Genomic DNA, 72089 nt, shown 5'->3' with positions numbered 1-72089 from the left:
TTCTGGACCTAAATGCTTATTTTAAAAACAAACTTTTTAATACTAATAAAATTTGCATAAAATAAATATTTTTGCCAATAAAATCAAATAAATATATTTTGATTCAAAATTCAATTTCCAATATATTCTTTTCTGTTTTTGAAGAAGTCATGTTATCTTCTCTCTTTATTTTATTTATTTTGAAATATTGAAATTGAAAATTGATGAAAATCAAATTTGATCCAAACCCCACTTCGGAAAATAAAACATGGGTCTTGGGGAAAACTTCCAACTCTCTCAATTGGTCCTTGAGTTGCTTAAAGTCCTTGGATCAATTCCCAACAAAAACAAAATCAAAAAATACACAAATTATGAATGCGTATGAATGATCCAAATAATAACATCGAAATTGGAAATTGGGATGTTACACATAACAACATGAACTTGAGCCCCAATATGAAAATCTCCAGCTATGGCAGGTGGCACTAAGAAATTTGAATTATCACCTTCAGAGAAAGACATGTCAGAAGATAAACTACTATTGCTGATAGCCGGTAGCAGCTCCTCTCCATCTACCCAAGCCATTTCCTCTTGCTGAACCACATCTAAAAGATCATGAAGGGCTGCATTGTGGTTATCCTGTTGTGGCATCTCCCAATTTCCATCTAGTTCCCAATTATCCTCTGCCTGATTGCCTATTTGGTTGTTATTGGGAGCAGCCTGGTGAAAACCAACTGCAATATCAACATTTTCTAGCAAAGGGTGTGGGTCAACATTATCTGGAGGAATTGAGTCCTCATCAGCTGGGCCCCCACCAAGAAATTCACTGGCAAGCACCTCAATAGAAGATGACCAACCATCTTCCTCAAACTCATCTCCTTCAGACCATCTCATGCTTTTGGGGATGATATCCAGGCTCATCACTCTACCTATTATCACAATACGTCCCATGTGTTCATCCTCTTTGTCCCAAGAAATCAATCGGCCAAACTTACTGACAGTTGTTGCTAAATCTTCAGTGTTGCGGAAATCAAAAGGAACCCCTATCAGAAGTAACCAGACAGTCCTATTGAAGTGAACTCGCCTATGATTTCTACCCTCATCATGCTTCACAAAAGAGATAAACACATCTCCAAACTCATGAGGACTGTCAAGGACCAATTTATCCCTATCTCTAACCCTGGTTAGGTGCACATAGGCTTCTCCGAACGGGCACCTCAGAATATCCCTTAACCCCAACTGCTTATGAACTACAACAAACTCTTCAAGAACATCTCTTACATTGGGGAATGGCGCATCTGCCAGGAGAGGATGAATGGTGGAAATCACCCAGTCTTCCTGGTGACGAGGTCGATGAGGAAGCACCACCCGAGCAACCCCATTGCGCCCCTCAATCTGCTGAATATCAAAGCCATGGGGCACAAAGGGGTGCGGGTCGATTGGGATGTTGGCCATCGGAGCAGCCACGCATGCAAGCACTACCACGGTTGAGCTTGACATGACTAGAGCAAGGTTTGGGCACTATGGAGAAGCAGAGGAAGACGATGGAGAAGTTCAGGAGGCAAGTGCTATTCGAGGCTGAAAATTAGGGAAGGATCCCAAACAAAGCTCACTAAAAGAGGAGGGTCGCTAGCCGGGCCAGCAGACTTGAACCAATCTTGGACCGCACCAGGGGCCCAGGCCTCCTCTGGCGGGCCTGAGAAAGAGTCGAACTGTAGAAATGGATAAAGCCCAATCAGCCTTTTCTCATTACAATCGCTAGCCAAGTGGCCCAAGGACCGCACGCGTAGCACTGGAATAGACCATTTGAATTAGCCAGATTGCTGCCCTCATGAACCGTTGCGTGAACCTCGCCTTAGGTGTTATGATTCGTCATCAAGGGCTCATTATTACTAGACCACCGGGACTCTTGTAGGCATTGGGACGAAAAAGATCCATATGAAGTAACTCGAGCGGTCTTCTCATGGTCATAATGTTTTTCACGGGATGACTTCCTCCAACCTGTTTTCCTGCTTGACAAGCACTGCAAAGTCTATCCTTGTCAAATATAACATCTTTAACACCAAGGATATGATCACCCTTAATAAGCTTAGCAAGATTTTGCATGCCCAAATGACCTAACCTTCTATGCCACAACCAACCTTTAGAAGACTTAGCAATTATGCAAGTTCTAGGTTCAACCTTTTTAATGAAATCAACAATGTATAGATCTCCTATGCGTACACCGGTAAAGACCATATTATGATTATCTCTTTGAAACACTTGGCAATCCACTTCAGTAGATAGGACATTGAAACCGAAATCGGCTAGTCTAGATACGGAAAGAAAATTATAGCCAAGAGATTCAATGAGCATAACATTTTGGATGGAGTTGTCATGTGAGATGGCCACCTTACCAAGGCCAACCACCTTACCCTTTGAGTTATCACCAAAAGTGACATACTTTCAGGGCCGTCGTTTTCAGCAAGCTCACGAAACATATCCTTGTCTCCAGTCATGTGATTGGTACATCCACTATCAAGAACCCTTTCCTTTCCTCCGGCCATATAACCACAAAGGTTAGCCATAAGACCAAAGTGTCTCATATACTCATCAAGATCAAAGTCACTATCATCATCCTCATCATAATATCCATGTTCAATATCGATTGATCATCACCTAGAGAGAGTGATTCATTAGATGTATGACCATGACAATGTGCATCTTTATGAATTCTAATGACTTGAGAGATGATGCTACTAATGACTCCAACATCTCCTTTGGCATGCATAAGGTCACGAAGTTCAAATAGACAATCATCAAATTTAGGATCACTAGGTTTCATTTTATGAAAAGCTAAAGACTTTTGAAGAATCTCATCTAGGTTTTCCAAGGAATAGTTTGGAAAGCGTTCCTCAAGAAATCTCCATATGGTGTAAGCACATTCAAGTGTAGGAAAGCATACAATCAAATTTCTAGGCAATCCTCTAATGATAAGATTAATAGTTCTAAGATTGCGGCTCATGTCAAGAGACTCATCGGGGGTAGGATGGAATTGATCAATAGGAGGCACACAAGGGCTAGTAATGTACTTGTTTAAGTGATATTAATTGAAAATATCAAGCATCTCATTTTTCGAAGCATTATAGAACTCTCCATCAAGCATAGGCACTCTACGTCTAAAACTCCCAATCGTAGACTCATCCATCTTCCTCCAATGGTGACTAAACCAAATAAGTGGAGACCAATGCTATGATACCAATTGAAAGCATCGAGAAGAGGTGTCTAGAGGGGGATGATTAGACCCTCAACAAAGAAAAGTAGCAGTTTTTAAGTTCTTTAAGTTGAGGTGGAGTTTTAGCACAAGTTTAAGCATTCACAATACATTTCAAGCAAGCGAGACAAGAGTATGATCAACGGAAAGAGTAAATCATGCAATTTGCAAGAAAGTAAAGGGATCAAATTGGAATGTGCAAACGCAATGAAGACATGGAGATTTTCGGCGTGGTTCCAATAGGTGGTGCTATCGTACATCCACGTTGGTGGAGACTTCCACCCACGAAGGGTAACGGTTGCGCGAGTCCACGGAGGGCTCCACCCACGAAGGGTCCACGAAGAAGCAACCTTGTCTATCCCACCATGGCCATCGCCCACGAAGGACTTGCCTCACTTGGGTAGATCTTCACGAAGTATGCGATCTCCTTGCCCTTATAAACTCCTTGGTTCAACTCCACAATCTCGTCGGAGGCTCCCAAGTGACACCTAACCAATCTAGGAGACACCACTCTCCAAAAGGTAATAGATGGTGTGATGATGATGAACTCCTTGCTCTTGTGCTTCAAATGATAGTCTCCCCAACACTCAACTCTCTCACACAGATTTGGCTATGGTGGAAAGATGATTTGAGTGGAAAGCAACTTGGGGAAGGCTAGAGATCAAGATTCTTGTGGTTGGATTGGAATGTCTTGGTGTCAACACATGAGTAGGTGGTTCTCTCTCAGAAAATGAGTAGTTGAAGTGTAGGCACGTTCTGATGGCTCTCCCTTGAATAGAGAAGGGGCTGGAGGGGTATATATAGCCTCCACACAAGATCTAACTGTTACACACATTTGACCCAACTCGGTCAGACCGAATAGGCGAACTCGGTGAGACTGATTCAGTTCAAAATGTGAACATTAGGATTCTCGGTGGGACCGACATGATCAACTCAGTGGGACCGATCCGCTAGGGTTACGGAAAAACCTCATCTCGGTGTGACCGATTGCATGACCTTGGTGGGACCGATTTCTGCAATGAGCAAACAGGGAGTTGGTCAGGAAAACTTGGTGGGACGGATTGCACATTTCGGTGAGACAGAAATAATTACAACAGGTAATAGAGAGTTTGCAAGGCCATCTCGGTGAGATCGAGATCCCGATTGGTGAGACCAAACTAATTAGGGTTTCTCGCAGTGGCTATGTCAAAGGATCTCGGTGGCGTCGGATAGATCAGATTGGTGGGGCCGAGTTTGACTTTAGGTTTTGGACATATTTGAATTGGGAAAGTGGTTGAGGGCTTTGGAGCATATCACTAAGCACTTTGAGCAAGTAGACCATTAAGCAACACCTCATCCCCTTTTAATAGTATTGGCTTTTCCTATGGACTCAATGTGATCTTGGATCACTAAAATAGAAATGTAGAGTCTTGAGCTGTTGCCAATCTTTGTCCTTAGCATCTCCAAGGGGTTCCACATCCTCTTGTCCATGCCACGCCATTGTTGAACTTTCTGAAATATATTAGATGAAGATATTAGTCCAACAAGAGATATGTTCACATTAATTACCAAAATCACCCAGAGAGCACTTGTGCTTTCACAGGGAGCACTTGTGCTTTCAAAGAGATAAAGAAGACCCAAAGTGACGAAGAAGGGGAGGTAGGTGTGTGTGTGCATGCATGGGATACAGGCCTGAAGAAAAAGATTGTGTGTGCGCGATGGATAACGCCAAGTGAGAGTGTGTGTGCATGCATGCACGAGAGAAAGTTAGTGGTACAACTATAAAGAGAAGACGACTGTGTGGGTGTAAAAGACTTGGTGAGGTCATGATCAATATAAAAGTGAATTCAAATATTTGAATAAGAGATCATGATGTTTGAAACCCATGCCTGCATAAATATAATTGAGATATGGATGGTGTGGTTTTGAATCGAGCATGCTATACTATATACACATCCAACAAGGTCAAATTGATTCGAATTTGAGATACTGATGGGAGGCATCATTTGGCCACATTGCATCCATGCATGGACAACTATTCAAATTGGAGTGGGTGACTTTCACAGCTCATATCTAAATGTTGTGTGTGTGTTGTGCATGTTAAACACATTATACATAGTATCAAACATATTTTACATTCTGAACCAGCTAGAGCATACATGTACTATGATTTGAATTCAACATAAAATGGGTACACATATATTTGAATTCGAGATCATATGTACATGTAGTTCATATTTAAATGGGAATTTACTACTCCTATATTCATGTCATGTACTGTGAGGATAATATTTAGATGGTGGTATAACTAACCCAAGTACAATCCCATTCAAATACGGAAAATGGACTCAAATTTAGTCCATATGCTAGATGGTATGAATTGTTTTTGTTGTTGAGGGAAATGCAAATTGATCTGGTACTATACACGTTAAGGTTGTTCTCCCGATTTTTTTATGTTTTTGTTGTTATTTTTGAATGACATTTGTAGTAATATAGTGAAACGCGACATGACTCTCTCTAGTGTGGTGGAAATTGTCTTTTTTTCGTACACATTAAACTTGTTCTCCTGAAATTTCAAGCCGCGCCTTCCTATCCCAAAATTTCAAGCTAGTATCTCTTTGTCTATTGTGCTCACAAATGCCTACCTCTTCAACCCACGCCTTGTTATCCTGAAATTTCAACGCGAGTAAAAACTCCCTCCTCCTCCGAAATCGGTTGCGCCGCTCCGACACACGAAACCCCCCTTCTATCCCTCAGCCGAAAATCCCGTCTTGACATCCCATTGTTCAAATGGGTAGGGGTACTTTCGTACCTTACCCCACATTTCGGACAAGTGCGCCCTAAGACATGGTTGCCCCTCCCACCCCTCCACCCCCAATTCATACACTGAGGCCACCAAAACCTGGGAAGCCCCGACCACCGCCTAGCCGGAGTCTCTTCCCCGACGACATCGTCCATCGCAACAGCTCGACGACACTTATCCACCGCACTAGATGAGGATCCGTCGTTGATGTCATTGTCCCACCGGTTTAGCTACCCCGTCCTCCACCTCCAAGGAGCTGCCCCGAGGTTTGCCTTGTCTATCACGCCACCTCCAATTGCACAACACCATCTTCACCTGCACGACCGGAAGAGCAGCACCATCACCGATTCCTCGGATGAACCTGAGGCCTAGTCGGCGCCACCAAAGTGGTTCTACACTAATCGCTGCATTTTGTCCTTAATTCGATCTCACGGTGGTGCTGGTGCTCAATCCCGAGCAGCCATGGCGTGGATCCATCGACGGCGGCGTCGCTGAGCACTACCTCCATGACGTCTCTCTGCCATGACGTTGCTTCCTCGGCAGAGAAATCCACATGAGCAGGAGCTAATGCCATTGCTGCTCCGACTCTCGCTTGCCCAGCTGTTGCTGCTTCAGTTCTCGCTCGCGCTCGCGCTGCTGCTCTGCTCTTGCTCTCCATCGCGTGTCTGCTCTGCTCTTGCTCTTGCTTGCGATGCTGCTCTGATCTTGCTCTTGCTTGCGCTACTGCTCTAATCTTGGTCGCATTGCTGCTGCACGAGCAGCAGCTCTGGCTCTCACTCACGCTCCTGCTACTACCTGAGATGCTGCTACGCGACCAGCCGCCCTGGCTCTCACCCACGCTGCTACTCCGGGCGCTGCTGCTACTGCACGACCAGCTGCCACCGGCTGCTCTCTGGTAGTATGTTCCCCACTGGAGAGGCTACCGATTCGGATCATTGCTACTCTACCACTAGTGCTCGAGTGGCCAAAACTATTAGTGCACTGCTTCTCTCTACTAGTGCATTCAGTTTCGACAATAAAATTCAGTTTGAACAGCAAAATTCAGTTTTGACAGTAAAATTTAGTTTCGACGGTTAAGTTCAGTTTCGACAGTTAAGTTAAGAGATGAGTGATTGATGTATTTTACATCTGGCACTTTTTGGTGATGTATTTTACATCATGTATTGGAGATGCTATCTGAATACCACTTTGGGTTAACATTGTCTTTCTTGTCCTGCTTCAGCCGCGCTGTCGTACACCTCAACAGAGCTGCTACAACGACAAAACCGTCCATCACAGTGGAACAGTACCCGCAGCTCCATCTCCGGACGCCTAAGATCTTCCTCCCGGCCTTCGACAGGCTCATCAGCTACAACATCCTCAGTGACCAACCCAATGATGCTGAGATCGACATGGCTTCACCAAAGAGGTTGTACACATGTCACATTGCTTTTTTACTCTACATGTAATATATACTGTCCATTGAGCATGCGTAGTAATGAGAAATACGAATAGTTTCTCCTCTATGATAAGAATTGAGGTACTAGGCAAGTTAGCTATCCGTGATGGACTCTCGAGAGAGCCATCATAGTTTATTTCTACGCACTAGAGTTGTGCATGTGTAGATGGGCTTGGGAGTTGAGCTAGTAGGGCAGTGGCCTGGGTCCAAAGTAGTAGAAGTAGTACAAAAACATTTTTGGAGTGTAGGATTTTCCCTATTCAAGCCTGCCTACTAGAATCACCAGTGGTTGAAAGGAAAAGTCAAGGAAACCCATAGGAATTGGAAAGTTTGCTATGGTACTAGTATTCATGCGTTTGGTTCAAAGGAATGGAGCAAGGGAAAAATGTTGGATTATTCGTTCAGTGTCTCCTTCAAAGAAAAACCTTAGGAATTTTAATATCCACTTGGCCCTCCTTTTAAAATTCCTATTCATGAAGAACAAGACTAAGTGATAGTAGCATAATAGCATTATGACTGTACATTTTCTTGTTTTGACTTTAATTTGACCATGCTTCTTTGCATTCCTGTGATCCTCCAATTCCTGTGAACCAAACACCCATATTGACAGAAATCCTATGTTTGCAAATGCTCTTTTTTGCACGTGCATTTCTATACAATTCATGTGTATTTCCTATCCCTGCATTGTTCGAATCCTCCAATTCAAATGAGCCCTTACAGAATTACTTCTATTACAGATTGGTGGCAAACAAAACCTTGTGTGGTTTGTCCCACTCCTGTCGCGCCATCGTCCACCCCAGCTGAGCTGCTTTAATGACGGAAGCATCCGCCACAGTGGGATCCCCCCACTAGACTGTCTTTCGCCGCCTCAGATCTTCTTCCCCGCCGCCGGCAGCCACACCTGCATTACCATCATCAACTGAGCAAATGACCTTGAGGACTACACGAGTCTGCAAGAGAGGTCGCACTCTTTCGTTTCTGCTTACGTTATGCGTCACTTAATATTACCTCCTACTTTATTGTCTTTTTCACCTCTTACACTCCGAGTTAGGTCCAAACTAATGCTCAAACTTGTGTTTTTAAATGGTTGTGGGGTACATATCGGGGCAGCAACAAATAGTATCTGTCTACTATCTGGTTAATCTCGGGTGTCTGCTATGTGTTTCATGTTGGATGGGAAACAAATAGTAAAGGAGCCATTATTTGCATTTTTTAACTGAAGCTATTATCTGTCTGATATCATTGGATTTGGTTTATCCACAGGTTGCTACCATCAGCCTAGATTTTAGCATGCACTCCTTACATAATCTCACTATGTTTATTCCTATGCATGTCAATTATTGTACACAATGGAACAAAACATGTAGAGCAAAAGACAAGAGCCTTGCATGGCAATAAAATGTCATGCAGACATTGCTCCATGGTGGGCGCAATGGCAGTCCCACCTCCCCCCATTCTAGATTGTAATCAAGAGGAAGACAACTATTCAGAGGGGGATACAGAGGGAGAAAACCACTCCTATTTACCCCCTGAGGTCTTTGCTCCAACTTGGCATGCTGATGTTGGTCATATCATGGATATGGCGCCTTGCATTGCTTACTTTATACATTAAGTATGTCATTTGCTTAGTTTAGACATCTTTCGGGTGAATGCCATCTATTTAGTTTCAATATCGTATATGTGAATTATGCAATGCCATCATGTTTAGCCAGGTATCATATATGTGAATTTTGCAATGTCATCCTATTTAGCCAGTCATCTTATATGTGAACTATATCATGCCATCCTTTTTTCATTATGTATTACATTTTTCAACAATGTTAGTACATTCAACTACTCTTCCTGTGCGTCAGCCATTTGACATGGTGAAGGAAAAATCGGGAGTCAAAATAAGGTTTTCAGAGCACACAGTGCTATCAGATGAAGCGCATATCTTGCTGGTTACAGATAGCTCCTCAGAGGAGGATTCAGAGACAGATGACCAGCTCTATCCCCCCAGGTGTATTCTCTAACTTTGCAGGATTATATCGCTCATATCATGCATATGGTGTCTGGCATTGCTATGTCATTTGCTTAGTTTGCACATTCTTTGTGTGAATGCGACATGTTTAGTGTCTAATTACCACATGTATGTGAACTACGCAATGCCATCTTGTTGCAATGCTGTCGGTGTTCTGGGAACCAGGGCATCTAGACTTGCCTGCCTGCGGCCCACGGCGTGGCTCCATCAACGGCCTGGTACGGCCCACCTATGAGACCGACAAGACAAGACCCTCGCGAGGCGGTCGACACCAAGACCTCCTGAGGGAGCGGCCTCCCAGGCGGCCTCCCGAGGAGCGGAGATTTCTATGCAGGTACCCGACCTCATGAGGTTGCGATGATGCAAGCCATGATGACCAAGACCAGGCGAGCGCCAGTAGGCGCCGAGGAGGCAGTTTCCTTTTTGTTGCTAAGGAGGCAAGTGCAGGCGTGGGTTCTCGAGGAATCTGGCAAAGGTTTCCATTCCGGTGCAACAAGACCAAGACCGCCAGGACAGCAGGACGGATGTCATCGCAGAGCCCACCGCAGCATCACGACCAGAGGCTTTGCAAGCGAAGACCACCTTTCATCAGGATAAGATTTACTACTTGTCCCCTGATACGTCTCCGTCGTATCTACTTTTCCAAACACTTTTGCCCTTGTTTTGGACTCTAACTTGCATGATTTGAATGGAACTAACCCGGACTGACGCTGTTTTCAGCAGACTTTCCATGGTGTTATTTATGTGCAGAAACAAAAGTTCTCAGAATGACCTGAAACACCACGGAACATCTATTTGGAAAGTAAGAAAAATACTGGAAGAAAAATCCACGTCAGGGTGCCCACACCATGTCCACGAGGGTGGGGGCGCGCCTGCCCCCCTACCTCGTGGGCCCCCCTGATGCTCCATCGACCTCAACTCCAACTCCATATATTCACTTTCGGGGAGAAAAAAATCAGGGAGAAGGATTCATCGCGTTTCACGATAAGGAGCCGCCGCCAAGCCCTAAAACCTCTCGGGAGGGCTGATCTAGAGTCCGTTCGGGGCAAAGGAGAGGGGGATTCGTCGCCGCCGTCATCATCAACCATCCTCCATCACCAATTTCATGATGCTCACCGCCGTGCGTGAGTAATTCCATCATAGGCTTGCTGGACCGTGATGGGTTGGATGAGATCTATCATGTAATCGAGTTAGTTTTGTTAGGGTTTGATCCCTAGTATCCACTATGTTCTGAGATTGATGTTGCTATGACTTTGCTATGCTTAATGCTTGTCACTAGGGCCCGAGTGCCATGATTTCAGATCTGAACCTATTATGTTTTCATGAATATATGTGAGTTCTTGATCCTATCTTGCAAGTCTATAGTCACCTACTATGTGTTATGATCCGGCAACCCCGAAGTGACAATAATCGGGACCACTCCCAGTGATGACCGTAGTTTGAGGAGTTCATGTATTCACTACGTGCTAATGCTTTGTTCCGGTACTCTATTAAAAGGAGGCCTTAATATCCGTTAGTTTCCATTAGGACCCCGCTGCCACGAGAGGGTAGGACAAAAGATGTCATGCAAGTTCTTTTCCATAAGCACGCATGACTATATTCGGAATACATGCCTACATTACATTGATGAATTGGAGCTAGTTTTGTGTCACCCTATGTTATGACTGTTACATGATGAACCGCATCCGACATAATTCTCCATCACCGATCCAATGCCTACGAGCTTTTCATATATTGTTCTTCGCTTATTTACTTTTCCGTTGCTATTGTTACAATCACTACAAAATACCAAAAATATTACTTTTGCTACCATTACGTTTTGTTACCGTTACCACTACTATCATATTACCCCGCTACTAAATACTTTGCTGCAGATATTAAGTTATCCAGGTGTGGTTGAATTGACAACTCAACTGCTAATACTTGAGAATATTCTTTGGCTCCCCTTGTGTCGAATCAATAAATTTGGGTTGAATACTCTACCCTCGAAAACTGTTGCAATCCCTTATACTTGTGGGTTATCAAGACTATTTTCTGGCGCCGTTGCCGGGGAGCATAGCTCCATTCTTTGAGTCACTTGGGATTTATATCTGCTGGTCACTATGAAGAACTGGAAAGACACTAAGACAACAATTTATCCCTCAACTACAAGGGGGGGGGGTAAGGAACTGCTATCCAGCTCTGCACTTGATTCACCTTCTGTTTTGAGTAAGCTTGCGACACCTAAACCTGCTTCTGATATTCGTTCTGATATGTCGCATATTATTGATGATGCCACTTCTGCTATGCATGATACTTATGATGAAACTACTTCTATGCTTGATACTACTGTGCCACTTAGTGAATTTCTTGATGAACAAATTGCTAGGGCTAGAGAGAAAGAAATTATTGAAACTGATTATATAGATGAAAGTGATGATGAAGACTTGCCTATTATTCCTGAGGGTTATGTTTTTGAAAAAGAAGCTGCTTTAGCTATTTTAGCTTGCAAAGATAGATATGAGCTCAAGAGGTTATTAGTTAAATGGAAGCAGCAATCACTTAATGCTAGAATGAAACCTGACCCTGCTTTTGCTACTTCACCTATATGTGTTACTGATAAGGATTCTGAATTCTCTGTTGATCCTGATATAATTACTTTGGTTGAATCTGATCCTTTTCATGGCTATGAATCTAAAACTGTTGTGGCACATCTTACTAAATTAAATGATATAGCCACCCTGTTCACTAATGATGAGAGAACCCGCTACCTTTATATCCTTAAAATATTTCTGTTCTCATTAAAGGGTGATGCTAAGATATGGTTTAATTCTCTTGATCCTGGTTGTGTGCGTAGTCCCCAGGACATGATTTATTACTTCTCTGCTAAATATTTCCCTGCTCATAAGGAACAAGTTGCTTTAAGGGATATATACAATTTTGTGCAAATTGAAGAAGAGAGTCTCCCACAAGCTTGGGGGAGGCTTCTCAAGTTACTTAATGCTTTGCCTGATCATCCTCTCAAGAAAAATGAAATACTTGATATCTTTTATAATGGACTAACCGATGCTTCCAGAGATTATCTGGATAGTTGTGCTGGTTCTGTTTTCAGGGAAAGAACACCGGATGAAGCTGAAATTCTATTGAATAATATGTTGACAAATGAAAATAATTGGACACTTCCCGAGCCAGCTCCTGAGCCAATTCCTGAGCCTATTCCTAAACCAACTCTGAAGAAGAGGGGTGTTCTATTTCTCAGTCCCGAAGATATGCAAGAGGCAAAGAAATTACCTCCTATTGAAGAAATACATGGTCTTAATTTACCGCCTGTTGAAGGAACTTGTGATCTTAATCCTCCACCTATTGAAGAAACTCATGGTCTTGATAACCCGACACAGGTAGTAAAGGTAAATTCTCTCTATAGATTTGATGAAGGTGATATTCCTCACTATAAGTCTGCTAGACAATGCTTAGAAGAGTTTGATAATTGTATTGTCAAACAAGAAAACTTCAATGCTTATTTTGGTAGACAATTGAAATACAATTCCGATACGCTTGAACACTTGAGTAATTACATGGCTAATGTTAAAGGTGAACTTAAGCTCATTAGTAAACATGCTTCTATGGTTACCACTCAAGTAGAACAAGTACTTAAAGCTCAGAATGATTTGCTCAATGAATTGAATAGTAAGAAAAGGGATTACGCTGTTAGAGTGGCTACTAGAACTGGTAAAATGACTCAGGAACCTTTGTATCCTGAAGGCCACCCTAGGAGAATTGAGCAAGATTCTCAGAGAAATAATATTGATGCACCTAGTTCTTCTAAAAAGAAGAAAAAGAAAAATGATAGGACTTTGCATGCTTCTAGTGAACCTATTACTGAACCACCTGAGAATCCAAATGATATTTCTATTTCTGATGCTGAAACACAATCTGGTAATGAACATGAACCCAGTGAAAATGTTCATGATGATGCTCAACCTAGTAATGATAATGATGTAGAAATTGAACCTGCTGTTGATCTTGATAACCCACAATCAAAGAATCAACATTATGATAAGAGAGACTTTGTTGCTAGGAAACATGGTAAAGAAAGAGAACCATGGGTTCAGAAACCCATGCCTTTTCCTCCCAAACCATCCAAAAAAAGGATGATGAGGATTTTGAGCGGTTTGCTGAAATGATTAGACCTCTCTTTTTGCGTATGCGATTAACTGATATGCTCAAAATGAATCCTTATGCTAAGTACATGAAAGAAATTGTCACTAATAAAAGAAAGATACCGGAAGCCAAAATTTCCACCATGCTTGCTAATTACACTTTTAAGGGTGGAATACCAAAGAAACTAGGAGATCCAGGAGTACCAACTATACCATGCTCCATTAAAAGAAACTATGTTAAAACTGCTTTATGTGATCTTGGAGCCGGTGTTAGTGTTATGCCTCTCTCTTTATATCGTAGACTTGACTTGAATAAGTTGACACCTACTGAAATATCTTTGCAAATGGCTGATAAATCAACTACTATACCTGTCGATATTTGTGAGGATGTGCCTGTTGTGGTTGCAAACGTTACTATTTTAACGGACTTGTTATTCTTGATATTCCCGAGGACGATAGTATGTCTATTATTCTTGGAAGACCCTTTTTTGAATACTGCAGGGACTGTTATTGATTGCAACAAAGGCTATGTCACTTTTCATGTTAATGGTAATGAGCATACGGTACACTTTCCGAGGAAACAACCTCAAGTCCACAGTATCAATTATATTGGAAAAATTCCATCAATTATTTTTGGAGGTTTTGAATTTCCTCTGCCTACTGTCAAGAAGAAATATGATATTCTTATTATTGGGGATGTGCATATCCCCGTTGAGGTAACATAGTGTTATTCGAAATTTCTCCGGTTCCATGTTATTCGGAATGAGTTTGTTAACAAGACTTGATGAACCTTGTTAGTGGATTCCTTTTGATGACCATGAGATGGATGAAACTAGAAGGCACAACCTTCTGTACCCTCTTTCTACTTTCTGTTATTTAGTTGAAATAAAGTAAAAATAGTATTTTCCTGTCTGTTTTTTGATTTATCCATGCAATATAAAAAAATACCCCAAAAATAAAAGTTCTCCAAATGCCCTGAAAATGGAATATGATTTTTTCTGGAATATTTGAGAATATCTGGCACTGAGAACACAACAGGAGGGGCAAGCACCTGGCCACGAGGGTGGAGGGCGCGCCCTACCCCCCTGGGCGCGCCCCCTGCCTCGTGGGCCCATGGTGGCCCCCTCCACTTATTCCTGCACCCACACACTTCTTCCTCCTCCCACAAACACCAGTATCCAGCTCAAGCACGAGTTGTAGCTCATTTTGCTGCGATTTTCGATCTCCTTGCTCAAAGCACCTCTCACAAAACTGCTTGGGGAGATTGTTCCTTGGTATGTGACTCCTCCATTGGTCCAATTAGTTTTTGTTCTAGTGCTTTATTCATTGCAAATTTGTGCTGCCTAGGTGACCGTGTCCTTGAGCTTTCATGTCAAATTTATGTGGTTCCAAGTAGTTCTAATGCATGATATAGTCTCTAGGCACTTGTAGAAGTAGTTGCTATCAATTTTGTTGAGTTTGGTTCATTTTTATTTGAAGTTACTAAAAATTTCAGAAATTTTTCAGAGGAAGAAATATGCTTAGGAAAATGTTCCAAGGTGGTTCTTCAAGGAAGCAAGGACCCAGGCTTGCAATGCGTGATGCTGACGATGAGCCACCAAGGGACGCTCCCATGCGGCCTTGTGAATGGCCTTCAGAAAACTTTATGGATCGAGCGGGAATAAAGGAAGAATTTAACGCATATTTGCGTAACGCTGATCTTGTGAGCTTCGAGGCAGAGAAGTGCCGCCAATACCACTATCTCACTAGTTCATTTGTGAGGAGGTTTGAATTTTCATCTTCACGTAATTCTCCCACTGTCCTGTTTGATCTTTATGAGAAATCTTATACCCTGGACTTAGAGGATTTTACCACTACTTGCAAACTTCCACAATGGGGTAGTGCTAGTGAACCCCGCAAATCTGAATTTAGAAATTTTCTTGCTAGTATAACTGTAGGGGAATCTAGAGATATAGCACAAGCTACCATAGGGAGCATCCATTTTTCTGCTATACATTTTTTTGCTCTCTTCATAGGTAGGTGCATAAATGGTAAAGATGAAGCATGTCATATGTGTGTCCCTGACCTCAGTATTCTTAGGAGTACTGTGTTAGGAGACAAATCTTATAATTTGGGATCCATTGTTGCACGCAGGTTGCATCATAATAGATTTAATGGAGATTTCTTTGGAGGAATTTATGCAACCCGCTTAGCTGATTTTCTTGGTGTGGACATTCGTGAGGATGATATTGAGTTGCCTCCTACTTATTTAGACTATAATGCTATGGTCCACCACCAGTTTGTCGAGAGGAATGAATCACCTCTCCGGTATCGCTTAATCTTTGACAGACGTCGTGTTGTCCGTATTACTCTCCCTACTCCTGCCTTCTTTGATTATCAGGCAAAAGGAAGATATGTTATTACCAGAGAGGAGACAGATGAGTACGAGAGGAGGGTGGAGGCAGCTCGCCGCCACGCTGTAGCTCAGGAGGCAATAACTGCCGCAGCTCAGTACGACCCCGGCTACAACTATGGATATCCGCCAGGCCATCCGTGGCAATAAACCAACTTAGGCCAAAAGCCTAAGCTTGGGGGAGTGCGTATTTCCCACCGACATTACATTTATGTTCACACACACTCATTGCTAGATGTCGGTGCTCATACTCTTTCACTGTAATATCCATGCTAGTTTATTTTCTTTTTCTTGCTTTCTTCTTGTGTGTTTGATAAACCTTAAGTAAAACAAAAAAAATAGTTGTAGCTTTTAGTTAGTTTAGCTTTCTTGCTGTAGTAGTAGTAATTAAAAAGAAAACCCAAAAAGATTTCCCGTTCTTCTTTTGCTTGTTGGGAGCTTTCCTGTGTAAATAGTTTTTATTTCTTTTCTTTGGGGGTCGATAGGAGAAGACCATGATTAAATTGTTGAAGTGGCTCTTATATGCATTATTGTTGATTTAACCAAGAGACCATATTGCCTTGTCTTCTCCTGTTTATTGAATGCTCGCAGATTCCAGCTTAGTCCAATGCACGTGCACTCTTATTATTATTCACATCGTTCGGTCGTGCAAGTGAAAGGCAATTATGACGATATATGATGGACTAACTAAGATGAGAGAAGCTGGTATGAACTCGACCTCTCTTGTTTTTGTAAATATGATGAGTTCATCGTTCCTAATTCAGCCTATTATGAATAAACATGTTTGCAATGACAATTAGAGATCATAGTTGCTTATGCCATGCTTGATTAGCTATGAGTTATAATGGTTTACCTTGCGTGCCAACATGCTATTAAAATGGTTGTGATGTGGTATAGTGGGGTGGTATCCTCCTTTGAATGATTTAAGTGACTCGACTTGGCACATGTTCACACATGTAGTTGAAACAAATCAACATAGCCTTCACGATATTTATGTTCATGGTGGATTATATCCTACTCATGCTTGCACTCAATGTCTATTAATTTTAATGCATGTTCATGACTGTTGTCGCTCTCTAGTTGGTCGCTTCCCAGTTTTTTGCTAGCCTTCACTTGTACTTAGAGGGAATACTGCTTGTGCATCCCATCCTTTAAACCCCAAAGTTATTCCATATGAGTCCACTATACCTTCCTATATGCGGTATCTACCTGCCGTTCCAAGTAAATTTGTATGTGCCAAACTCTAAACCTTCAAATAAACATTCTGTTTTGTATGCTCGAATAGCTCATGTATCAACTAGGGATGTCCGTATCTTCCATACCAGGCGGGTTATTCCCAAGAGGAGTGGACTCCACTCCTCACTCACGAGAAAATGGCTGGTCACTGGGATGCCCAGTCCCATGCTTTATGCAAACTAAATCAAAATAATTGCAAACAAAACTCCCCATGGGACTGTTGCTTGTTGGAGGCACTCGTTGTTTCGAGCAAGCCATGGATTGATGCTTGTTGGTGGAGGGGGAGTATAAAATTTACCATTCTCTTTTGGAACCGCCTATAATGTGTGTAGCATGGAAGATATCGCCATCTCTTGGTTGTTATGTTGACAATGAAAGTATGCCGCTCAAAATATTATTTATCCCTATTTCAAAATCGAGCTCTCGCACCTCTACAAATCCCTGCTTCCCTCTACGAAGCGCCTATCTATTTACTTTTATGTTGAGTCATCACCCTCTTATTAAAAAGCACTAGCTGGAGAGTGCAACTGTCATTTGCATCCATTACTATTAATTTATATTGGGTATGACTATGACTGGATCTCTTTTACCATGAATTACAATGTCTAGTCAGTCCTTGATCTTTAAAGGTGCTCTGCATTTATGTTTTGTGGTCTCAGAAAAGGCTAGCGAGATATCATCCTGTTATATCGTATCATGATTGTTTTGAGAAAGTGTTGTCATCCGAGATTTATTATTATCGCTCGCTAGTTGATTATGTCATTGATATGAGTAAACATGAGACCTAAGAGTTATTGCAAATGTAGTAAGTCATAATCATTGCTGAAAACTTGAATGCTGGCTTTACATATTTACAACAACAAGAGCAAACAGAGTTTGTAAAAGTTTTTCTTTATCAGTTTCAGTTTATCAACTGAATTGCTTGAGGACAAGCAAAGGTTTAAGCTTGGGGGAGTTGATACGTCTCCATCGTATCTACTTTTCCAACCACTTTTGCCCTTGTTTTGGACTCTAACTTGCATGATTTGAATGGAACTTACCCAGACAGATGCTGTTTTAAGCAGACTTTCCATGGTGTTGTTTATGTGCAGAAACAAAAGTTCTCGGAATGACCTGAAACTCCATGGAACATCTATCTGGAAAATAAGAAAAATACTAGAAGAAAAATCCACGTCAGGGGGCCCACACCCTGTCCATGAGGGTGGGGGGCGCGCATGCCCCCCTAGGGCGCGCCCCCTACCTCGTGGGCCCCCCTGACGCTCCACCGACCTCAACTCCAACTCCATATATTCACTTTCGGGGAGAAAAAAATCAGGGAGAAGGATTCATCGTGTTTCACGATACGGAGCTGCCGCCAAGCCCTAAAACCTCTCGGGAGGGCTGATCTGGAGTCCGTTCGGGGCTCCGGAGAGGGGGATTCGTCGCCGTCATCATCATCAACCATCCTCCATCACCAATTTCATGATGCTCACCGCCGTGCGTGAGTAATTCCATCGTAGGCTTGCTGGACGGTGATGGGTTGGATGAGATCTATCATGTAATCGAGTTAGTTTTGTTAGGGTTTGATCCCTAGTATCCACTATGTTCTGAGATTGATGTTGCTATGACTTTGCTATGCTTAATGCTTGTCACTAGGCCCCGAGTGCCATGATTTCAGATCTGAACCTATTATGTTTTCATGAATATATGTGAGTTCTTGATCCTATCTTGCAAGTCTATAGTCACCTACTATGTGTTATGATCCGGCAACCACGAAGTGACAATAATCGGGACCACTCCCGGTGATGACCGTGGTTTGAGGAGTTCATGTATTCACTATGTGCTAATGCTTTGTTCCGGTACTCTATTAAAAGGAGGCCTTAATATCCCTTAGTTTCCATTAGGACACCGCTGCCACGGGAGGGTAGGACAAAATATGTCATGCAAGTTCTTTTACATAAGCACGCATGACTATATTCGGAATACATGCGTACATTACATTGTTGAATTGGAGCTAGTTCTGTGTCACCCTATGTTATGACTGTTACATGATGAACCGCATCCGGCATAATTCTCCATCACCGATCCAATGCCTACGAGCTTTTCATATATTGTTCTTCGCTTATTTACTTTTCCGTTGCTATTGTTACAATCACTACAAAATACCAAAAATATTACTTTTGCTACCGTTAACTTTTGTTACCGTTACCACTACTATCATATTACCCCGCTACTAAATACTTTGCTGCAGATATTAAGTTATCCAGGTATGGTTGAATTGACAACTCAACTGCTAATACTTGAGAATATTCTTTGGCTCCCCTTGTGTCGAGCAATAAATTTGGGTTGAATACTCTGCCCTCGAAAACTGTTGCGATCCCCTATACTTGTGGGTTATCATCCCCTTTCAAATTGGCCACTATGGAATCCCTTCCCGCCTGTGTTTTGGGGGAAGAGGACTGAGGCCACAATAAATATAGGTTAGCCACCACCATAGAGAGGGATCCGAACCTTGTCGACTCACTCCCACACCCCCAGACCTCGTGAGGTTGTTCATCCCTTGTACTAGTTCATTCTCAGCCCCTCATGAGGCCAATCCACCACAAAGCAGGTGTAGGGTCTTACACCGCAAGGTGGCCCGAACCTGGGTAAACTGCCGTGTCCATCTTCTTCCTTGTTCTTCTGATTGAGCTAGGCCATGAGGCGACGGGCTGGTTGGCTGGGTAGGTTGAGTTCTTCGCGCATGCCCCAGAGTTGGAATCTTCCTTTGGTCTGTGGAGCCCTGAATCCGACATTCGCGCGCCAGGTAGGGGCGTGTTGAAGCCTCTCTTCCACCGTTCACTCCGCCACCGTTCCGTCGCTCCTATGGCCGACGCTGGCCGTGTCAGTGCCGTGCGCTGGGCCGCTCGTGTCGCTCAGACGGCACCCGTGGGCAACGACGCTCCTCGCCGCTCCGCCTCCCCGGTGCCTAACGCCGCCACCGACACTGCTGCCTGAGAACAGCAGGATTCGTCGCTGCCATCGTCCGTGCGGCACGACGGCCGTAGCACAACTCCATCACCCACTATAGCCACGGCGTCATCTTCTCATGCTCATCGCGGGCCGACAAATGAACAGGCTGCACAGCTCATGGTGCGTGAGCTTCTGCGCTACCGTCCGGCCAACGACCTCTACGACGACTGGCCCAGCCGCATCGCCGAGCTCGTCAATGCCGCAGGTGAGGCCCCTACACCGTCCCGTTCGCCTCGTCCTCCGCTGCCCCGGTGAGCGACGTGGCTCACAGCGCGCCTCCTCCTCCTCTGTACGGCGCGGACCCTGAGCCCAGGCGTGAGGCTCCCCAACACGACCCGCTGTGCAGGGCGCCTGTGCGTCATGAAGAAAGCTGCCAGGTGGTGTAGCGGCCGCAGGCCGATGCGCGAGCGCTTCCGGCGCCGCCACGTCAAGACCACGTGCCACAAGAAGCGGGGGCATGCGGGCGCCAAGATCAAGCTCCGCCCATGCGGCCGACCCCTGTGAGTGCGGCAGGATGCCGTGCTCTCATCCCGGAGGTGCGCTGCATCGTTTGGCCAGGCAAGTTCAAGCCGGATCTGCCTCCACGCTACGACTGCACTCCGGCTCTACGAGCTAAGCATCGAGGCGGCGAATGGCAATGACAAGGTCATGGCAGACTGGTTCCCCATGGCCCTCAAGGATGGCGCGCGTTCTTGGCTCCTGAACCTCCTGGTGGGGTCGATCTCCTCCTGGGGTGAGCTACGCGAGCGCTTCATCGCCAACTTTTAGGGCACTTGCGACCGCGCTCCTCCAGCCGGCGACCCACGGCGCATAAGGCAGTAGCCGGGCGAGATCTTGCACAAGTACGTACAACGCTTCACTAACGTTCGCGTCAAGATACCGAAGGTGTCAGACGAGGCCATCATCTCGGCGTTCTCTGATGGAGTCCGGGATGTAAAGATGAAGGAGGAGCTCGCCATACACGAGGACTTGTGTTCAGCTCTGGAGATGTTCAACATGGCAGCCAAGTGCACGAGGGCATAGGAAGGTCGCCTCTCCCTCCCGGAGCTTCCAGAGGTCGGTCCTGCAGACAAGAAGGCCAAAGCTAAGGAGGTGAAGCGTAAGGGCCCCGCTGTGCTGGCCGCGGAGCCCGACATGAAGCGTGGCCGTGGCCACGATGAATCTCCTAGGGGCAACCACCCATTCTGCTTCTTCCACAACGTCCACAGCCACAACACCAATGACCGCCAGGAGCTCAAGGCAATCCGTGATGAGCGCCTCAGTCGTCGCCCCGAGCGCAGCGACCGCAGAGGAGGCCGCGGTGGAGGCCGCTGGGACAACCGCGACCTCGCCAGGACTCGTGTGATCAGCCTCGCGAGGATCGCTGGCAGGGCCGGCCTCGTGATGGCCCCTTGTTTGACCAGCCTCGTGAGGACCGTGCTCAGGACAACATCGGCCTCCCTCCGCTGTCGCCACCGCCGAGGAGAAAAGAGAACAATCGGCAAGATGATGGGACTAGCGGCTTCCAAGAGCCTAGCGCGATCTCCTGCATCCTGGGTGGTGCTCAGGCCCTCGCCTCTCATCACATCTTCGAGCAGTTCGCTCATGAGGTGAACGCGGCCCTCCCGAAGCTCGAGGCGTTGCGCCCCCTTAGGTGGTCCAAGCATGCCATCACCTTTGACTCCATGGACCAACTCAAGTTCTCAGCCGCCGCTGGTGCACTCCCGATGCTCTGCACGCGAACCATCAGGAACGCCCTTGTCACCAAGACCCTCTTCCATGGCGGCGTGGGGCTCAATGTTCTTTCCGTCGAGACGTTTGAGACACTCCAAGTGCCCTATGACCAGCTTCTACCTACCAAGGCTTTCTCAGGGGTGACCAATGGCTCCACCGTCCCCATAGGGTATATGCGCCACCCTATCACCTTCGGCAAGCATGACAACTACCACACCGAGATCATCGACTTCAACGTCGCCCACATCCGTCTCTCGTACAATGCCATCCTCGGGTATCCGGCCCTCGCCAAGTTCATAGCAGCAACTCACCATGGCTACAATGTGCTCAAGATGCTAGGAAGTGGCGGTATCATCACGGGCGCCTGCGACGAGAAGGATGAGGGGTGCTCCCTCGAGCGCGCCTACCAGGCCGCGGTGGTCGAGAACTCTCATGGCGAGGGTACCATTTTGCCTCCCGAGGCCATCCCCAAGAAGAAGAAGCAGCTCCACCCAAAGGGCCGTCAGGAGACTGAGGCGCCTGCCGATCGTGCCTTAGGCCCCGCGCCCACTGCTGAGGCGCCTTTCCCTCTCGCATAGGAAGGCGCGTCCAGCACCCCTCTCAGGACGGGCTCGGGGGCTCTCATCTGGAGGGCCTCGGACCTGACCAGCGTCATGAGGGTGGTGTTTGGGCACCACGTGGGGGCATGTTTCGACGCGCGCCTCCGTGAGAAAGGCGCAAGGCGCAAGGCGCCAGGTGCTTAGTAGTTCATCACCAAGGAAATCGAGGAGCTTCATGAGGCGCGAGCCATGCGTTGCGAGCATCGCCCCACACCATCGGGTCCAACGGCTAGCCCTGATATGGGCGGCGAGCTGCGCGTCTGCGTCAACATTCCAGGCCTCAACAGGGAAGCCTCTCAGGAGCTCTTCTGGCCTCCCCGTGTCTGCCGGAGTCGGGGCTATCCCTGCAGCGACGTCCGCATGCTGTTCGGCCTGCTGAATGCGACTGCCTCATACCAGCGCCTCATGAAGGGAATCTTGGCCGCCCACGAGGCCAGGCACCAGGCGGTCCTGGTAGAGGAGGTGTCGGACCCTCGCGAGCTCCCCGGACCTCTGGAGCCTCCCGGGCCTCAGGAGCCGGCTGGCTCGTGAGGAGCGATCTCTGCGGCGCATGTCTTCAGCTACTCCATAGCTTCTACAACGATGGTGCCAGGTGACTTTTTGGTTTGCTCAGTTGAGGGCGCCCCTCGGGCTGCATTATCCTCAAGCTGTCAGGGCCCGCCCCTGCAGCCTGTAATGTTTTGCTCATGTATGAGAACTGGCCTTGCCTTCATGAATTTCTTGAGTATTTCAACTGCATGTCCGGTGCTTCGTCACTATGATGTCGTGCGCCCTCACAAACCCGCCCGTGACCACCTCATGATTAAGGACTAGAACGGTGGTTGTGGTCGTGTCCGTCCCTGCAGCATCACTAAACACAAGTGGTTGAGCTCTGTCTCGTGGGCAAATTCCCGTGTACGTCACCTCCCGTGGTCCTTGGTGCCTTGTTCTCGCATGAGCTAATCAAGAGTGGATGAGTTAGGGCGCGCGACCCGGTGCCTCGCTGCCGCGGGAGCCGCGCGCTGGTTGTCTTTCTTTAGGGTTATTGCATGAAAAGACTGGACACGGCGTTTGTGCTCGGGTCCGTCCCTGCAGCATCGATAAACCCAATGGCTGAGCTCTGTCTGGTGGGCCGGCCCCATTCACGTCACCTTCTGGGGTCGTTGGTGTTTGGACTTCTCATGCGATGTCCTCCGGAGATTCACTCGGTGCAGGCCACCTCAACATCTCACAGGTTTATTACAAGCACCCTGCGCTAAACATTCCGGCTCAACCCGCCTTGAGGTAGGGCCTCGTGAGTCCCGCGCTGGCTCAGGAGTGCCCAGATACACCTCCTCCAGTTCTGGCGTGCTAGCCACGTGTACAAACGGGGCTGTACACGCCCCGGAGTCTCCCCCAGAGTGAACTCCCACCCACGCACCAGTGGAAGCCCCATGCTCCGCACTGGCAGACGACGCTGTCGAGGAGCGACTATGCCAACGCACCAGTGGAAGCCCCATGCTCAACGCCGGCGGACGGCACGACCGAGGAGCGGCTATGCCCATGATAGACTGGAAGCACCATGCTCCGCACTGGTGAATAAAGAACTGAGGGAGCCCTCATGGCTGCACCAACCTCAGGACAACCTCTCGGCTCTTTGCCCCGTAACACCTCACAGCTTTCCCCCGGGAGGATCGCACGAGGGCGGCTGGACACGGGGGCTGTGCTCAGGCCATGCCTAGCATACGGCGCCCTACCGGGTACAGACACCTAGTCTTCTCGCGTCCCCCCCAAGGTGAAAGATGGTGAGCAAAGGTATGGAGGATTGCGGATTAGCGTGGATGACTACTCGCTTTTCCATCATGAGGGCTGTTCGCACGTCAAGGGGGGCCCCTGAGCATCGCGACTCAGGGGCCTCACTGGTCACGTAGCCCTTCACCCCTTGGTCTCGTCCTGGTGATTCGGATGCCCCAACGGCAGTCGAGGTATGCGCGAGGTTGGGCCCTGCAAACGGAGAACATTGAGGTTGTTCATACATCAAGGGGGACCCCTGAGCTTCACGACTCAGGGGCCTCACTCGTCACGTAGCCCCTTGACCCTTGCTCTCGTCTTGGTGATCCGGACGCCCCAACGGTGATCGAGGTATGCGCGGGACTGGGCCCTGCCGATGCAGAACACTGAGGAAAACATGAAGGGAACCTAGCACAGAAAGGAAATCGTGGAGTCCCAGCAAATTATTACAAAAGTTAATGTCCCACAAATTCAAGCAGAAGTTCTTGCGCCTCTGTGAGGCACGATAAATGTTGCAGGAAGCAAACTAGGAAGAACCGCCACCATCGCCTTGGCCGCTGCCGCCGCTCGCCTTGGGAAGGACATAATCGATGACGCTGCCACCATCTTCGCCATTGTCGGCCTCTGCCGCTTCTGGGTTGGGAACGCAGAGGAACTTCCCTAGCAGGGCGTCCACTTGCCCCTTCATGGCCTCAGAGGCAGTGGTATGGGACTCAGGAGCCACCGGTTCGATCAGCGTGCTGAGGTTGAAGCCTGGGTCCCACAGGTGGAGGCAGTAAAGAGCGCGCGGCACTCCCCCTCCACCCAGGAGTCCACCCCAGCGGCGACACCCTCAAGTGCCTTAGCAAGCTGGGGGAGAAGCCCAACAAGGCCGCCCTCCGGAGTCGCCAGCGGCTCTACGTACCCTCCCCCGTGGATGGAGCGCAGGGCCTTGCGAGACCTGAGCTCGAGGGAGAGGAAGGCCTCATGTTCCACGGTCGCCGTTTCCTCGATGGCGGCTAGGGCCTTCTCCCAGGCCTCCAGCTGGGCCGTTTGGAGACGTACAGGGTGTGGGACGCCTGAGCTTTGTCCACCTCCTCCTTCAGCTTGCCCAGGCGGTCCCGCTCCATGGCTTGGTCGGCTGTCGCCTGGGCTAGCTTGGCGTCGTGATCAGCGAGCGTCGCCTCGCGGTCATTGAGGTCCTCCTCTCGTTGCTGAAGCCATTGGGTGCGTGCAGCCTGCTCCTCACAGAGAGCCTTCAGCTCAGCCTCTGCATTGCCGTAGTCCTCCTTAGAGGACGCCACGTCGCAAGCCCCCGTGGCTTCATTGGCCTCCCTCTTGCTCTCCGCGGCGGCGGCCTTAGCCCGGCCCCAGGCCATCCTGGCGGACGTATTGGCCAGGAGCCACCATAAGATCAGCCCAATGAATTCCCTCACTAGGCACCTGTCGGCATCTTGGAGGTCGGCCCGGAGCTGATCTAGCGCGGCGTAGGCTTCCTACAGTGCCCCGAGCCTGACGAGGGGGCTGCAGTCCGCTAGTGCAAGGGCCTGGGGATAGAGCAGTATCGGCGCGTGGGCTGGCGTCACTGCCGGCGAGGCAGCAGCGAGGGCAACTTGGGGCACTAGAGCCTCCGAACCCCCCCCCCCCCCGCGGGCATGATGGGGATGGACGGCTCTAGGGCCTGCTGGCGCGAGGGGGCAGACTCCTCCTGAGGTTTCACCACCATGCCTTGGGAGGCCCGCTCCGTCGCAAGGGAGCGCAAGGTGACCTCTTCCGCCTGTGTTGGAGCCGGCACTGCCGTGAAGAGCGGTGGCGCCTCTGGAGTCCCGGCTCCTTCCTTCCTCTTCTTCACCACGAAGCTCACCCTGGTCACGAGTAGGGGAGCGATGTGGGCACGGTATCAAAGGGCAACAAGCAAAAACAAGGTAAAGCACTCACTCGTCAGGGGCGATGTACGCCCTCTTCCTAGCCAGGGCTGGGGCACCTCCTATCTTCCTTGGCACGGCCTTTGCCGCATCTTGGGGGTTGGCAGGGCGCACTTCAGCCGGCCTCGGCGCAGCACCGACGGTTGGCGAGGCCGAGGGGTCGGCTCGAGGAGGGGGTGCCGCCCCGCTCTTCTTCGGGGTCGCCTGGCTTGACCTCCGGAGGGGCCGGGGAATGGCCCAGGACCTGTGACGACCTCGGTGGAGCGTGGGGATTCCACGGTCGGGGGCTCGACGGCGTTGTTGTCATCTATGAGGCCGCGGAGAAGCCCAATCTTGGATGGTGGAGAGATCTCCGACATGTCGTCCACGGTCGCCTCCGAGTCCTCCTCGCCCTCTTCGCCGGCGTTGTTGCTGGAAGACACCGGCAACCGGGAGTTGGGGAGCTCGGGCGGTATGAGCCCCAGCTCGTTGAAGACGGGCATGGCAGCGACCAATGCTGCCATGTCAGCATGGCGGTACAACGGGGTGTAGGCCTCCAGGAGGTTTCCCGGCTCCCCCTCGAGCAGGGTGTTCATGGCCTTGTCCAGCACCTCGCTAGTCAGGCTCCCCAAGCACAGCCGGATGTCGTCCTCTACGGCCTGGAACTCCCACATGGGGCACGTGTGCGCCTGAAGCAGGGCCAGGTGCTGCCTCAGGAACTCCTTGACGAGCATGCCTCCCGTCAGCGCCCTTGCCTCTATGTCTGCGGCCATCTTCCTCAGGACAAACGCCGCACGGGGGTCGAAGAACATCTCGCGACCCCACCTATCAAGCTTCTCCAGCAGTTGAGTTGGCAATTCCAGCCGTGCATTGAGGCCCTTGGCGTCCATGAAGACCCACCGATGACAGAAGTTTTCCACCTTCTTCCCGGCCCTCATGAGCATGTTGCTCTTCTGGATTGCGGCAAAGGACAAGCAGCCGGAGCTCTGGGCTGGATCGTGCAGGCGCAGGTAGAAGAAGTGCCGGAGGAGGGGAACGGAGGGCTCGCACCCACGAATGCCTTGCAATAAAAGTCAAAGATGGATAGGAGGAGGATGGAGTTGGGCTGAAGATGCAAGGCCTGCACTACTGCAGGATGCTGCTAACGCGACACTATGATCAGAGACCCTTCGACGAAACTGTGTGCGATGCAATAATCGCAAACAGTGGTGTAAAAAACGTCAAAAATGGTGCAAAATGTTGCGATGGAGGATGCATCAAACACGGTTCAGATTTTAGTTGCGTGTGCGATGCAGGGCATGCGGTTCAGTTCAATTAACTGTTTGCGATGAGGAGGAACAAAAGAAACGGGCAGCCAGATGGAGGTGTGTGCGATATACAGCATACGGTTCACTCAGATGAACTGTTTGTGATTAGGCAACACAAAAGGAACGGTCAGCCAGATCAAGGTGTGTGCGATATACGTCATGCGGTTCACTCGGATGAACTGTTTGTGTTGAGACAAGAGTACAGAAACGGTTCAATATATATAGACACACTTATAAGGACATGGTTGCATAACCAAATTAAACATCCACTTATATAGGTCGCTACTACAACCATGGCATTTGCACACACCAAAGTAAACTATTACATGCATAATTACATAGGTGGCTACTACACACATGACATTTCCACACACCAATAAAGTAAACTATATATTACATGCATGATTAACTAGCATAAATGATCATCTGATCATCATCTACTTCTTGTGATGCTTGCTCTGCTTGTGGCTCGATCTGGGCTCGTCGATTTGGGTAACGAGGCACTTACTCATGTCAACGATCCGTCTGTGCATCTCGTAGCATGTGTACACGCTCTTGGCCGTGAACCTGAGGTGAGGTTCATCCAGTTGCCGCGGCCCTGTGCCAGGATACGAGACTTGTTCTCTAGGAATCTTGCTTCATCTTTTCATAGTAGGGTTCGATGATGGCCGAGGCGAGTTCGGCCAGGGAGTCCTTCGTGCTGCCTCAGACCCTGTAGTGGTCATGGATTTCGACAAGGTTCTTGCAGGTCAAGCCCGTAACACTAAGAGCTTTTACATCGTCGGTGGTTTCCACTGTGGTGAACTTGTAGTCGGTGTTGTTGACAAACCTGTTGAAATGGTCGCAAGGCTCTTTGGCCATGCAGTAGTGGTAGATGAGGACATAATGGCGCACGCACAACTGGGCAACGGCAACCTTCTGATCTATGCCGGGACGACCGGCGGTGTACTGGAGGTCGATGCTGACCACCTTGTACTTGTCTTGAGCAAGCAACCGCTCAATGTTGTTGATGTAGTCATCCACCACGGCCGGGTCGATGGTGTACACCACTGAGAGATCCGTCTCCCTCGCGTGAGTCTCCACTCTATGCTCGCCAAACTCCATTGGAGCGCCGCTAGACATCCCCTCTCTATGTGTCGTCGTGGGTGTGCTTGTTGTGTTGTGGGGCGCAATCGAAAGGTTGAAGAGACTAAGGTTATAATGGCCATGGGAATTAAAGGAGAAGCCGGATGGCCAGGAATATCGGCAGACCCTGATGGCAGTTCAAATTTGCAGCGCGTAACTCCATCGTGCCGCACGTAACTGCTTCACGTGGCAACGCACGCGGCGCAACCGCGTGCATATGGGGCCCCCGACGTGATTGTTCGCACGCCCAACCGCTGGCAGAGTGCACGCGGAGGGACGCGAGCAGAGCGCTCCGCGATCGCCTCAACGGCGAGCAACCATATATATGCATATAGCAGTTGAACACGCGAGGAAAAGCTTTCCACAAGCCGAGGGCGCCGATGGACGCGAGTAGAGCGCACCGTGGCGCCTAACGGCGAGCACATCGCGCCGCGGCGCCTAACGGCGAGCAGAGCTTGCCGTGGGATGCATACAGTTGATCCATCCGAGCTGTTTGTGATGGAATAAGTCGTGTGTGTTGCGGGAAAACGCTTGCTGGTATGTAACCTTAAATTTAACCAAAAAAGTGTTAATGCATGTTACAGAAATTGTATAACTGGAAACTATGTTCAAATACGAATCCAATGATATAATCTTTGGCGACATGCATTCGTATTTTATTAGTTAAATCCTACTTATAAACCAGGACGGGGGTATAGTAGATAATTAAATCGCAAACGTTTTTTTTTGTATTAACCGTATGTGTGTGTGTCCTTTCTTCCTCGTCTCGCACGTCTTGTCACCCCGCTGCCGCAGACAGCTTACAATGCAAGCTTGCGCCGCGCGCGGGGGCGTTCTTTTGGCCAAACAGTGGCTCGAAGTGGCGCCAATGAATCGTCAGTGAGCCCGTTCCCGCGCAAGCTCGCAGGTTCCCATGCAAGCTTCCCGCCCGACTCGGTGAAATCCCCCAAAATCCCAATGCTTACCGGCCTGCTATATAAACCCTCACGGCCGGCAAGTCATGGGTCGCATTTCCCCTCCCTCCCTGTAGCTTATTTCGTCTGCTTCTCCCACAATCACCAATGGCACCGGTCTGTCGTCGTCGCTCAGCCACTCCATTGTCATTAAAGGACAGCTCCAGCTGGGAGGCTACACCGCGGCGGCGGCTCAGTCCTCGGCGTAGTGTAGTGCGCGTGGCGTCCCTGTTGGGTTTGCACGGAACACCCACCACACGCTCCGCCGCCACTGCCCGTTGGCAGCCATTGCCAGCCACCGTTCTCGCCACACCACCGTCGAAAGCCTGGGCCATCGCCCGTTCTGTCGCCGCGGCCCGTAGGCGGGAGGTGTCCGTCGTGGCCGCCACCCCAAAGGTCGCACGTTCCCTACTGAAACCATCACGCTTGTTGTGAGAAGCTCTGTTTTGTCAGAAGCTTATACCGAAACCTGCCCCAAATGGGACAAAAAATTTACCACGGCATGTTGATGCCGCTCCATGATAGCATGCCAAGTTTCATGAATTTCAGACGAGTTTTGGATTTACTAGAATTTTAAAACCAGATATCTCAATGTTTGCGGCCGAGTGACTGTGGCTGGGTGTTTGTGTCGGGACCCCGATTCCAAGTCACATCGATCTAGCCGGTAACACCTCATATCAGATTGCGGCCTCACGCACGGTATTCCCACGGGTGTTGCCTTACCATGGCCCGGGACCGTTTGCGTCTTTTAGCTCACGTATATGATAGTGTCGCTAGCATCCATATGACAGAGAACCCGGGCCGACATGACTAGTCGTGAACCCAAAGTGGCACTAACTTACGGGGGCAGGCATACATGAATCAACATCGAACGTGTCGGTCAGCAGCGTGCGAATCCGGGCTGTAGCACTGGGCTAACAGGACTCCGGGAACCCGGGCTGTAGCAGGCTAGGCAGGACTCCGGATGTCACCGCGTGACATTTCCCCGAAGGGACAGACACAGGAACGAAGTGAATCACATGCCGGCCAGTCAAGTGTTCCAGAGCAGTAGTGCTGGGCTAGCAGGACTCCGGTGAACCGGGCTGTAGCGGACTACTATGGCTCATGGAAGCACAAGACTACATTTCCCCATAAGAGAGGCTACCAAGGATAAACAACTAGGTTGTCGGATCCCACACATACCAAGCATTTCAATCATACACACAATATGCTCGATATGTGCAAATACAACATGGCATCACAACAAGACTCTACGACTCAGAGTATTTATTCATTAGGCTCCGAAGAGCCAGATATTACAAACATGGGTCTCATGACCCAACATTCAGAGCATACAAGTCAAAGCACATGCGGAAGCTTAACATGTCTGAGTACAGACATCTATAAATGAAAAGGCTGAGAAGCCTGACTATCTACCAGATCCTGCCGAGGGCACAAGATCGTAGCTGAGGTAACAAGCTAAATGTCGAAGTCCACACGGAACTACTAGCGAGACTGACGTCTCTCTGCAAAACATAAAATAGGCAAACGTGAGTACAATTGTACCCAGCAAGACTTACATCAGAACTATCTACATATGCATCGGTATCAACAAAGGGGGTGGTGGAGTTTAACTGCAGCAAGCCAGCTTTGACTCGGTGGCTATCCTAAACTATGACTGCAAGTAACTCTTTTGAGGTGGCGCACACAAGTCCACATATTCACCATATCAATACACCACTATGGATCCGCTCCCGTCTCCCTACGAGAACGCCATCCATAGCACTCACGCTTATCTTGCGCATTTTAGAGTATCCACTTTCACTTGTCTATGAACTGTACAGGCAACCCAGAAGTCCTTTACCGTGGACACGGCTATTCGAATAGATCATATTAACCCTGCAGGGGTGTACTTCGTCACACACGCTCTCGCCACTTACCACCATGTACACCTCGTGTACCTCGGCAACCTTCAAGCGGAAGCCTGGCGAGGGAGTCGGCCACGACCTGACTAACCACACAAGTCTCTCGTCCAGGTTTATCGCCTATTCGGGTTCCATCCGCAAGGAGATCCGGCCGGGGTGTCGCTCACGGCCCCAAACGATGTGTGAAGGGTTCCCGAGCCCACCATCCGGGTGCCACTCGGTACACCAGGCCACGTGTGCCTAGTCTGTCCCAAGCCCACCTGTACCGGGTGCCACTTGGTAGACTACTAACACTACCTACAAACACCAGAGACTAGTTGCAACTCCTGGACAGAGATCGAGGCGGTTAATAAGCCGAGAGGGGTCGAGTTACCGGAACCCAATGTGTGGTAGTAACTGTTCATGGATCACAAACACAGAACTCAGTTCCTGAGGACGGTTTCAATGAGACAACCCACCATGTACTCCTACATGGCCTCTCACCGCTACCTTTACCAAATCGTGTTCACACACTTAGCTCTCACACAGTAGGACATGTTCACAACTTTCCAATTCATTCCCGATGAATCAGACCTGACACAACTCTAAGCAATAGCAGGCATGACAAACAAGCATGAATGAGTAGGCACATCAGGGCTTAAACAACTCCTACTCATGCTAGTGGGTTTCATCTATTTACTGTGACAATGACAGGTCATGCAGAGGAAAGGGGTTCAACTACCGCAACAAGTAACAGTTGAAGCGTTGTTGTCCTAATGCAGTAAAAGAGAGCAGGAGCGAGAGAGTGGGATTGTATCGGAATGAACAAGGGGGCTTGCTTGCCTGGCACTTCTGAAGATAGCATTGAGTCTTCATTAGTGTCAACAATCACAACGCCGGAACATCGTCTACCGGGGGGGACAAATACCGGCAACAGAGAAGAAATCAATCAATGCAATGCACAATATGATGCATGATCATGACATGGCAATATGCTGTGAATTGACCTAATGCAGCTAGCAACAAGTGCAAGGGAGTCCATTTGAACCAAATGCAAACTCTAGTTTGAGCATTTAAAATGCCATTTGAATGTTTTCACTTATACAGCAGGTATAAGTTGGTTTTTCATGCATGAAAGTAGCATAAATGGATAGATTGGATTTTTCTGATATTTTTCATATATAAATTATTTGATTTGGAGCTACGGTTGAATTTCTATGGGTTTTTGAAGTTTTAAACATTTTCTAGAATTTTCAGATTTATTACTAAATAAGAAAATCCCAGCAAATGTATTTATGACGTCAGCAGTGTGTCATAGCGACGTCAGCAGTCAACCACGGTCAAACCTGACGGTGGGACCCGCATGTCATTGAGACAGTGTTGAACTCCGGTTAACCCCGCGTTGACTCAGCTTTGACCCGTCGTGGGGCCCGGTGTCAGTGACACTGGGTTAAACTAACCATGGGGTTAGTGGCTAACCTAATCTGCCACGTCACCTAGCCGGCGTTTAGCCGCCGGTGCTAATCAGGACGCGGCGGCGCTCCTCGTCTGGCCATCTCCGGCGATGAGAGCTCGCGTGGCTGGGCGCGTTGGAACCGGAGCAAGGAGGCGCGTAGGTTGGTGGCCTCAGGCGATGCTAGGGTGGCCGGGAACGTCAACGGCATCGAGTTCCGCAGCGGCGCAGCTGCGGCTTGCACGGGTGCGAGGGCCACGGTGCACGAGCGGGCGACCTAAGGCGCGCTACGGGTTCCTGGAGAAACCCGGAGCACGACTCCATGCTTGGGTTGGTCGGGCGGGGCAGCTAGCAGCGGCGAGCTTCGCGGCGGCGGCAGCGAGTGCTCGGCCATGGCGGGGATGCGGTTAGAGAGCGGGAACAGAGGGGGTGAGCACGGGGGAAGGTGTAGGAGCTCACAAAGATGCGGTAGAGAAGGTCAACGTGCTCGGGGAAGCGTCGGAGGCGACGGATTGACGACGGCGATCTCGGGCACCCGTCGGTGTAGATGATGATGATGGCGTCACTGCAGTGCTTCCCGGCTTGCTTGGCTCGGTAGAGGTGACGAGGACGACGTCACGGAGCTCATGGGCACGTCGGAGGGGCGAGGGGGTGGCTGTGGCTACGGTGGTGCTCGTCGGCGGCGACGGCTGCACTCGGCGCGGGTGAGAGGAAGGGGGCAGAGGGGAGAGAGCCACGGGGAGAGTGAGAGAGGGCCAGAGGGGTTGCGTGGCGCCCTTAGCCAGCTCCAGGCGGTCGGCGGCAAGCAGGAGGTGGCGAGCTACGGGCACGCGCGCGTCGGGCACGCGTTCCGCGTCCGATTGGCGCGAGGTGGAAGACGACTGGCACTTGCCAGGTGGGCTGGGCCGGCTGGAGGAGCTGGGCCAGGTAAGTGGCCCAGGTAGGTTTCCTTTCTCTCTCTTTTTTTTATTTGTTTCTGTTTTCTAATATTCTGTAGTCTTTAGGGCTTTATTAAAAATACTTAGACACTTCCAAAAATCATGAAACTACTCATGATCACTGTTGGGAATATATCCTACAGTAAACATTTTAGTTTATGATTATTTGAGCATTTAAAATATTTAATAGCATTTAAATGCCCAAATGCAAATAGAGTATGATTTAATCCAGAGCCCAAATATGTCATGGAAAAATGTGCAGCACCTCTGGTTATTGTTTCCAACATTTTCCAGAAATGATGAACATTTTTGAAAGCCATTTGGAAACACTGAGAATATTTTAGTTGAGCCTAGTGAATTCCTTTGATGCTAGGGTTTATGCAATCCCCATTTCAATTTTCTGCAAAATTCAAACATGATGCACACCTGAAGCTAGCCTAGTGCAATACGAGAAGCTAGGGATGTGACAACTCACCCCCACTAAAACAAGAATCTCTCCCGAGATTCAAGCGTAGGGTAAGGTGAAAGGGGAACGCAACTAACATAATCTTCACGATCCAATTGTTCTTCTCGGAGATGTTGATTCATTGCATCATCTTGATCTTGACATCTTTTCTTTCGGGAGCTTCATCCAACTATGATGACGGAAGAGAGGGAAACTCTACAGGATTGATCTTCTCGAAGATCGAGCTATACAAGATCAACTCGCGGAATGAGATGTTGAAACATCTCGAGTTGAGACACAAAACACGTCGAGAGGGATGGAAGAACAAACGATGAGGTTTGATTTGGTGGGCAACTATCCCACGCTTAGATAGGATGGTGCATGGTTTCAAAGTAGCAAGGAGATAGTTGCCACGATTCCATAACGGGGCATCTTAGGGAAGGTGGCTCATAGAAATATCCCTTAAGTGGCAAAAAGAATTACTTTTGATTCAGAGATCATTGAAACTCTTCATACCAGCCTAAGGCAATTTACAAATGATCGTTTGAGGGAATTCAAAAGAATGGCACACTCAATTTGGAAAGGAAACTATGGTTATAGAACAACTCGGCAAATGGAAGGCACATTCCAGTTGATACCAAGGATATAACCGAGTGACTGAGCGTGCTTTCAAGAACTTGAGCATTTCCATATTCATCAAGGTTTTACCAACATCCGTGCCGAGGATCCTGGCAACACATCATACTACCATAATGAACGGTGATGGAGGATGCAGGTGCAAAGGAGGACAACACTTTCTCAGATTTCACCTTAGCGAAGCCAAGGGAGCAAAATCTGGATGATCGACCGAGAGACATTTAGCACTCCGCTTCTAATGTTCTCCTTGATGTACTGGTTACTACGGTCATGCTTAAAAGCATCAACATGGCCATCAAGTAAAGGTCTGACTTCGGGAGCACAAAGGATCCATAAGGAACACTTCTAGAATAAGTCACACGAGATCCTCATGGAGAAGATGGTTAAATAGCTCAATCAAGATACTACAATGATAGATCTTCCGGCTAGGTGTGTCGGCCAGAACATCAACCCTGTCGGGACCTACATCATAATCTTGGAAAAGTTCCAACCATCATATCTGGCCGAGATTCCGATCTGGTTGGTGTCAGGATATTCCAGACTCATCCAGTCTAGAGAGAAAAATGAAAGTTTGCAACACAAATCGACGAGATGACGTTGCGAGATTCTCGGGAGATGAACTACGATAGCAAGCTCCAAAACATGAGCTGGTTCTGCTACACACCTGTGAACACACTGTCCTAGACAAGCATGATCACATGGTAGTCCTATAATAAAACACTACCGAGTTCTGGTTGGGAACCATCATCGAGGATAACGGAATCTTGTACAAATCCGTCTGGTACCTTCAGGACTAGCACTTAAAACTTATTATCCTTGAACAAATCATTCAATGGCTTGGTGTGCTAGGAACACATATAGAATGAAGGTTGCAAGTCTCCAGACCACAGAACACTTCGCACATATGCATGACTGACTTGGGATGATTCCAAAGGGAGCAAAACAAGCTTTCTCGAATCCACGGCGGCAGCTTACATCAAAAGCACGTGAATTAGAGGAAGTCACTACTTTCATCCAAACATATACTTCATGAGCTAGCATGAAGAAAATGCTTTCAAAAAGTTTCCAACACTAGCTGGATGTTCAATACGAGTCATGGAGAAGGTAGCAGTGTTGCTGATGGGCTCAACAACAATTCATCCAGGTTTCCATGGAGATGGAATTCCATAATTATGTGAACAAGTGATAGCGTTGGTCAGACCCAAAGATGTAATGGTGTATGCTCGAGGAATCAACCACGAGTAAGACAACATTACGAACATCGTTGGTTCTGATTTGATTTGATATGAACCCATACTCAAATCAAAGTTTGTTTAAGATGTTAGGTCCATTAATTGATCACGAGGACCAATCGATGAAGAAATCATCTTTCTACAACAAACACACACACAAGAGATATCCTTTGGAAAGAACTAAGTCAGGCAAGCTTTTATCTTCCAACTCTCCAAGTTGTTGTTTAGCTTAACCAACTAGCTCAAGGTATCCAACATAGATTCTTGGAGAAAGAGTGGTTTATAGGAAAACCATTTGATCACGAGCTCAACATAGCGGTCAGGTGACAACCTGGTGATACTTCTGAGAAGATATTCGGAAAATCACGAACCACCGATATGTTACTAAGCTCGAGAATAATCTTGCTTTTCAGGGCAAGACGATATGATCAACTGAGCAAGGGTTTGACAAAATCCTAACTCATTGATTGAAGAGTGCACCAAAAATAAGGACTAGGTAGCACGATCAATCTTAGGATGATGATTCAATAACCAGCACGCTAAGAATGAGACTATTGCCATTAACTACCAAGCAACGAGTTGCTCAGAGTATTGATTTCACACATCACGGTTCACTTGTCGGTATTCCGGTTGTGACAACACGGGACCGAGGAATGAATAATGATGGCGAGAAGTATCACTGCGTCAAGAATTCATGAGAGGTGGTGCAATTCTCATGACACTCTTGGCATAAAGATGGTAACACTCCAAGGTAGAGCAGAGCAAAAAGCTGGATTGGCATCTTGGTCTGCAGAATACAATTGCTTTGACCCGATCCTAGATATGGATGAGGTTCTGGAGTTAGTTTCTCCTAGTCATTCTGAAATAGAACGGCTTGACAGACCACAAGAATAATAGGCATCGATAACACGATCGCACACATACCCTTGACTATCAATTGATAGATGAAGGTCGGAATACAGCTAAAGAGGGACAACCCAAAAGAACATATGATTTTCTGAGTTGCGGATGCATGGATTAGTATGTCGAACAAGTTCACCATATTTCTTCCGGATAATCCATGCAGTGGAGGAAGGACTGGCAGAGTCACAATATGAATGGAGTACTCCTCAAGAGCGCCCTGGTTGTGATCTTTTGGTTAAAAGAACTTCTGCCATAATGGTTCATGGTATTGGAAGAATGAGATACCACGGACCTCGAAGACTATCACAAAGGTTACTAATATCCTAAAGGAACTAGCAACACTATCAACACGAGGTAAGTAGAGTGAATCTTGGGTTCAAGAACCCAGAAATAGAATACCTACTACTAAATGGCATCACGGGATGCTTTCGAGAATAATGGCCAGAATCATCACACCGGAAACACAAAACATGGCTAGATTACTAGGCGACTCCCTAAAACACCTAGGGTCATAATAATAGCTCCAACATATATACCGAGGCAATAGAGTGCCTCAACGCACCGATAGTGTGCTTAATCTGGCCCAAAGGGACGCAAAAACAGAGGGAAAGGATTTTGCAAATGCATCAGATTGTTTAGAAGCCTGGGATGACTCGAATAGCATAACGGCTGTAAATGCTTAGAAAGGATTTGAGACATTCACAAGGATTTGCATAGTCACTTAACAACATCATATCAAGGTTCTGGGATGAACTGTCAACTCATGGAAGTAGTAGAAACTGAACTGAGGCTTGAAACCAACAATCCTATGAGTCTACGGATTAGTAACACGTGATCCTGATAGAAAGATGAGAAGCCTAGTTCTTAATCCCCGCAGAAGAGAAGAGGGTGACTCAGATCAGAAGGGCATAAGGTAAAGGAGTAAAAAGAGCCTTACGTTCCCTTCCACAATCAATTCCCTTATATAACTAAAGCATTTCTAGACTCAACTTCGACCAGTTTGGCTTCGTAAACCTACAGGCAGTCAGGCTCTGATACCAAAGCTGTCGGGACCCCGATTCCAAGTCACATCGATCTAGCCGGTAACACCTCATATCAGATTGCGGCCTCACGCACGGTATTCCCACGGGTGTCGCCTTACCATGGCCCGGGACCGTTTGCGTCTTTTAGCTCACGTATATGATAGTGTCGCTAGCATCCATATGACAGAGAACCCGGGCCGACATGACTAGTCGTGAACCCAAAGTGGCACTAACTTACGGGGACAGGCATACATGAATCAACATCGAACGTGTCGGTCAGCAGCGTGCGAATCCGGGCTGTAGCACTGGGCTAACAGGACTCCGGGAACCCGGGCTGTAGCAGGCTAGGCAGGACTCCGGATGTCACCGCGTGACATTTCCCCGAAGGGACAGACACAGGAACGAAGTGAATCACATGCCGGCCAGTCAAGTGTTCCGGAGCAGTAGTGCTGGGCTAGCAGGACTCCGGTGAACCGGGCTGTAGCGGACTACTATGGCTCATGGAAGCACAAGACTACATTTCCCCATAAGAGAGGCTACCAAGGATAAACAACTAGGTTGTCGGATCCCACACATACCAAGCATTTCAATCATACACACAATATGCTCGATATGTGCAAATACAACATGGCATCACAACAAGACTCTACGACTCAGAGTATTTATTCATTAGGCTCCGAAGAGCCAGATATTACAAACATGGGTCTCATGACCCAACATTCAGAGCATACAAGTCAAAGCACATGCGGAAGCTTAACATGTCTGAGTACAAACATCTATAAATGAAAAGGCTGAGAAGCCTGACTATCTACCAGATCCTGCCGAGGGCACAAGATCGTAGCTGAGGTAACAAGCTAAACGTCGAAGTCCACACGGAACTACTAGCGAGACTGACATCTCTCTGCAAAACATAAAATAGGCAAACGTGAGTACAATTGTACCCAGCAAGACTTACATCAGAACTATCTACATATGCATCGGTATCAACAAAGGGGGTGGTGGAGTTTAACTGCAGCAAGCCAGCTTTGACTCGGTGGCTATCCTAAACTATGACTGCAAGTAACTCTTTTGAGGTGGCGCACACGAGTCCACATATTCACCATATCAATACACCACTATGGATCCGCTCCCGTCTCCCTACGAGAACACCATCCATAGCACTCACGCTTATCTTGCGCATTTTAGAGTATCCACTTTCACTTGTCTATGAACTGTACAGGCAACCCAGAAGTCCTTTACCGTGGACACGGCTATTCGAATAGATCATATTAACCCTGCAGGGGTGTACTTCGTCACACACGCTCTCGCCACTTACCACCATGTACACCTCGTGTACCTCGGCAACCTTCAAGCGGAAGCCTGGCGAGGGAGTCGGCCACGACCTGACTAACCACACAAGTCTCTCGTCCAGGTTTATCGCCTATTCGGGTTCCATCCGCAAGGAGATCCGGCCGGGGTGTCGCTCACGGCCCCAAACGATGTGTGCAGGGTTCCCGAGCCCACCATCCGGGTGCCACTCGGTACACCAGGCCACGTGTGCCTAGTCTGTCCCAAGCCCACCTGTACCGGGTGCCACTTGGTAGACTACTAACACTACCTACAAACACCAGAGACTAGTTGCAACTCCTGGACAGAGATCGAGGCGGTTAATAAGCCGAGAGGGGTCGAGTTACCGGAACCCAATGTGGGGTAGTAACTGTTCATGGATCACAAACACAGAACTCAGTTCCTGAGGACGGTTTCAATGAGACAACCCACCATGTACTCCTACATGGCCTCTCACCGCTACCTTTACCAAATCGTGTTCACACACTCAGCTCTCACACAGTAGGACATGTTCACAACTTTCCAATTCATTCCCGATGAATCAGACCTGACACAACTCTAAGCAATAGCAGGCATGACAAACAAGCATGAATGAGTAGGCACATCAGGGCTCAAACAACTCCTACTCATGCTAGTGGGTTTCATCTATTTACTGTGACAATGACAGGTCATGCAGAGGAAAGGGGTTCAACTACCGCAACAAGTAACAGTTGAAGCGTTGTTGTCCTAATGCAGTAAAAGAGAGCAGGAGCGAGAGAGTGGGATTGTATCGGAATGAACAAGGGGGCTTGCTTGCCTGGCACTTCTGAAGATAGCATTGAGTCTTCATTAGTGTCAACGATCACAACGCCGGAACATCGTCTACCGGGGGGGACAAATACCGGCAACAGAGAAGAAATCAATCAATGCAATGCACAATATGATGCATGATCATGACATGGCAATATGCTGTGAATTGACCTAATGCAGCTAGCAACAAGTGCAAGGGAGTCCATTTGAACCAAATGCAAACTCTAGTTTGAGCATTTAAAATGCCATTTGAATGTTTTCACTTATACAGCAGGTATAAGTTGGTTTTTCATACATGAAAGTAGCATAAATGGATAGATTGGATTTTTCTGATAATTTTTCATATATAAATTATTTGATTTGGAGCTACGGTTGAATTTCTATGGGTTTTTGAAGTTTTAAACATTTTCTGGAATTTTCAGATTTATTACTAAATAAGAAAATCCCAGCAAATGTATTTATGACGTCAGCAGTGTGTCATAGCGACGTCAGCAGTCAACCACGGTCAAACCTGACGGTGGGACCCGCATGTCATTGAGACAGTGTTGAACTCCGGTTAACCCCGCGTTGACTCAGCTTTGACCCGTCGTGGGGCCCGGTGTCAGTGACACTGGGTTAAACTAACCACGAGGTTAGTGGCTAACCTAATATGCCACATCACCTAGCCGGCGTTTAGCCGTCGGTGCTAATCAGGACGCAGCGGCGCTCCTCGTCTGGCCATCTCCGGCGATGAGAGCTCGCGTGGCTGGGCGCGTTGGAACCGGAGCAAGGAGGCGCGTAGGTTGGTGGCCTCAGGCGATGCTAGGGTGGCCGGGAACGTCAACGGCGTCGAGTTCCGCAGCGGCGCAGCTGCGGCTTGCACGGGTGCGAGGGCCACGGTGCACGAGCGGGCGACCTAAGGCGCGCTACGGGTTCCTGGAGAAACCCGGAGCACGACTCCATGCTTGGGTTGGTCGGACGGGGCAGCTAGCAGCGGCAGCGAGTGCTCGGCCATGGCGGGGATGCGGTTAGAGAGCGGGAACAGAGGGGGTGAGCACGGGGGAAGGTGTAGGAGCTCACAAAGATGCGGTAGAGAAGGTCAACATGCTCGGGGAAGCGTCGGAGGCGACGGATTGACGACGGCGATCTCGGGCGCCCGTCGGTGTAGATGATGATGATGGCGTCACTGCAGTGCTTCCCGGCTTGCTTGGCTTGGTAGAGGTGACGAGGACGACGTCACGGAGCTCATGGGCACGTCGGAGGGGCGAGGGGGTGGCTGTGGCTACGGTGGTGCTCGTCGGCGGCGACGGCTGCGCTCGGCGCGGGTGAGAGGAAGGGGGCAGAGGGGAGAGAGCCACGGGGAGAGTGAGAGAGGGCCAGAGGGGTTGCGTGGCGCCCTTAGCCAGCTCCAGGCGGTCGGCGGCAAGCAGGAGGTGGCAAGCTACGGGCACGCGCGCGTCGGGCACGCGCTCCGCGTCCGATTGGCGCGAGGTGGAAGACGACTGGCACTTGCCAGGTGGGCTGGGCCGGCTGGAGGAGCTGGGCCAGGTAAGTGGCCCAGGTAGGTTTCCTTTCTCTCTCTTTTTTTATTTGTTTCTGTTTTCTAATATTCTGTAGTCTTTAGGGCTTTATTAAAAATACTTAGACACTTCCAAAAATCATGAAACTACTCATGATCACTGTTGGGAATATATCCTACAGTAAACATTTTAGTTTATGATTATTTGAGCATTTAAAATATTTAATAGCATTTAAATGCCCAAATGCAAATAGAGTATGATTTAATCCAGAGCCCAAATATGTCATGGAAAAATGTGCAGCACCTCTGGTTACTGTTTCCAACATTTTCCAGAAATGATGAACATTTTTGAAAGCCATTTGGAAACACTGAGAATATTTTAGTTGAGCCTAGTGAATTCCTTTGATGCTAGGGTTTATGCAATCCCCATTTCAATTTTCTGCAAAATTCAAACATGATGCACACCTGAAGCTAGCCTAGTGCAATACGAGAAGCTAGGGATGTGACAGTTTGACATTCATTCCCATTTCTTGCATGGGACCTAACCATGCAACCAAGGACACAGATTTGATATTCAACCCGTTTATATGCACTGGAGCATGTGCATGTTGTTCAAATTTGAATTATGCACCTGAAATACCTAAAAAACCAAGTTAATGTATAAAAACGTCGGAACGAACCCTGAATAATTCCAATTTTTTGGACGACACACCTATAGTTGCATGTTCACTGCAGATAAAAGTTGTAGCAATTCAAACACCATCCTTTGCAGCTGTGATCCCCATTACGTGATTCAAATCAAGACGATAAATCAAGTAGATCACACACAGTTTATTATCACCAACTGTGTGAGACGCAACACAAAATATCTTGGAGCACCGTCGGTGTATGGTACGCCTATGGCTTAGGCGAGAAGGTGCGTCGGCTACAGTCCATAGCCGGCGTGTTAAGCACACTGCTCACTCCCCAAATATCATTTCACTGTTCATTCGTCGCTGGTGAAAAATGGGGACATGGACCTGCGTCGTGAGGGCAACTTCGGCGGCCCACTCTGGCGAGAGCGCGGCCGCAGCCACTAGGCGCGTGCTAACAAGTTTCGTGAGGGCAACCGCAATCTGCGTCCGGGCGGCCAAGGCAGCCCAAACGGCCGCTGTTGCTTCTCAGGCGTTGGCAGCAGCATCTGCTTCGGGGATAGCAACTGGCGAGAGCGGCACAACATTTGTCCGTTCCGCAGCGGCTGCCTTAGCCCTGATGGAGGCCTCCCACTACCATGTCGAGGCCGTCCACGCCCCGCTTGTGGTGGTCACCGCACAAATCGAACGAAGCTTCTCCTACAACGGTTGGCAACCGACGGCCGAAGAGTTGGCAATCGCCGAGAGAGTTTGAGCAGCATTCCGTTCATGCGCGGCATACCTTGCCACGACGGAGCCCGCCAAAGCCCAGATCACGGCCGCCCATGCCCAGATCGTGGCGGCCTATTCCAAAGATATGGCGGACGCGGATGGCGAGATGCTTGCCGAGTATGGTGCAATTTATCCCATGGAGCACCTTCCCCAGGAGACCGTCGGGCGCGAGCTATACATGGAGGCGGTGGCGGAGATGGACGAGCACCAGCCGTAGTAGTACTCTTTGTTTTGTTTAACTAAGAGTGCTGGTATTTAATTTGTTAGAGTAATGTTTAGGTCAGCTAGCTCTGTTTAATTGCTGAACTTGCTCAATTAAGAAGTGTGGGTGTGTTGTAGTCTCCTTTGTGTACCAAAATTATACAATGACGTGGATGACCACTGTAACCAGGGAAATTCGAACCAAAATTTTTGACGTTCAAACTCATCACACATGGGTTAAGCCATCTTAATCATTTGCGATGTTCACATATCGTACACAGTTTTGAATAAGGGACTGTGTCTGATGACACTTTGCGCGCCAGTTTTTTCGCTGAAGCGATTCCAAATTTTCGGCTTTCGCGGAAATATCTACCTCCTCGCCCCTCCCCCTTACCAAAAGCCACATTTCCCCTGTTTCCGCCTTCCTTTCCAAGTTGAAACCTTCATTCCTTGCTTGCAGCGCCGCCTCCTCCCTGGTGACCCTCTTTCACGCTGCTCGGCCTCGCCTATCAAGGCAGGTAATCCACAACCGACTCCCATTGTAACATTCCAAATTCTCAATTTGGAATGTTATACAATAGATAATCAGTGTATATCATATTTTTTTGCATCTTGGCTAGATCCTAGAAATTCTACGCAACTCAAGGACCCACGGAGAGAGTTGGGGATTTCGTTATTTTCATATTTGGGTTTTCTCAAATTTTGAAAATAGGATCATTTGATTTTATTTATTTTATCTTCAATTATTTCAATAATAAAAATAAGAGAGAGGGAATAAAATGACTTTCCCAAAATAAAGAAAGATTGAGGATTTAATAATAAAATCAAATAAGATTTTATTTCAGATTTTATCGCCATTTTATTTTTCTAGGAAAAATATGCGTTTTTCAATATTTCATCTTAGGCCCAAATAAATGTTCATCTTATCCGGCTTGATTTTAGAGGACGGGGAAAATTTAGTATTTCTTTTATTTGTTTTTCTGCGCGGAATATATTTGAAAAAAAGAGTCTACCGCCTTAGCCGGGCCGTACCCGACCAGGACTCGTCCGGCCGGCCCCTTTAAAAGGCCGCAGCCCGACCCCGCCGCCAGCCCAAGTCGCCGCCCCCGCAAACCCTAACCCTAACCGCGCCCCGCCGCCGCCCGACGCCGTCGCCCCGCCGCCTGACGCCGCCGCCCTGCCATCCCGCCGCCACCCGCCGCCGCCCAGCCGACCCCGCAGGAGCCGCCCGCCGTCGCCATAGCCGCCGCTCGCCGCCGCCGTCCCGCCCGCCAGAGGTAGCCGCCGCCGCCCCGCCCGACCGCCGGTTTTCTCTGAAAACTGATCGGTTTTTTTCGGTTTATTTATTTTGCGGACGTTCGTCCGTATGTTCATTTTAACGAACGGTTTTCGTCGTTTAACCGCAGACAGCGAACGTTCGTTCGTTAGCTTGTTCGTCAGTTTTTCTTTTTCTCGGATTTTTCGCGATTATTTTCGATCTCGATTTTCGATCTGTTTTTCGTTTTAGTATAACTTTTCGCTCGTTTATCGGAATCAGGAGATTCAAGCGCCTAGAGTTTCATCTCGAAACCCTCTTTCCGTTTAATCAACCTAAACAAGTTTTTGCTACTGTAAAATTTGACTTAGGTCCAGATTAGTAAACGGAGATTATTTCTTTCGCCGTTTGAGTTTCGTTGCTTCGTTCGATTTGATTCTTTTTGCAAACCGGAGTTCTTAAGTTGAACTTTCTGGTTAGATCTCTTATTTTGAGTTTTACCCATGCACCCTTGCTTGATTGCTTATGTATGTATTGTTTGTTTGCGATAGAGTACCCGGAGTGCGAAGCGTGCTACTACGAGTCTCTAGGTTTCACGGATCATCAGCAAGGCAAGTAACACTTTGATCATACCTCTTTACCACCCAGTTTTATTGCATTAGATCAACCCTCAAACTATTGCATGGTTAGGAACTGTTTAATATGTGGGTTTTGGGAAGTAGATCAGGTAGTACCTATTGCCCTGTTTATTATCAAACCGTTGGGAGTTACTTCTACGTTTGCTTATATTGCTATGCTATGCTCATAGACGTGGATTGGGTTTGAGTATATTTCCATGACAGATGTGAGGATGTTAATTAATGGTTCAACTTAAGGTGGTTACTTTAATTCACATCTGGGTGGATTGAGGCACCTGGGGAACCCAGTGTTGCCTGTATTTTTGGATATCCCAGAGTACCCGTCAGATTATCCTATGGACCGCCACCCAGGGTCAAAGGGATCATGAGATTATTCATGCTAGAAACTTCCGTGTGCAGCCACAAGCTATTATGGGCTCTAGCATAGTTGAGTATGTTGCATGACCTCTTTCAGTGGTGGGCTAGCAGATGTAGGGGAAAGTAGGTGTAACTGTCCACCCGAAGTAAAGAGTTATTGTTTCTGAAAGACTGTGTCTCGGTCATCCATTTCTCAAAGACCATGTAGTGCGAGAAATCAAACGGAGGAGATCGAGTCTTGTGGGGAAAAGTGCGCAAACCTCTGCAGAGTGTACAAACTAATCATGGTTAGCCGTGTCCCCGGTTATGGACATCTTGAGTATCTAGTTCTTGGATTATCATGTGAATCTCATCATCATGTTACTTAATTTAATTTGATTGGGTTAATCACGTTCTTAATTGGGATTGAGTTGGAGGTACCTTCTCAATGTTGAACAATCACCATAGTTAAATAAAATTCATTTCTTTGCTGTAGGGAAATATTGGCTTTTCGCAAAACTATAACCATAGAGCTTTCCACCAGCCATATATGCATGTAGAGATGGCATTATTCTGTTCATTACTCTCTATGTGTTACTTTGCCAGCATATTCCAAGTGCTGACCCGTTTTCGGGCTGCAACGTTCATGTTGCAGACTTTTCAGACGACGAGTAAGGTGCCATAGGTCGTGCTCTTATACTCAATGATGCCGTTGGGGTTGATGGACTCACTTTATCTTCCAAGCCTTCCGCATTATCGTATTTAGATGGCCTTAAGCCATATTTATTGTAATAAGTTCTCTTTAGAGACTATTCGATGTAATAAGTGTGTGATTGCTACTCTGTTATAAATCCTTCAAGTACCGTGCGTGTCAGCATTACCGATCCAGGGATGACACTGATGCACAGAGACTAGACTGTTTGAGGTCTGGTCGCTACAAGATGGTATCAGAGCACACGCTGACTGTAGGACACGACCACTAAGCTAAAGCCCTAGATCACTACTCTCTTCTCATTTCTGACTCCTCTCCTTTCTTCCACTCTTTTAGGATGGCGGATGCAAGGAACAAGTTCGCACAACCGGATGAGGATACACCTTTTGGACGACACTTGAAGGAAGTTACTAGGTACCTGAACATCGGAATACCAAGCTTCACCGGGACCTACAACGCCACACTACCAGAAGAGGAGCGTTGGATGATTCAAGTTCAAGTTCCAGGAAGGACGTTCATGCGAGTCACTGAGCCCATAGAGTTTTCCTTTGATGCACCAACTTGGAGTCTAGGAAAGAGCATGGCAGCCCACATCACCATGGGACGCATTGGACAAGTGTACCACAATGATCTCAAGGATACTATCTATCTGATTTGTGGGCGCCGAGACAAGCAATGGGAGATGATCAGCACCAAGAAGGATAGATCTATTGCAGCTTTCATTCAGGAGTTAAACCAGCACATTCGTCGCCAGGAGAACCAGATGTGCGCAGGCATGATAGATCTGAAGAAGGCAAAGACCAGGATCACGGAACTGGAGGAAGAACTCAAGGCTACACGCGGGGATTATATGGAGGAAATCGTCGCACTAGTGGAGAAGAATGGCGACCTAACAAAGAAGCTAGGAGTTTTCATGGGAGACCCAGCACCAGGAGAGGAAGATGATGATTCTACTTGCCCGGAGAACTACATCATCATCGACGACACCGACTCGGACCCCAGTGATGATGATTTGGAGGATGAAGCCGGAGCAGATATCATGGAGTCTTCGACCGATCAAAATTTCTAGTAGACCACCAAATTAGTAGTAGTATTTTCCCCATGTATATAGTATAGTCCACGCACTTCGTAACGATAGTTAGATCGATTGTATGCTTTGTTTGAATTGATTGGAGTGATATGATTGTTTTTGTCTCATGTGCATATGGGTAGTGTTTTTCCTCTAGATCTCATTCTATCCTATTTTCTCATCTTTTCTAAACCCATCAGATGCCTCCGAGATGCGACACTGGATTTGTTTTCCCACCGGAGATCACTCAGTTGATTCAGCAGCAGAATGCCCTGATGCAAGTGCTAGTTCATAACCAAGGCAACAACAACAACAACAACAACAACAACCCACCACCACCACCACCTGTTGATCACTTAGTCCGTTTCCTGAGGCTGAATCCGCCGGTGTTTTCCAGCAGCACCGAGCCGATTGTTGCAGATGATTGGCTCCGCAAGATTGGAAGGGAATTGACCACTACGGGATGCACAGATGCGGAGAGAGTGTGTTTTGCCGCACATCAGCTTGATGGACTCACTTTATCTTCCAAGCCTTCCGCTGTTATCGTATTTAGATGGCCTTAAGCCATATTTATTGTAATAAGTTCTCTCTAGAGACTATTCGATGTAATAAGTGTGTGATTGCTACTCTGTTATAAATCCTTCAAGTACTGTGCGTGTCAGCATTACCGATCCAGGGATGACACTGATGCACAGAGACTAGACTGTTTGAGGTCTGGTCGCTACAAGATGGTATCAGAGCTCTCATGATTGAAGGGAAGCAGCAGGAGATTGAGAGCCGTAAGAGGAAGTATGGACAAGGAAAGTACAGTACAGGAGCTCATCAGAAGCCTCGTTTTACCCCGAACTCGGGAGGACACCTTCAGCATAACCACGGAGGTCACAATCACAATGGAGGGAGCTCGCACAATCATAGTGGCCCCAAGAATGGCAATGGAAACGGAGGAAGCAACAGACAGAACCGTACCAACCCATCAACCCCAGCCAAGAGGGATCTGAGCCACATTACTTGTTTCAAGTGCCGGAAGACTGGACATTATGCAACTGAATGTCCGGAAGCTAAGAATGGAAATGGCAATGGAAGCTCGGGGAAGAAGCCGAACCCATTCAACAGGGGACAGGTGAACCACGTTAACGTGGAGGAGGTTGAAGCATAGCCTGATGTAGTAATAGGTAAGTTTTTGGTTAAGTCATTTACTGCAATCGTCCTTTTTGATACTGGTGCATCACATTCATACATGTCAAGGGGATTTGTGGGTAAGTATAAGTTACCCACCAAAGTTCTTAGAACACCTATGTTAGTAACCTCGCCAGGAGCAGAGTATATGGCAAGCCAAGGATGTTTTCAGATGCCATTGGCCATAGGTAGGCATGTTTTCCCCTCAGACCTAATAGTTTTGGAGTCGCTAGGTTTGGATGTGATTTTGGGAATGGATTGGTTATCTATGCATGGAGGAAACATCGATTGCGCCAGTAAGACAATCTTGCTTACTACCCCAGAAGGAAGAAGGATTAAGTATGTATCCCGGCATGTGTCGAAGAAGGCTCAAGTGAATTCCTTATCAGGAGTTGTACAGGAGGAAGTGCCAGTGGTGAAGGATTTCCCTGACGTATTTCCACATGAGTTGCCAGGCATGCCACCGGATAGAGACATTGAGTTTTTGATTGAGCTTTTGCCAGGCACAGGGCCGATATCTAAGATACCATACAGGATGCCCGCTAAGGATTTGGAAGAAATTAAGAAGCAGATTAAGGAGTTCCTGGATAAAGGATATATTCGCCCAAGTTCGTCACCTTGGGGATCACCAGTACTTCTAGTGGAGAAGAAATATGGATCGTTGAGGATGGCTGTTGATTATCGTGGATTGAATGAAGTAACAATCAAGAACAGGTACCCACTCCCGATGATCAATGATCTGTTTGACCGACTACAAGTAGCTAAAGTATTTTCCAAGATTGATTTGCGATCAGGATACCACCGGTTGAAGATTCGAGAGCAGGATATACCCAAGACAGCTTTTACGAGAAGTTATGGGCTATATGAGTACACCGTTATGTCATTTGGCCTGACTAACGCACCTGCCTATTTCATGAACATGATGGACAAAGTGTTTATCGAGTTTTTGGATAAGTTCGTCGTAGTGTTCATTGATGATATTCTGGTCTATTCGAAGAATGAAGAAGAGCATAAGGAGCATTTGCGTTTGGTACTTGGAAAGCTCAGAGAACATCAGTTATATGCCAAGTTCAGCAAGTGCGAGTTTTGGTTAAAGGAAGTTGGATTCCTTGGACATGTTATATCCGGAGAAGGAATAGCAGTAGATCCCACCAAGGTTAACACTGTGACAAATTGGGAATCACCCACATCAGTTGGAGAGATCCGAAGTTTTCTTGGACTCGCAGGATACTACCGGAGATTCATTGAGAATTTCTTGAAGATTGCAAAACCTATGACCGAGTTGTTGAAGAAGGACACCAAGTTCAACTAGACGGAGGAATGTGGGGCTAGTTTCCAGGAGTTGAAGAAATGTTTAGTTACAGCGCCAGTGTTGATTCTGCCAGATCAACGCAAGGATTATGAAGTATATTGCGACGCTTCTCGTCGAGGACTTGGAGCAATGCTAATGCAGGAGGGAAGAGTTGTTTCATATGCCTCACGACAGCTTAAACCCCATGAGTTGAATTATGCTACACATGATTTGGAGTTAGCAGCCGTAGTGCATGCGTTGAAGACATGGAGACATTTTCTCATCGGGAACCATTGTGAGGTGTACACGGATCACAAGAGTTTGAAGTACATTTTCACACAGAAGGAGTTGAATCTCAGGCAAAGGAGATGGTTGGACCTCATTAAGGATTATGATATGAGATTGCATTATCACCCAGGGAAGGCTAACGTAGTAGCCGATGCATTGAGCCGCAAGAGCCATGTCAACACACTCATGACCGGAGAGTTACCCAAGGAGTTAGCCGAAGATCTTCGTGAACTATGTTTGGAAATAGTTCCAAGAGGCTTTGTAGCAGCATTGGAGATTCAGTCTACTTTGATGGATAAGATCAGAGAAGCTCAGAAGTCAAACAAGGAGATTGCCGAGATAAAGGAAAGGATGAGTAAAGGAAAAGCCAAGGCATTTCGTGAGGATGAGCACGATACCTTATGGTTTGAGGACCGCGTTTATGTGCCCAATGATACAGAGATCAGGAAGTTGATCTTGCAAGAGGCCCATGATACACCGTATTCAATTCACCCAGGAAATACCAAGATGTACCTGGATTTAAAGGACAGTTTCTGGTGGACCGGAATGAAGAAGGATATTGCGGAGTATGTAGCAGTTTGTGATGTATGTCAGAGAGTGAAGGCAGAGCATCAGAAGCCAGTAGGATTGCTACAACCATTGCCGATACCCAAATGGAAGTGGGATAAGCTAGGCATGGATTTTATCACGGGATTGCCCAGGAGTCGTTCAGGCTATGACTCGATATGGGTTGTAGTCGATCGCTTGACGAAGGTAGCTCATTTCATCCCAGTAAAGACCTCTTATACCAGTGCTAAGTTGGCAAAGATATACATGACCAGGATCATATGTCTGCATGGAGTTCCAAGGACCATTGTATCAGATAGAGGAACCCAGTTTACCTCAAAGTTCTGGCATCAGTTGCACGAAACTTTGGGTACCAGGCTAGAGTTCAGTACAGCCGTTCATCCACAGACAGATGGACAGACCGAGAGAGTCAATCAGATTTTTGAGGACATGCTGAGAGCTTGTGCGCTAGATTATGGATCCAGTTGGGATGATAATTTACCGTATGCAGAGTTTTCTTACAACAATAGCTACCAATCCAGTTTGAAGATGGCCCCTTTCGAAGCTTTATATGGAAGAAGATGCAGGACACCATTGTTGTGGGACGAAGTTGGAGACCGTCAGTTGTTTGGACCAGATTTGATTAAAGAGTTTGAAGAGAAGGTTAAGCTGATTCGCGATAGACTCAAGGTAGCCTAGTCCAGGCAGAAGAGTTATGTGGATTCTAAACGCAAGGAGACAGTTTACGAAGTCGGAGACAGAGTTTATCTTCGTGTGTCCCCACTTCGAGGAGTTAAGCGTTTTGGAGTTAAGGGAAAGTTAGCACCACGTTTTGTGGGACCATACAAAGTTTTGGAGCGTATGGGAGAAGTTGCTTACAAGTTGGAATTGCCCGAAGGATTGTCGGGAGTTCACGATGTGTCCCATGCTTCGCAGTTGATGAAGTGCCACGCAGAGATGGCTGATATTCCTCTGAGAGATACAGTGCCCCTGGAAGCGATTCAGTTGGATGGCGATTTGACCTATGAGGAGAAACCAGTCAAGATTCTCGAATGTGCCAGCCGAGTCACCCGCAGCAAGGTTATCAAGTTTTGCAAAGTTCAGTGAAGCCACCATACCGAGGATGAAGCCAGCTGGGAACGAGAGGAAGATCTACAAAAGGACCACCCTCACCTATTTTCTAGCCAACCCGAATCTCGAGGGCGAGATTCATCTTAAGGGGGGTAGGTTTGTAACATCACAAATTTTCAATTTGGAATGTTATACAATAGATCATCATTGCATATCATATTTTTTTTTACATCTTGGCTAGGTCCTAGAAATTCTACGCAACTCAAGGACCCACAGAGAGAGTTGAGGATTTCGTTATTTTCATATTTGGGTTTTCTCAAATTTTGAAAATAGGATCATTTGATTTTATTTATTTTATCTTCAATTATTTCAATAATATAAATAAGAGAGAGGGAAAAAATGACTTTCCCAAAATAAAGAAATATTGAGGATTTAATAATAAAATCAAATAAGATTTTATTTCGGATTTTATCGCTATTTTATTTGCCTAGGAAAAATATGCGTTTTTCAAAATTTCATCTTAGGCCCAAATAAATGTTCATCTTGTCCGGCTTGTTTTTAGAGGATGGGGAAAATTTATTTCGGGATTTTTGGAGTCCGTTTAGTATTTCTTTTATTTTTTTTCTGCGCAGAATATATTAAAAAAAAGAGTCCACCGCCTTAGCCGGGCCGTACTCGACCCGGACTCGTCCGGCCGGCCCCTTTAAAAGGCCGCGGCCCGACCCCGCCGCCAGCCCAAGTCGCCGCCCCCGCAAACCCTAACCCTAACCGTGCCCCGCCGCCGCGGCCGCTGCCGACGCCGGTTGCCGCCGCCCGACGCCGCCGCCCCGCCGCCCGACGCCACCGCCCCGCCGTCCCGCCGCCACCCGCCGCTGCCCCGCCCTCCCGCCGACCCCACCGGAGCCGCCCGCCATCGCCGGAGCCACCACCCGCCGCCGCCGTCCCGCCCGCCGGAGGTATCCGCCGCTGCCCCGCCCGACCGCCGGTTTTCTCTGAAAACTGATCAGTTTTTTTCGGTTTATTTATTTTGCGGACGTTCGTCCGAACGTTCGTTTTAACGAACGGTTTTTCTTGTTTAACCGCAGACAGCGAACGTTCGTTCGTTAGCCTGTTCGTCAGTTTTTCTTTTTCACGGATTTTTCGCGATTATTTTCGATCGGGATTTCCGATGTACTTTTCGTTTTAGTATAACTTTTCGCTCGTTTATCGGAATCAGGCGATTCAAGCGCCTAGAGTTTCATCTCGAAACCCTCTTTCCGTTTAATCAATCTAAACAAGTTTCTGCTACTATAAAATTTGACTTAGGTCCAGATTAGTAAACGGAGATTGTTTCTTTCGCCGTTTGAGTTTCGTTGCTTCGTTCGATTTGATTCTTTTTGCAAACCGGAGTTCTGAAGTTGAACTTTCTGGTTAGATATCTTATTTTGAGTTTTACCCATGCACCCTTGCTTGATTGCTTATGTATGTATTGTTTGTTTGCGATAGAGTACCCGGAGTGCGAAGCATGCTACTATCAGTCTCTAGGTTTCACGGATCATCAGCAATGCAAGTAACACTTTGATCATACCTCTTTACCACCCAGCTTTATTGCATTAGATCAACCCTCAAACTATTGCATGGTTAGGAACTATTTAATATGTGGGTTTTGGGAAGTAGATGAGGTAGTACCTATTGCCCTGTTTATTATCAAACCGTTGGGAGTTACTTCTACGCTTGCTTATATTGCTATGCTATGCTCGTAGACGTGGATTGGGTTTGAGTGAATTTCCATGACAGATTGAGGATGTTAATTAATGGTTCAACTTAAGGTGGTTACTTTAATTCACATCTGGGTGGATTGAGGCACCTGGGGAACCCAGTGTTGCCTGTATTTTTGGATATCCCGGAGTACCCGTGAGATTATCCTATGGACCGCCACCCAGGCTCAAAGGGATCATGAGATTATTCATGCTAGAAACTTCCGTGTGCAGCCACAAGCTATTATGGGCTCTAGCATAGTTGAGTATGTTGCATGACCTCTTTCAGTGGTGGGCTAGCAGATGTAGGGGAAAGTAGGTGTAACTGTCCACCCAGAGTAAAGAGTTATTGTTTCTGAAAGACTGTGTCTCGGTCATCCGTTTTTCAAACACCATGTAGTGCGAGAAATCAAACGGAGGAGATCGAGTCTTGTGGGGAAAAGTGCGCAAACCTCTGCAGAGTGTACAAACTAATCATGGTTAGTCGTGTCCCCGGTTATGGACATCTTGAGTATCTAGTTCTTGGATTATCATGTGAATCTCATCATCATGTTACTTAATTTAATTTGATTGGGTTAATCATGTTCTTAATTGGGATTGAGTTGGAGGTACCTTCTCAATGTTCAAGAATCACCATGATAGTTAAATAAAATTCATTTCTTTGCTATAGGGAAAAATTGGCTTTTCGCAAAACTATAACCATAGAGCTTTCCACCAGCCATATATGCATGTAGAGATAGCATTATTCTGTTCGTTACTCTCTATGTGTTACTTTGCCAGCATATTCCAAGTGCTGACCCGTTTTTGGGCTGCAACGTTCATGTTGCAGACTTTTCAGACGACGAGTAAGGTGCCATAGGACGTGGTCTTATACTCAGTGATGCCGTTGGAGTTGATGGACTCACTTTATCTTCCAAGCCTTCCGCTGTTATCGTATTTAGATGGCCTTAAGCCATATTTATTGTAATAAGTTATCTCTAGAGACTATTCGATGTAATAAGCGTGTGATTGCTACTCTGTTATAAATCCTTCAAGTACTGTGCGTGTCAGCATTACCGATCCAGGGATGACACTGATGCACGGAGACTAGACTGTTTGAGGTCTGGTCGCTACACCCATTCTCCTCCTTCCACATCCCACATTCCCGGCCGCCAGCGCGAACACGACACCTTCCACCCAAATCACCGACCCCTCCACCAATTAAGCGCCGCCCTAAGCCATGGTGCGCGTAGTATAGCCAGGATCTCAAGGAGCATTTGGCAGCGGAGAAGCAAATCGCGGTCGCACGTGGAGATGAGGTCGCGAGGGCTGCCATTCGTGTCGACCTCTAGATCTTGGAGGAGCACCTCGCCGTCGAGGCCACCATCGATGCCTCACGCACCGACGACGTGACGCGATTGGCTGTTTGGTTCAATTCTGCAATGCAATGTTCAATTGTTGTGGGTGCATTCTGTTATTGTATACCATGTGAGAAATAAATCAAATTTTGTTGTACTAAATACATAAGAAACAAATACAATTTCTATATTTCCAGGTTGTTAAGCATGCTTGGTTTGGTTAATTGTGTGATCTTCTATTAGGAGTATGTTATATTGTGCAATGTGGTGCTCAATTAACATTTGGTTCATTTGTTGTGGTGTTTAGTTAACTGTTTTGTTTGGTTCAACTCTGCAATGCGATGTTCAATTGTTGTGGGCGCATTCTGTTATTGTATACCATGTGAGGAATAAATTGAATTTGGCTATACTAAAACATGAGAAACAAATACAATTGCTATATTTCCAAGTTGTTAAGCATGCTTGGTTTGGTTAACTGTCTGGTCTTCTATTAGGAGTTTGTTATATTGTGCAATGTGGTGCTCAGTTAATGTTTGGTTCATTTGTTGTGGTGTTTAGTTAACTGCTTGGTTCAATTCTGCAACGCGATGTCCAATTGTCGTGGGTAGAATTTTGTATTGTTGTGCATGTGAGGAATAAATCGAATTTGGCTGCACTTAATACATGAGAAACTTATACAAGTGCTATATTTCCTAGTTCTTAATCATGCTTTGTTTGGATAAATGGGTTTTCCATGTGGCTTCAATTTATCTGATGAATCTGCAATGTGCTTATTTTTCATCAACATATTTTACTGATAGCATGCGAACTCTTACTTAACCTGATGACTAACTACCTTATATGTGTTGCAGGGAAACAATGGGAAGCACTGAGGTTTACAATCGAGGTTAGCACGTGCATGGTCCATTGTCTAATAGCACATTATTGTGCAATTGCAAGAACCATTCTAATACTTAGGTTTTCAAGAATTTGGTCTTGCACATGTAGGTCCCGCTGTTAGAGGTTTTGTCCCACTGTTCGATCCTTTTTGCATATGGGGAAATGAGTTGTCCATGAATATCAGTCAAGTCAAGAAACTCAGAAAGATTGTTAGGATAAAGAAATTAGCGACAAAAAACAACAAGATCTTTGTCTACACAATGAAGAAGACATCAGTTCACTACAGGATGGTACTAACTATTATACCTTGCCTTTTTTATTCCTTTGCCCCATTTCCAATATGGAGAAGATATTTATGCACATCCTTGTTTTCAGGCCTTTCCAAAGCATTTCACTGATGATTACCTCTCAAACCACCTGTATGGTCAGGAGGCGAGGAAGGTATTCATACAACACCAACAGTTCAGTATTGAAGTGTTCCTGAAGAGGATGAAGGATGGACGGTCAATCATCCACATGCACTGGCCTAAAGTTACAAAGACCTTCAACATCAATGAAGGCTCAATATTCGCCTTCTGCTTCATTAGTTTTCTAGATGAGATACATCTGTCTATGTACCGTCTATGATGCTAATTTCGAAAGGTTATAGATGTTGCATGTGAAACTTGGTGCTAGTGTAGTTGTGTAATGGGGTAGCTGAGTGCCGAAGCTATATGATGTTGTACTCTGATGTATTTCAATTATGAAAATGAAATATATTGTGTGCTTAATATGAAATGGCAATTGGATTAATAAATGGATTATTAATAATCGTATAAGTAGCCTGCTAATTGGGTTCTTCTATTGCAAACGGTTATTGAGAAAACACCGTGTGTGATGCATTCAATAACACACAAAGTTTCTAGGAATAAACTGTGTTAGATTAATGAACAATCACACACAGTTTCTTCTATGAACTGTTTGCGTTAGGCCACCTGGCGCAAACGTTTACCACATAAAAATTGTGTGTGATGAACAACCTTTGCCACACAGTTTCTTCTATGAACCGTGTGTGATGCATTCAATAACGCAAATGATAAAATTCTTAATATCATGTGCAGTGGCAACGCTATCACAAACGATTTAACGGGGAAAATTGTGTGTGATGTACCTATGAACGGAAACGTTTTCCTTGGAGCGACTGTGTGGGATGTACATACGAACGGAAACGTTTAGCAGGGACTGACTGTGTGGGATTTACTTGCGACCGGAAACAATTTTTCCTGTATAATTGTATTTTTTTAGTTCTACTGTACGTATTTCCATATTAGAGCGCTCGCCGGTCGCACACAACCTCATTTTTCCGAGCATGTGTGCCAGGAGGGCATATCCCCGACAGTTTCGGGGTTGTGTGGGCAGGACCCCCTATTGCCGTCACTCACTAGGAGACGGTTCCAAATGCCGTCTCGGAAAGGGGTTAAAAACCGTTTGTATAGCACCTCGATACTAGTGCTGGAGCTGGTAGTGGTCGAGGACGGCGGTGAAGAACCCGCAGAAGGGCAGGATGAGCCCCGCAAAGATGATGTGGAGGAAGAAGGGGTAGAACGGTCGCGCCAAGTTCCTCTGCTCGGCGGAGCCCACTAGAAGGATGGTCTCCTTCCACTCGTTGTCATCGCTCGCCGTCAGCGGGAGCGTAGAGGCAAGGTGCTTCTCCTTCATGATGCCGATCCTGCTTTTGATGAAGAGAAACTAGAAGTTCTCTATATGTCATCATGCGTGTGCGGTTCTGACACCATTGAGGCAAAGTGCTTGTTGTAGCTTCAGTGGTAGTGTCTTGAGGCTGTCGAAACTAACCAATCAGACGATCTTGAGAAGCAATACTTGGAATGTGGATGGCTTAAAGATGGTCCGAGAAACTACATTGTGCTGGATTATCATCAGTCACGGGAGCTTTGGAAGCATCAGGATAAATGTCTTCATGAATAACTTCAATGTCTGGAAGATAGACATTGTCATTCCTTCATGACGGCTTTAAGTTAATGTTGTAGTGATGATTGATCAGATGCATAATCCATGGAGCATATACTTTCTGCTCAAACAAATCTGTCGGTGTCCTCGGAACTAGGGTACCCAGACTTGCCTGCTACGGCCCACGACATGGCTCCATCAACGGCCTCGTACGTCCCATCTGCAACTCCTTCAAGACAAGACCCTCGCGAGGGGCCAAGCCTCGCGAGGCGGGCGACATCAGGACCTACGGAGGAGCGGCCTCCCCAGGCTGGCTCCTCAGGAGCGGAGATTCCTGTGCAGGTGCCCACCTCATGAGGTTGAGGTGACACAAGCTATCGGATTTCGGGTTCCACAACCCTTGAGAGGTTAGAACTCTGGGGCGCGTACAAAGAACTCATCCTCCCCAGTCTACCTACTCGCTAATCTCACATCCTAGCTCGATGAACTGAATGGAAAAGAGACACAGCAGTTTACCCAGGTTCGGGCCACCTTGCGGTGTTAAACCCTACTCCTGCTTTGTGGTGGATTAGCCTCGAGCAGCTGAGGATGAACTAGTACATCGGTGAACATCCTCAGGAGGAGAGGTGTTCTTGGGCTCGAGTGAGCTGGTGGATTTGAGGGTGGAATGGATCCCATCCCCCTCTATGGTAGTGGCTAAGTCCTATTTATTGTGGCCTTGGTCCTCTTCCAAATGAAGGCGGGAAGGGATCCCACAACGGCTAAATTTGAAGGGAGACAACTAGTACACGCTATGCTGACAAAAGTAGTCCTCACCTGCAAAAGCCTCTGGTCGTGATGCTGGGGTGGGCTCAGCGATGACCCCCGTCCTGCCTTCCTGGCGGCCTTGGTCTTGTTGCACGGGAACGGAAATCTTTCGCTGATTCCTCGGGACTCCGCGCCTGCGCTTGCCTCCTTAGCACGAAAGAGGAAACTGGTACACTGCGCCCACTGGCGCCCGCTTGGCCTTGGTCGTCATGGCTCACGTCATCTGGTCCTCGCTAAGTGAGGCTTGCATGGAAATCTCCGCTCCTCAGGAGCCAGCCTGGAGAGACCGCTCCTCGTGGAGGTTTTTGTGTCGTTCGCCTCGCGATGCTTGGCCGCTCGCGAGGGTCTTGAGTTGTTGATGTTGAAGCTAGGTCGTACCAGGCCATTGATGGAGCCATGCTGTGGGCCGCAGGTAGGCAAGTCTTGCTACCCCCGTTCCTAGAACACCGACAGTAGCCCCCGGGCCCAAGGCACGCTCAAACTTGGCTTCGAGGAGAAGCCAAAGGGCAAGTGTGGAGCACCACGGGCCCTACCTACCTGCGGCCCAGGTCGACGCGTGGCGATTGATGGGACGTGGGCGTCTCCGCTTCCCCACGCTGCCTCGGCAACCATTCGACTTGACAAGACTTTGCTGCATGCAGAGAAAAACCATCATTGCGTGGGATCGTGGAGGCCGGCAGTTGGCCTCCCTCCGGATATAAATGAGGGGAGGGGCAGAGCTCCCCTCGCTCATCTCCATCTTTTGGCCGCCTGCTCCTTCTTCTTCTTCCATGTCCCATCGTCTTGCTGCAGCATTCATGGTGCTGATCAGGAGGTTCTCTGTAGCGAAGAAGGGAAAAACTCCCCGGGAGGAGCCGGGGCCGCTCCCGCCGGTGAAGAGGCTCAGCCGCCCTCATGATGCTGGCGGAAGGCCAGAGGTGACACGACATTGGTACGAGCGGCCTCCCCCTGACTTCCTGCTCCCTCTGTACGCCACGCGTAGGGCTCCGGAGAGGGTGGCAATGCTTAGCGCCGCGCGGGCCACGGCCATGGTGGCTAGGTTGAGGCCGCACGGCCAGCCGGCCCGCGAACCCATGCCGAGGGCACCTCGCGCGAGTTCGTGGTATGGGCGGCGATGCTACCGCGCACGTGGATCCGTTTCCCGTGGTTCTTCAGCGAGGAGATGCCGCCGAGAGGGCCGCTTGAGCTGTGGCTATAGCACGCCAGGTGCTGCAGTCTGGCCATGGGGGCGGAGGTCGAGGTTGTCCCCCCGGGCGACATCTTCATGACACGAGGATGGGGCGAGGTAGCCTGCGCCTGCCATCCAGAGGGGGACCTCACCATCCACTTCGAGTACGATGGCGCCTCCATGTTGTTCTTCAAGGTCTTCCACGAGGAGGGCCGGCATCTGGAATGCTGCCCCGGGGGAAGCAGTCTGCGTGGCGTGGCTGCGGGTGTTGAGCCCACCTCCGGCCTTGCCACAGCTCCTCCAGCAGCAGCGACGACTCCTGGGAATCCAGCGACTCTCCTGAGCCTTGCGATTCTCCGGAGTCTAGTGACGAAGGCTACGTGCCACCGAGCTCTCGCCGTGCCCAGAGCACGACAGCGGTGTCCACTCGGCGTCGTTGGTGATACCCAGCAGTCGGGGCCCCTTGAAGCTTCCTTCTTTTGTTTCCCTGCGCAGAATCGTGACAAACCCCGTGGGGGTATATAAAAAACTATAATGCTTTTGCTCCAATGTTTATTACTCCTAGTATAAGGTTGCAACTGCGTATCTCACTTCGGCATTGTTCCCTCTTTCGTTCTTGCGGTAGCTTGGTGCTCCATGTTGGCAGGTCCCAGTCCTTAGGCAGGCTTCGGTCGTCGCTGGTATGCCAGGTCACGATGCCGTGGTCAAGGCCAGGAGGTGAGTGGCCCAAGGTCCGGTAAGAGCTCCTGAAGTACGATGCTCAAGAGGTCCCCTTTGGCGTGCAAGCAGCTCCCTAGAGGCCGAAAAGGGAAGTGGCATTGCCGGAGCGAGATTGCGAGAGTCGAAACGTCGGACGGTGAAATTCACGCTGACATGTATGGGTGACTTATCTTAGTAAGCCTGAGGCGATTCCTTTGCACAATGCCTGATTATGCCTTAGAAGTGATGCTTCCAGGAAGGGCTCACGCCGGCCTCCATTTTTCCCGCTCATCTAAGTGCTCTACATCCTCGGGTCCCGGCCCTCGAGCGAGGCTCAGCCGCCGCTAGTATGCCAGGTTGCGATGCCGTGGTCAAGGCCAGGGGTGAGGGCTGGAGAGTCAATAGGAGCTCCTGAGGCGCGGTGCTCAGGAGCCCCCCTTAACGTGCAAGCGAATTGCGTGAAAAAGGGATGCCCGGCCGCGCTGCCTGCACCCAAACTCCAGGGATTCCTGTGGGTTAGTCTGAGAGGAGAGCATAACTCGTAAGCGTGCTTGTTGTCCTGCCACTGATCTTTCCGCAAGAAGATGAAGGCACTGAGGATTTGGTGAGGTGACTTGCGCGGGGCAGGCCACGAGCCAGAGCTCGATCTCTCAGATTTGTCAGCGTTGCAGGGTCGGACCTGAGCACAAGCGCCGTGCCAGCCCCGCGGGAGGCCGCGAAGGGCGACAAAACACTAGGCAAGCGGGTGATAACATAAATCATCTCATGGATAGGATAGAGCTAGTTCTGATACATGCAAAACAATACATATCGCAGGGACGGACCCACGTGGCTTGGGGATAATGCAGCCCGATGGGCACCCCCAACTGAATAAACCAGAAAATGTCACCTAGCACCATTGCTGGAGAGATGTTGAAGTGGCTAAGGATGCGTGCCATAGAAGTCGCTCTTCATGAGATGCCCAGGCCCTGAACCTCGGGAGGCTCTGAGGGACCGGGTGGCTTGCGGGGATCCGTCGCCATCTCCATAAGGATCGCCTGGTGCATGGCCTCCTGATCCGCCAGGATGCTCCGCATGTGATGCTGATGCACGACATCCCTTCTCGGCAAGCCGAAAGGCATGCGAACGTAGCTGTGAGGGGGACCCTCGCACCGGCCAGCTCATGATGGCCAGAAGCACTCGTGAGATGTGGCCCTGTTGACCCCTGTGATGTTGACGCAAACGCGCAACTCGCTATCCTCGCCGAGACAAGGCGCCGCGCCGGGTGGTGGGCGGCGGCCGCCGCGTATAGCTCTCACCTCTTGAAGCTCCTCGGTTGCCTTGGTCATGAACTCCTGAGCACCTGGCACCCCGTGCCTTGTACTATCCTGGCGGAAGCGCGCGCTGAAGCACGCCTCCATGTCATGCCCGAGCACCTCCCTCGTGACGTTGGCTAGGTCAGAGGCCCTCCAGAGGAGAGCACCCAAGCCCAGCCTGAGAGGGCGCCGGGCGCGCCTTCTATGCGAGAGAGGAGGGCGCCGGGCGGGTGCAAGTCCCGAGGTGGTGCCGCTGGACACCCCGCTCTCCTAAGATCCTTGGCGGAGCAGTTGCTTCTTCTTCTTGGGGACAACCTCAGGGGGTAGACGGTGCCTTCGTCGTCGGGGTTCTCGACTGCCGCAGCCTGGTAGGCGCGCTCGAGAGAGCACACTGCGTCCTTCTGCTAGCAGGCGACCGTGATGACGCCGCAGCTACCTGGCATCTTGAGGACATTGTAACCATGATGAGTCACTGCCATGAACTTGGCCAAGGCCGGATATCCAAGGATGGCATTGTATGGAAGGCGAATGTGGGCGACATCGAAGTTGATGAGCTCAGTGCGGCAGTTGTTGCGCTTGCCAAAGGTGACAGGGAGGCGGATCTGCCCTATCGGGTGGTGGAGCATTCGGTCACTCCTAAGAAGGGCTTGGTGGGCTACAGCTAGTCATATGGCACCTGGAGTCAGTCGAATGTCTCGATGGAAAGAGCGTTGAGCCCCGCACCGCCATCAATGAGAGTCTTGGTGACGAGGACGTTGCTGATGGTTGGCGAGTAGAGAGAACGCCGTCGGTTGCCACACACTTGAGCTGGTTAGACGAGCTGAAGGTGATGGTGCACTTGGACCACCTGAGCGGACGCGTAGCCTCGAGCTTGTGGAGGGCCGCGTTCACCTCACATGCAAACTGCTTGAAGATGCAATGAGAGGCAGGGGCCTGAGCGCCACCCGGGATGCAGGCGATGGCACGAGGCTCCTGGAAGCCCCCAGCCCCCTCGTCCTGGTGGTGGTCGCCATTCCTACTTGGTGGTGGTGGCAACGGAGGGAGGCCAGCGTTGCCCTGAGGACGGTCCTCACGAGGCTGGTCCCTCCAGGGGCTCTCGCGAGGTTGGCCCTGCCAGCGTTCCTCACAAGGCTGATCGCGCCACTCTTGGAGGAGGTCGCGGCCATCCCAACGTCCTCCACTTCGGCCTCCTCCACGGCTGTAGCCTCGATCATTGCGCTCGGGGCGAGGACCGAGGCGACCATCGCGAATGGCCCTGAGCTCCTGGCAGTCGTTGGTGTTGTGATTTCGGGTTCCGGCAAAACCCTTGAGGTTCGAACACTCGGGTGCGCACGAAGATTTCCCCCTGCCTAATCACGCCCTCAGCAACACAAGGGACACGAGATTTATACTGGTTCGGGCCACCGTTGTGGTGCAATACCCTACTCCAGTGTGGTATGGTGGATTGCCTCTCGGGCTGAGGATGAACAGTATAAGGGGAAGAACAGCCTGCTGAGGAGAGGTGTTCTTGTGCTTGGCGAACTTGTGTGGGTGAGGATGGATCTAGTCCGAGGTGAGTTGAGTCTCCCCTCCTACTGTGGTGGCTAGTCCTATTTATAGAGGCCCTAGTCCTCTTCCCAAATATTGAGCGGGAAGGGTGCCAACAACGGCCAATTTGAAGGGGGACAACTAGTACAAGCTATCCTGACTAAAGGTGGTCTTCGCCTGCCAAAGGCTCTGGTGGTGACGCCGTCTTGGGCTCAACGGTGACCACCGTCCTGCTGGTCTTGGTCTTGTTGCACCGTTATGGGAACCTTTGCCTGATGCCTCGGTACTCCTCGCCTGCACTTGCCTCCTTAGCTCCAAAGATGCAGCGAGGACACTGTGCGCGCTCGCGCCCTCCTAGCCTTGGTCGTCAGTGGAACCTCGTGAGGTTCATCTTGACTTGATCTCTCCGCCCCTCGCGAGCCAACCTGGTGAGGCCGCCCCCGAGGAGGTCTTGTGTCGTCCGCCTCGCGAGGCTTGGCCCCTCGCGAGGGTCTTGAGTGATTGCTGGTGAAGACGGGCCGTACTGGGCCGTCACTGGAGCCACGCCGTGGGCCGCAAGTAGGCAAGTCTGGGGACCCCCGTTCCCAGAACGCCAACAGTAGCCCCCGGGCGCAAGGTGCGCTCGGACTTGGCTTCGAGGCGAAGCCAAAGGGCAAGTGCGGAGCGTCGCGGGCCCCAACAGCCTGCGGCCTTGGTTGACGCGTGGCGATTGATTGGACGTGGGCGTCTCCGCTTCCCCACGCTGCCTCAGCAACTGCCCGACTTGACGAGTCCCTGCTACATGCAAGGAAAAACCATCATTACCTATGATCGTGGGGGGCGCTGGTTGGCCTTCTCCTGCTATAAATGGGGAGGGGGCAGAGCCCCCGTCGCCCATCTCTTCCTGCTCCGCTCGCTCCTCCTCCCTTGCTCCATTGCCACTAGCGACTCCCATGGCGCCTGCGAAGATTCTCGGCCGCGGAGAAGGGAAAAACTCCCCGCGACGAGCCCGGGCTGCTTCCGCCGAAGAAGAGGCCGGTCCACCGTCGTGACGTGGTCGTGAGGCAGGAGGTGACAAGGCCTTGGTACGACTGGCCACCTCCTGGGTATCTGATGCCCCTATATGCCCAAGCTGAGGGCTCAGGAGGAAGAGGCGGCGAACAGCGTCGTCCACACCGTGGCCGTGGTCACCGCGCAATGGTGGCGCATGTCGTCGCCCCAGGGGCCTATGTCGTGGACTCCTCGCGTGAACTCATGCTGTGGGCGGCGATGCCTCCGCGCTCCTGGATCCGCTTCCCCCAGTTATTCTCCATCGAGATGCCGCTGAGGGGCCCCTCGAGCTATGGCTACAGCACGCCGACTGCGACGCCCCGGCGACCGGAGCGGAAGTGGAAGCCGTCTCCCCGGGCAAGATCTTCATGACCCGCGGCTAGGACGAGGTTGCTCGAGTTTGCAACGCAGAAGGCGCCCTTGCGATCCACTTCATGTACGACGCTGCCTCCATCATGCTCTTCAAGGTCTTTGACGCAGAAGGCCGTCGCTCGAAGTGCTGCCCTGGAGAGGGCCGCTTGAACGGTGCCGCGGCAGGAGCTGGGCCTGCCGCCCACCTCACCAACGACTCATCCAGCTGCAGTGGTGCCGCCTGGGAGTCCAGCGATTCTCCCGAGCCTTACGAGACTCCGGAGACGAGCGGCGACAGCTACGTGCCCCCGAGCTCTCGCCGGGCTCGAAGCAAGGCCGCAGCATCCGGCCACCGCTGTCGCTGATTTGGATGGGGTTGGCGTCGGCCTCCCGTGGCCCACCGTTGATGATGGCGTCGGCCCCGCTGGCGTGTGTAGATAGGGCTCCAGGAATTTCCTTTCTTTTGTTCCCTGCGAGGAATCGAAACGGACCCCGTGGGGGCATGTAAAGAACCTGTAATGTCTTTTGTTGGCGTTATCCTTACTATGAAATTGTGCGAGCACGTGTCCTACTTCGGCCCAGTCTCCCCTTTCTATCCTCGTGACGACTTGGTGCTCTACGCTAACAGGTCCCGGTCCCCAGGCAGGCTGCAGCCGTCGCTGGTATGCCAGGTCGCGATCCGTGGTCAAGGCCAGGAAATGAGCGACCCGAGGTCTAGTAAGAGCTCCTGAGACGCGATGCTGAGGAGGTCCCCTTTAGCGTGCAAGCGGCCGCCAAGAGGTAAGAAAGGGAGGCGACTTTGGCGTGACCGGGCTGCAGCAAGTGAGAATCCCGTGTTGTAGCGATTAATTGGTCCGAGCGCGAAACTTATCTTGTCAGTCTGGAGTCGTTTCCTTGTGTTGCGCCAGGCCCGTGCGTTGGCGGTCGTGGCGCAGCTAGGTTAGGCCTGTGCGTGCTTCCCCTCCTTCTCCACGCTCTCCTTCGTGCTCTACGTCCTTAGGTCCCGGCCCTCGAGTGAGCTCAGCCACCGCTAGTATGCCAGGTCGCGATACCATGGTCAAGGCCAGGGGGTGAGGGCTGGAGAGCCAGTAGGAGCTCCTGAGTCACAATGCTCAGGAGCCCCCTTTTAACGCGCAAGCGAATTGCATGGGAGAAGAAGGAGCCCGCGGTACCGCCCGCCGTCGCCCTCGGGAGGTTCCTGCAAGTCAGCGCGAGGAGGGGCACGGATTTCCATTCTGATTGCCGACTGGCCACTAGCAGTTCCGTAAGAGAATGAAAGCACCGAGGGCCTAGTGAGGTGACGCACGCGGGGCATGCCGTGGGCCAGAGCTCGACCGCTCAGATTTATCGATGCGGCAGGGACGGACCCAAGCACAAGCGCCTTGCCAGCATGAACAACTCCCATGGTAGATGATAATCAAGCGGGTGATAATCACAGATAGGTTAAGCATGAAAAGCAGACTAGCTTAGGTAAATGCAAGGACGATACACGCCGCTGGGCTGGACCCGAGCGGCTTGGGGATGATGCAGCCCGAGGGGCGCCCCCAACAGAATAAGCTAAAGATGTAAAATGATACATGCCGCAGGGACGGACCCACGCGGCCTGGGAATGATGCAGCCTGAGGGGCGCTCCCAGCTAAATAAACTTGGAAAATGTCACCTGGTTCTATTGCTGAACGAATGTTGTGGCAGCTAAAGACGCATGATGAAGGGGTAGCTCCTCACGAGCCACCAGGGCCCTGAGCCTCAGGAGGCTCTGGGGGTCCAGGCGGTTCCTTGAGGACTGTCTCCATCTCCGCCAGCACGACGTGGTGTCTGACCTCCTGAGTCGTCAGGATGCTCTGCAGGTTGCGCTGGAAGGTGGACACCATGCTCGGCAGGCCAAAAGGCATGTGAACGTAGCTGTGAGGCGGGCCCTCGCAGCGGCCCACGCGCGAAGGCCAGAAAAGCTCCTGAGACGTGGCCCTGTTGAGCCCTGGGATGTCGATGCAGACGCGCAGCCCGCCATCCTCGCCTGGATGGGGAGCTGCGCTAAGTGAGCGGCGGTCGCCGCGCATGGCTCTTGCATCATGCCTCGGTACTCCTCGCCGGCGCTTGCCTCCTTAGCACCAAAGAGGCAGCGAGGACACTGTGCGCGCTGGCACCCGCCTGGCCTTGGTTGTCATGGCTTACGTCAGTGGAACCTCGCGAGGTTCGTCTTGCCTTGATCTCTCCGCCCCTCGCGAGCCAACCTGGTGAGGCCGCCCCCGAGGATGTCTTGTGTCATCCGCCTCGCGAGGCTCGGCCCCTCGCGAGGGTCTTGAGTGATTGCTGGTGAAGACGGGCAGTACTGGGCCGCGACTAGAGCCACGCCGTGGGCCGCAGGCAGGCAACTCTGGGGACCCCCGTTCCCAGAACACCGACAGTGGAAGACGCAGAACGGGCGGCTGCCGTTGGATGACCCCGGGTGATCGCAGCCGCGCTTCATCTACGGTTCAGCCGTGAGCACGGTTGGTCCCTTGCGCTTCACGTCCTTGGCTTTGGCCTTCTTGTTTTCTAGGTCAGCCCCCGGGAGCTCCAGGAGGGAGAGGCGACTCCCCTCAGCTCTCACACACTTGGTTGCCATGTTGAACATCTCCAAAGCCGTGCATAGGTCCTCGTGTATGGCGAGCACCTCCTTCATCTTGACGTCACGGACGCCATCAGTGAATGCCGAGATGATGACCTCGTCCGACACCTTGGGGACCTTGAGGCGAACACTATTGAAGCGCTGGATGTACTTCTACAAGGTCTCCCCTTGCTGCTGCTTGATGCGCTTCAGGTCACCCGCAGTCGGCGGCCGGTCGCGGGTGCCCTAGAAGTTGTTGATGAAACACTCTCGCATTTCATCCCAGGAGGACATCGATCCCGCGGGTAGGTTGAGCAACCACGAGCACGGGCTATCCTTGACGGCCATGGGAAACCAGTTTGTCATAACCTTCTTGTCGCCGTTGGCTACCTCGATGCTCAGCTCATAGAGCTGCAGGAACTCAGTAGGGTCGGGGTGCTGCTGTAGCATGGAGGAAGGTGGGGCTTGAACTTCCCAGCCAGACGATGTTGCGCAGCTCCGGAGTGAAGGCGCAGCAACCAGCTGTGGTCACGGGAGCCCGTCGTGGAGGTGGAGCCTGATCCTGGCCCTCGCGCGCCACCGCCTTAGGCGGCGCGCGGTCTTGATGTGGTGGTGCCGGGAGTGCACGAGCATCTTCTTGCAGCCACTGGACCACGTGGCAGCTTTCTTTTTCACGCGCTGGCGCCCTGCGCGGCGGGTCGCAGCGTGGGGCCTCGCGCCTTGGCCCGAGGGCGACGTCTTGATGGGGAGGTGGAGGAGATGCTCCGTGGGCTACATCTCCTGCCACAGGCGGCGGGCGAGGCAGTCAGAGAGACAGCGCATGAGAGCCCCCGGCGGTGCTGACAAGCTCGGCGATCTAGAACAGCCAGTCTTTGTAGAGGTCGTCGACGGGGCGATAGCGTAGGAGCTCACGCGCCATGAGTAACGCAACCTGCACGTTCACCGGCCCGCGAGGCATGGGACGACGAACCAGCGAGAGTTAGCGATGGGGTGGCGTTGTAGCCATCATGCCGTACAGAGGGGTGCAGCGACGAAGCTTGGTGCTCGAGCCCCGCCGGGTCGGTAGCAGTGTTCGCTGCTGGAGACGGTGGACGGTGAGGGCAACCGTAACCCGCCGGCGCTGTCTGAGCGACGCGGGTGGCAAGAGTGGCCCGGCGCTCAGCACAAGCTCGACAGGCGTCAGCCATGGAAGCGGTGGAGTGGTGGCGGGTCAACCGGCGGAAGAGAGGCTCCGACACACCCCTACCTGGCATGCCAAATGTCGGATTTCGAGTTCCGCGACTCTTGAGAGGTTCGAACTCTGGGGAGCGTGCAAAGAACTCCTCTTCCCCAGTCTGCCTACTCGCTAATCTCACAGCCTAGCTCGATGAACTGAATGGAAAATTGACACACCAGTTTACCCAGGTTCGGGCCACCTTGCGGTGTAAAACCCTACTCCTGCTTTGTGGTGGATTAGCCTGGAGAGGCCGAGGATGAACTAGTACAGTAGCGAACAACCTCACGAGCAGAGGTGTTCTTGGGCTCGAGTGAGCTGGTGGATTTGAGGGTGGATTGGATCCCATCCCCTCTATGGTGGTGGCTAAGTCCTATTTATAGTGGCCTTGGTCCTCTTCCCAAATGAAGGCGGGAAGGGATCCCACAACGGCCAAATTCGAAGGGAGACAACTAGTACACACTATCCTGACAAAAGTAGTCTTCGCTTGCAAAAGCCTTTGGTCGTGACGCTGGGGTGGGCTCGGCGATGACCTCCGTCCTGCCGTCCTCACGGTCTTGGTCTTGTTGCACTTGAATGAAAATCTTTGGCTGATTCCTTGGGACTCCGCGCCTGCGCTTGCCTCCTTAGCACCAAAGAGGAAACTGGTACACTACGCCCGCCTGGCCTTGGTCATCATGGGTCACGTCATCTGGACCTCGCGAGCTGAGGCTTGCATGGAAATCTCCACTCCTCGGGAGCCAGCCTGGAGAGACCGCTCCTCGTGGAGGTCTTCTGTCGTCCGCCTCGCGAGGGTCTTGAGTTGTTGATGTTCAAGCTGGGCCATACCAAGATGTTGATGGAGCCACGCTGTGGGCCGCGGGTAGGCATGTCTGGGTACCCCCGATCCCAGAACGCCGACACAATCCATGACGACCGAGGCCCGGTAGGCGCCAGCGGGCGTAGAGCAGCAGGTTTCCTCTTTGGTGATAAGGAGGCAAGCGCAGGCGCGGGGTCCCGAAGTATCAACGAAAGGTTTCCATTCCCGTGCAACAAGACCAAGACCGCGAGGACAGCAGGACGGATGTCATCACCGAGCCCACCATGACATCACAACCAGAAGTTTTGCAGGCGAAGACCACCTTTCGTGAGGATAAGATGTACTACTTGTCCCCTTTCAAATTGGCCATTGTGGGATCCCTTCCCGCCTTCATTTTGGAGGAAGAGGACTGAGGCCACTATAAATATAGGTTAGCCACCACCGTAGGAGAGAGAGCTCTCTCTAGATCAGATCCACACCCCATCAGCTCACACCCACACCAGAGACACCTCGCGAGGTTGTTCTTCCCTTGTACTAGTTCATCCTCAACCCCTCGTGAGGCTAATCCACCACAAAGCAGGAGTAGGGTCTTACACCGCAAGGTGGACTGAACCTAGGTAAACAGCTGTGTTCATCTTCTTCCTTGTTCATCGAGCTAGGTCGTGGGGGTGATGAGTGGGTTAGCTGTGGAGGTTGAGTTCTTCGCACACGCCACAGAGTTCGAACCTTTCTTGGGTCTGCAGAGCCCTGAATCTGACATTTGGCGTGCCAGGTAGAGGCGTGTCGAAGGTCCGCTTCTTCGCAAGCTACGCTCCACCCGCTCCGCGTGGTTCTCATGGCAGACACTGCTCTGCCCGCCGGGCCGCCAGACGCGTTCGGGGTCATCGCGGGCCTACGAGCTTTCTCCCCCGCCTTGCGGCAGGTGCGGTGGCCGCTAAAGTTCAGGCCGGACTTGCCGCCGCGGTATGACGGTGCGGCGGACCCCAGGGAGTTCCTCCGGGTGTACGCGGAGGCCATTTGGGCGGCGGGCGGCGATGGCAAGGTCATGGTGAACTGGCTTGCCATGGCCCTCACGGGAATGCCGCGCTCCTGGCTGCTCAACCAGCCAGAATCTTCGGTGACCTCCTGGGAGGAGCTACGTGATCTTCTCATCACTTGCTTCGTGGCGCTGGTGCCCCACATCGTTACGGCCATCCTTGGCAGGTCGCAGGTGGCAGCCTCGAGCCGCCATGCCAAGCAGCTCTTCCGGCAAAGTGGGGGCGTCCAGTCGCACCAGGGGGCTCCTCCAGGTAGGGCAGTGCCTGAGACCGACACCACCTTCGACTTCAGGGATCACCCCAAGACCACGCTTGGCGCCGGTGTGCTCCCCATACTCTGTAAGCCTATCATGGGAAACCACGACCACCTATGGGACCAAGAGTGCCTTGCTGGTTCGGCAGGGGATGGCACATTGCACAAAGAGCAGAAGAGTGTGGGACAGCACGGAAGAGATCACACGGGCAGTTTTTACCCAGGTTCAGGCCGCCGTGAGGCGTAAAACCCTACTCCTGCTTTGGTGGATTGATGGTGGTGAGCGCAACACGCTTTCCCGGCAGGGTTGCCTTGGCTACGCGCATATGGGTATGTGTGGGGATGGATTAGCCAAACCTTTCTACAGTTGCCTTGGGCCTCCTTTTATAGACAAAGGGGTCACCACAGTGGCAAATCAGTCATTATGCATTGATTGGATAGCGAACAGTGCTATCATACCTAACTCTGCAGGCTGACAGAGCGCATTAAATGCGCCGCTCCACATCACATCACAGCTTGCCCGACGGGCCTTGCCGGGCTGTTTTGCCAGGTTCGCTCCTGCTTGCTCGACACGTCGCAAGACGGGTGTTGCTTGGAAGTGTTTTCTATAGGAAGTGGCTGCCATGTGGCGAATAGTAGCCTCATGGGCCATGTTATTTTGAGAAGACACAATTGTGGAAAGATGATTTGAGTGGAAAGCAACTTGGATAAGGCTAGAGATCAAGATTCATATGGTTGGAATGGAATATCTTAACCTCAACACATGAGTTGGTGGTTCTCTCTCAGAAAATGTATGATGGAAGTGTAGGCATGTTCTGATGGCTCTCTCCATGAATAAAGAGTGGGTGGAGGGTTATATATAGCCTCCACACAAAATCTAACCGTTACACACAAATCACCAAACTCGGTGGGACCGAATAATGAAACTCGGTCAGACCGATTTAGTTCAAAATGTGAACGTTAGGCTTTTCGGTGGGACCGACATGTCAACTCGGTGGGACCGATTTCATTAGGGTTAGGGCATAACGTAATCTCGGTGAGACCGACTACACAAACTTGGTGAGACCGATTTTGGTAATAAGCTAACCAGATAGTTGGCCAGGCAAACTCGGTAGGGCCGATTCGCTCATTTCGATGAGACTGAAACGTTACGAAAGGGAAACAGAGAGTTTGCATTGCGAACTCAGTGGGACCGATCACTCATCTCAGTTGGACATAAACGTTACGAACGGAAACAGAGAGTTTGCAATCCCATCTCGATGAGACCGAGATCCCTATCGGTAAGACCGAAGTGACTAGGGTTTGGTGGCAGTGGCTATGTCAACTAAACTCGGTGGTGCCGGATAGAAAGTTTCTGTGGGGCCGAGTTTGACTTTTGGTTTGGGACATATGTGGATATGATAAAGTAGGTGAGGGTTTTTGGAGCATATCACTAAGCATTTTGAGCAAGTAAGCCATTAAGCAACACCTCATCCCCTTTTAATAGTATTGGCTTTTCCTATAGACTCAATGTGATCTTGGATCACTAAAAGTAAAATGTAGAGTCTTGAGCTTTAGAGCTTGAGCCAATATTTTGTCCTTAGCATTTTGAGGGGTCCACATTTCTAATCCATGCCATGCCAATCATTGAGCTTTCCTGAAATATTTATCTTGAAATAGCATTAGCTCAACCAGCTATATGTTGTTAATAATTACCAAAATCACCCAGGGATAGTTGCACTTTCAATCCCCCCTTTTTGGTAATTGATGACAACA

This window comes from Aegilops tauschii, chromosome 5 (genome assembly GCF_002575655.3).
Source record: "Aegilops tauschii subsp. strangulata cultivar AL8/78 chromosome 5, Aet v6.0, whole genome shotgun sequence".
NCBI lineage: Eukaryota > Viridiplantae > Streptophyta > Magnoliopsida > Poales > Poaceae > Aegilops > Aegilops tauschii.
This window is presented reverse-complemented; position numbering follows the sequence as displayed.